The sequence below is a fragment of the Aotus nancymaae genome, unplaced genomic scaffold (assembly GCF_030222135.1).
Source record: "Aotus nancymaae isolate 86718 unplaced genomic scaffold, 86718_ANA_hifiasm-v0.15.2.pri h1tg000022l_1, whole genome shotgun sequence".
Lineage (NCBI taxonomy): Eukaryota > Metazoa > Chordata > Mammalia > Primates > Aotidae > Aotus > Aotus nancymaae.
Window position 1 is genome coordinate 23,954,850 of NW_026988435.1, and position 72,089 is coordinate 24,026,938.

Genomic DNA, 72,089 nt, shown 5'->3' on the forward strand with positions numbered 1-72,089 from the left:
CTAATAGTGTATAAATGTTTCATTTTCTCTTCAGCCTTGTCACTATCTGTTTTTGTTGTTGTTGTTTGTTTGTTTTTTAAGTTATTTTTTACTTTATAACAAGAACCCTTCTGACTGGTGCGAGATGGTATCCCATTGTGGTTTTGATTAGTATGTTTCTGATGATTAGTGATAATCAGCACCTTTTTCTGTTTGTTGACCACTTGTGTGCCTTCTTTTGGGAACTGTCTTTTCATGTCCTTTACCCACTTTTTAATAAGACTATTTGGTTTTTATTTATTAATTTGTTTACATTCTCTATAGATTCTGAATTTCAGACCTTTGTTGGATGCATAGTTGGTGAATATTTTCTCCAATTTGGAAGGTTGTCTGCATACTTCCTTGATAGTTTTTCTTGAAGTGAAAAAGCTCTTTAGTTTAATTAGGTCCCATTCATAAATTTTTATTTTTTTGGAATTGTTTTTGAGGACTTAGCCATAAATTCTTTGCCAAGGTCAATACAGAGAAGAGTTTTTCCTTGGTTTTCTTCTTTGATAGTTTGAAGTTTTAAGTTTCTAATCCATCTTGAGTTAATTTTTGTACATGGTGATAGGTAGAAGTCCTGTTCCTTCTTCTTCATATGGCTTGCAAGTTATCCTAGTATCATTTATTTAGTAGTCAGTCTTTTCCCTTTGGTTATTTTTGTCAAGATTTTCAAAGATCAGTTCATTGTAAGTGTATTGCTTTATTTCTTGGTTCTCTATTCTGTTCCATTGGTCTATGTGTCAATTTTTATATTAGTACCATGCTGTTTTTGTTGCTGTAGCCTTGTAGAATAGTTTGAAGTCAGGTATTGTGATGCCTCCAAAACATTGATATTAATACTCAAGTAATGTTGTCAGACAAGCCACTATTCTTTAAGCAAGAGAAAAAGGAAATTATTCTACAAAACATAACATAAAATATGAAAATTTGTGTTTTAGCCACTAACTAGGAGTAGAATTCTGTTACACTCTGCAAATTTAAATTTTTCTTGATCTTACTTTTCTCAAGAGGTTGTTTACAGCCTGCAAATTTTAAAATGACACCTACCATGTATCAGGTGCTGTGTTTATACATTGCACTGTGAACATCAGAATGAGTAGGGCTTGGTGCAAAACTCAATATTTTCAGAATCTATAGAATCTCTAAGAAATGTCAATTTAATAATTTTAAACTTTATAAGTAACCTTTGCTTTATAATCTGTTGTGCAGTATTATTTCTCCTACTGATATTAATTAAATGTTGATCATGTGCTGGGCAGTGTGCAAGGTGCTTTGGATCCAATTGTCACTGATATCACCATGGTGCTTCATCTCATGGAGCTTCCTGTTTAATAGAAAGGGACATTTGTAAGACAAACACACAGCAGAGTACTTCATGAAACTGAAGAACAGAGAGATTTAGAAACATAATGGGGATAGCCAAATATTTGTATTTTTAATATACTGAATGTGTTTATTATGTACCCATGAAATGCGTTCCTTTCAGGTTCACCTTCTGTCAAGAACAGATGTTTTTACTATAATTTCACAAAATAATGATTCGCTACAATTAGTTGATATGCAGTTATTATTCTTTTTTAATGATTACTATTTTGATTTTACTTTTTATTTACTTTTCCCCAATAGTATCTTCAAAGAAGTTAAAAATATGGAATCATAAAGAGACAATTCTCCATGTGTTTTTACACTTTTATATGTCTTGAAAGCAAAATAACTAACTGCTTTGTTCTGATCTATCTTTTCAACGGTGTCTGTGTAGCAAACAGTCTTGGATGATCTAATGTTTACCTAGACCCCACCCCATCTCACATCAGAGCAAAGGCTGGTTTGTCTACAATGTTAAAGGACAAAGTGCCTCTCTCTGGAGCAAGTGACATGCATGCATTGCTCTCTCTGGAGCAAGTGTGGGAGGATATGCATCCCAAAATACACCATTTTTGTATAGAGATTATTTCGAGTTTTAGCACTTGAAAAACAGCAGATACAAGAAAGACACTGTAATCTCCTTCATCACAAAAACCTGAGATAAAAACTCCTTATGTAAATAATGTCCTCCCTATGCCAGCAAAAAAGCAATATTCTTCAATTAGAAATCAGAGCTAAGAAAATTCTGCATAAACAAACTGTTAAAATAATTATTATATCCCTTTAGACTGTTGTGGAAAAGTAGCATAGTTACTTTTTCACGATTCTCCCTTTCGTTCAACCTTATATAAAAGCATTTAGGTTTTGCTACTTTTTTGAGTCTTTATTTCATTTTGATGGCTCCCATGTCGTATAAACTTATATTCAATTTGTGTGCTTTTCTTCTGTTAATCTATTTTATGTTAATTTAATTTTTAGGCTCAGTTAGGATTCCAAGAAGTTAAAAGTAAAATTTGCCTCCCCTGCCCATGCATATTACCAGTATTAAAAATGTGTATTCTGTAAAATTAGTGTTTCTCTTCTATAATCCACTCTGTGGGCATGTGTCACTTTTTCTTTTTGCCTCAGCTGGTGAAAACTGAAATTTGAGGAAGGAATCAATGCAAATACTAATATTCTGGCTATTGATATTTCAGGGAGTAATAAACTATTCTTTGTTTCCAACAGAGATTGTAAGCCCTCTGTTGACATATCTGAAACTATGGCAAGCTAACTTATTAATTTGCATAGGGTAAAAAATTTAGACACTTTACAGTTTTTAATAGTCATATCAGAACCATTGGGCATTGCAAACACATTTGGGAAGTTTTTACAAGTGACATTATCAATTATATTGTTCAAAGAAATAGGAATAATCAGGTTAAGCAATGCTGGTCTAGAAGTTTTAAATATAAATCACAATTACACTTCTATGTTTCCCCAGATGCTAAGAAGAGATTACAATGCATTAGAATTCAATATTCTAAAATATTTTTTCCAATTTTGTTTGTTCTTAATGTCAGCCTTCATCATTGTGCTTTTTTTTTTTTTTTTTTTTTTTGAGATGGAATCTCACTTTGTCACCCATTGACCAGGATAGAGAGCAATGGCATGATCATAACTCACTGCAGCCTTGAACTCCTGAGCTCAAGGGAGCTTCCTGACACATACTCCTGAGCAGCTGGTGGTACAGGACAGAAATATGCCACCATGCAGAGCACCCTCATGCTTCCTTTTCCTTCACAGAGATAAGGACACTCACTGGAGAAGTGTATGTGTGTCTGACCATGAGAGAAAATCCATATCCTTATGCATTTTTAACTAACTATTTTTGTTACAAATAGAAATAGTTAAAAATACTTGGAGCTTTCATATTTCTCTGCCAAACCATTGGGTCTCTGGTATCCACATAAAGGCTCATTGAGGACGGAGCCCAGTGCAATAGATTACACAACTCTCATACAAACTTTAACCAGAGAATTTTGCAGTTCTTTGCATCACATGTTGTATTTCTAAAAACACAAGAAAAGAGCTCTTCAGATAATAGAGATTTACGAACTACTGTTTCTTCACAATCCAAAAGCTCACGTTACTGAGTGAAGCCAACATATTTATAAGACTACTATTAATCTGATGACGCTAGTAATCATATGTATAGGTATTCATTTCTTAAATTTAGTGATTACTCCAATAAAATTTTCACCAAGTAGATAACAGGGTTACTTCTGTTTAAAAGTTTGTCCTTCTAAATTACAGCAGTCTCCTTTGGAGGCAAATAAACTATAGAAAGGATAAAACAATATCTCATGTCTTATTTTTATACTTTTAAATATTAGTATTTTAGATTGAACAGTGAAATTCTATTGAATTTCCATTTTAGTGGAGACAAATGATAAAAAAAAATCTCAATGGGGTTAATCTTTAAAGCAGAGAAAAAATGAACTGCATGACTGTCTCGAATAGTGATAAGGTTGATCTACTTTGAGAGCTTATCAGTACTTACTAGTATTGTCAAAGACATTCATAATTAAAGTCCAAAAATGTATGATTTATAATGTACACAGCAGTTGCTTTGGATTGTCTTATTGCTATCTTTATTCCAGCTTCATTATGAATGCATCTGTCTAATATATTTTAATTTTGTTTAGTAGTTTTTTTCCCTAAGAATGTAAAAGTCCCATACTAACACTGACTTTTTTAAAAAAACTTTTAAGTTCAAGGATACATGTGCAGGTTTGTTACATAAATAAATACTGACTTTTAAAGCTTCACATTTTTATTAGTTTTATGCTCACACTGGAATGTTTACCAGCTGTTTCTTTTGCCATCATAATTATTCAAACCTGATTTTCACCTGCATGGCAAAAATAGATCATTTCTATAATATTTTAATCAATTATAAATGAAAGAATAATTTCTTATTATTCACTAGAACCATGGATTTTACTGTATACTCATTATTTTTTCAATCATCAAGCTTTTGAAAAGTACAGTAAATACAAAGTATTCAAGACTTTCCTAAAGCATGAAATTTGACCAAAACCATTAAGGTTTCTTACTAACTTTGACTATTATAAATACAAATTAAATATATAGATGTGAAAACAAAAATACATTAAAATGACAATGGTCAAAAGTTCAATATATGAAAAACTGTTCACATAAGAGACAAGTGAAATGGTAGATGAAATTGGCTGTGGTTATCTGGTACCTAATAATAAACACACATGACACTGACATCCACAGAAGGCTCTTGAATGTTGAGGTAGGGGCACTACATTTAAAAACTGCATTGATTTTTTTTAATGTTGTTGCCTTTTAGCCTAAGTGGTTCTGGAACACCTTGGCTTTTTTGATGTTTCTAGGTACACATACACACATATTCCAATTTCCTTTTTTAAAAAATATAGAAATTTATACTGATTTATTTAGTACCATCCAACTAATCAAAAGCAGGGCCAAGACCAGAATCCAAGACTTTTACATTTATTTCAGTATTTTTGGATACTTTTCCAGCTATATAGTAGTAATTTTTGCATTACAAGTTATTGTCATCAAACCAGCATTGGTTATAAACAAGCCCCTAAGAGTTTATGTCGACATTTCATCAGTGTTGTACAATCGCTTCTAGCGAGGGTGCACAGAGCAAGGCCAATGAATTTCATGATACGAAGTCTATTCCCTTGCTGCTTTGCTTGTAAAGCGGTTCAGTGTTAAGCAGCAGTGATGTGTGGATACCATAATGTTGAATAAGTATGAAATAAAACCAATTAAAGTCATGCTAAAAAATAATTCTCGGCAACTTAAAAGCATCTATAATATAATATTTTATAGATTTTTTTCGTGATTCACTGAATCAATATTTCAGTGAATGTGGATTATTGTCTGTAACCTTCTCCACAAGGTGATGAGAGGAATTCAATATAATTTAACTGCCATTGGGTGTCAGGCTGGTCCTCTTGGGAAATGGGAGTTTTGAATATGAGTCACTCAGCTAGATATGCCTTACTTAAGGGAAAATCTTATTGACCTCAATATGTAACATTCATCCCTTCTGAATTTTCACAGGTTTTATCTCCCACTATTTGGCATATATATCTTACAAATACATCTATAGGTTATTTGCTGTATCTTGCTCACCAGATCCAGTTTTTTTTAATATTATCAGCGTAATAGGTAATATGTTCTGAGGAACGGTGACACAGCTGAGGTGAGCAAGCGTACTATGTAATGACATGACAAGTGAACCTGTACACTATTTTATGACACAGAACAGAGATGACATATTCTTGAGGTAATACAGAGAAGATGTGCTACATTCCAGACAGCATGAAAGCAAACCTTGTGGTGGTCCTTTCTAATTAATACATGTATGCAAGCAATTGCCAGATCAATAGCTTTATACCAGCTACTGAGCTTCATGCTGTCTGCTCCAATATGTGTACGACATTTGAAACAACAGCTGCAATTGGAGGCAATTTCTAATTAGATTTATAATAGTTTCTTTTATTCTATTGCATCAATATTTCTTCACAAGCCCAAGTGGCATGTCAAGTGAAGATAAAGTAGAGCTCACTTTTACTGTATCTTTCAAGTCTTTGATGGTGGCATAATTCCTTGGGATTTTACTACAGATGACATATGACTTTTTTTTTCTGGTTTTCATATAAAATGAGATCGAAGACCTCTACTTTTCCATTGTACCATAAAAGCCTTTTCACCATGGGCCAAGGAACCAGTGTAGGGATTCTGCTAGCTATGGAGTATGAATAGTTCAACTATGCATTCAGAACTTGGGAAGGTAACTACAGAATGGTTTTGGAGATTTACTATGCCCGCTTACAGATGGATTCAGGCCAACATTCCATTTCTCAATGACCTCCATAAGCCCCCACTCTGAGTCATGGATAGCAGCAGCCTGTTGAAGTATGAAAAATTTATATCAGCTCAGAGCCAATGTATTGAGTAATACTTAAAAGGTCTGGATATTTTTCTTTTCAAAGCAATTTACTTTGGAAAATGATCACAGGTTTTTTTTGAGGAAAGTTGGAAAGACTCTTTTCATTCTATATTTGTAGTTTTGTTCGTAGGGTCTACCTTCAAGGGGAACCCAGTTTCCACTTCATTCCACGAACTCTAGAATCTGTGTTTTGATTCACATCTGGAAAGTAGGTTAGAGTCCCTTGATTCTTTAACCTGGTAATTCCCTCAGGTATCTTCATCCCACTTACATTTTGTCTTAGTCTGCTTGTGGATCTATAGCGAAAAACCAGAGATAGGGTAATTTATAATGGATAGAAATTTATTTCTCATTGTTCTGTATGTAAGAGATTTATTTCTCATTGTTCGAAGTGCCAGCAGGATTGATGTTGGGGGAGGGCTGCTCCCTGCTTCCAAGATGGACCTTACTGGTGCATCCTCCATCTGGGAGAAAATGTAAGATGGATGGAAAGGCAACTTTTAACCCTTTTATAAGGATGCTAATCCCATTCAAGAGACTGGAGCCATTATGATTTAATCACACCCTCATGGTACACCTCTAAATACCGTTATATTGAGGATTAATTTTTAACATGAATTTTGAAGGAGATATTATTATTCAAACTATAGAAAATTTGTTTCTAATCAATGTTTTCCCTGTTGTACTTATTAAGAAATAATTTACTTGATTTATTTCTGTTTCAGTCAGTATTCACTCAGGAGCAGAACCAGTGGGACGTTTATTATGGGAAATAATTTATGCAATTGTGAAAATTGACTAAGTAGTCTTTGCAAGGATATTCCTGTATCAAATGCTGGAGACTGAAGTCCAGAGACAGACAGGCAGGGAGAAAAGATAGCAAGAAATCTGGAACCACAGGAGGACAGACAGAAAGCCATGTTTCTGCTTGTTATCACTGACATTAATGTTGAGGACATTCTCGAAAACAGAGTCCTTTGTCATAGAGGTGGCCTAACATGACAAAGAGTCCTTTGTCATAGAGGTGGCATGTACTACATGTGGCCTAAGATTCAGAGAAAATAAATGAAGGTATAGTGAGAAGAGAATTGAATTCCTAGCTACTGCCTTATGTCAGTGAGGTGAGTTAACAGACTCTCCATGCATGTACTGCAAAACGACTGTTTCCTGCCTTTCTGCCTTATTAGAAGCACATAAAAAGGGAATTCTGGGAAGTACTCTTCAGCTTAGCCAAGTGAGTACAAAACAAAGCGATCACATCTATTGTTCTCATTTCCAGGAACACCTTGAATAATTGCCCCATCAAGTCTCCGCAGACTAAAACATTGTGATTACTGCTAACCATACCCACCTTAAAGATACAGGTAAGAGCTATCAGTTGTTGGCTTATGCCACTCCACAATCCCATTGCCACAACTTAAATTAAGAGGTAATGCCTGTAATCGTGGACCTGACAAAGACAGCCATTATAGGGCTATCCTTTCCAAGCATGTTAGTACTCTTCTCATTATTGTAACTTCTCAAGTCACTTATAAGTGGATTATCTTTTGGATTTGTCTCAATTCACTGGTGAAGGACATATTCTCTGAGCTTTTCTTGGAAACATCATTAGCTTGGATAAGTAATAATCCATGCTGAATCTCTTGTAGTTAGCTTCTCTTAAGCACTTTCATTTTTCCCCCTGCATTACATGCCAATTAAGTTCTAGTATCTCAGTTCTATTTAATGTAGGCCAATGTAGAACCCAAATTTTAATTATTCACTTAGTAAACTATTAGAGATACTCAATGTTTCTCCAGCTATAACCATATTAATAATTAAATCTCATCTAATGTTATGATTATTTTTCCTCATAAAATAACACAATTACATTCCTCCCCCACATACATTTCCAGGTTTCAATTGATATAAATTGACACAAATCTGGCAGATCTTTTGGTTTTTATTCTATCTCCTTTCAAGTCGTGATTTATCCTTATTCTTTTGAGAATATGCTGGTTATTTAACTCTGGATCAGGAAGACATAAGGGATGGTACTTGTGAGTCTTAAAAACAATCAGCATCCCTTTGAAAGCCATCTGCCTCAAACAAAGTTATTAGAATCTTAAAGCAAAAGAATGTTAATATTCTTAGTCAGGGAAAGGTTTTTTTCTTCTTAAAAGCAAAGTAAAAGAAGATGGGGGGTGGAGAGCATAAGCAATCATCTCTATAGGAATCCATAAAAATTCTCCCACCCTATATTCAGGGTTTTTCACATTTTTCTAATAAACATTCTCACATTCACACAGAACCCCAGAGAGGTTCCTTGTTTCATTCGCATGATACATCTTTTACTTGCAGAGTAAAAATTTCGTATTTTTATATCAATCCCATGGCTACAGCTGATAAAATATTCTTTTAAGTCATCATGGGAGTTCACAGAATCATATGTTTTCCTTATATAAAAAATATTTCCTTCTATCTTTCTCTCCCATGCATGCTTTTGTTCTCTCATGCTCTTTCCATATCAATATTCAAAGTGGTTTTCATGGATTTTAAAGTGGGATACACATTTAATACAATGTAAGAGAAAATCGGGAAGAAAAGTAATCAGACAAATGAAAATATCAGAAAATATAATGAAACGGGAATGGAGGACACCATATTTTATTTTTTTCACATATGTTCATATATGTGTATATATATAGATATAGATACATATATTTACATATATATTTAAAGTGTATTAACCATCATTGTGACATAATAATAATTGTAAAATGACCCCAATATTTCCAACCTTTGTTCCACATACTTTATATAATTTCCTCATCTTGAATGTATTCAGAACCTCGGAGTTTGATGTAATAGTACTCTCAAGGTTATGTCATATTACATGATAAAGGAGATTTTGCAGATGTACTAAGGTTACCAATTAGTTAACCTTGAATGAATAAAATAAGAGATTATATGTGTTGGCCTGACCTACATGAGTCCTTTGTGTATAGGTCTGGAAGTCAGAATGAGGAAATCCAGATTGAAAGCAACAAAGATATTATCTTGCTAACCTTGAAGGAACAACTGCCGTGTTGTGAAGAGGGCAGAAAATAGCAGACAGTCTCCCAGTGCTGAGGATGGCCTCCTCTTCCCCGCAGCCGCAGGAAGGCTGGAATCTCAGTCATACAATCGAAAGAAACTGTATTCTAACAAGCCGAATCAGTCTAGAAGAAGACCTTAAGCTTCAGGTGGGGCACCTTTCTTTCAGACCATTAGCAAAAACTGTAATCACACTGTGCAGCCTTCTGACCAAGGAAAACTGGGAGAAAATAATTTTGCGTCGTTTATAAGCCATGTAGTTTGGGATAATTTGGTACATAACAAAAGATAACTCATATAATTAAAGTATAAGCCATAATAATAGCAAATAAAATATAATACTGCTCATGAACAAGTCTAATGGAGTTATTCCTTTAGTTCATGCTACATTTGACTATTACAGTATTAAAAGATTACAGAGGATACACACTGGTCAACACCATTATTCAAAATATATGGCAGAGCCACTAACACCAGGGCAGGTATTACGTTAAATACTAAGTAGTTTTATTAGTCAAAAGGATTTTACGCCCATTTAAAATATATGGAATTTCTCTTTTATCTATCCTCCATGTGAGATGGAAGATACTGTCTCCTAGTTTTCTTCTAATTATTCCCTCACAAATTTAAACCTCTGTACCAATCCTTTTTTCCTATTGCTCCAACATGTATACTGTAACTTCTGAAAACATAATTATATTACTAACAAAATACCTTATATCTTATTTAGCATAGAGGGCTTTTCTTGCCTTAACTAAATCCTGGTTCTTTCCTTAATTCCTTTCTCTCTCTCCCTGAGGCTCTTTGTCAAGGGTATTTGAGATATTAAGGATTTCCTCTTCCTGTTTAAAGCCTTTGTGTGTCTTTTAACTCATCCTCTTCTACTTCTTGTGGAAAATAGCTTCACTGATCACTCCACCTGGCTTTTTTTCACATTCTTTCCTATTTCACCTGTTCCCCCCACCACCACCACTGCTCAGTGAATACATTCCTAAGGTCTCTTTCATTCATTCACCTCCACCAAGTATATCTAGTCTTGATGGTATAGTTCCCTAGATATACTTTCTAGTTGTTCTCCGGCTCTTCCAGAGTTGATAAGACTGCAAATTAAATACTTCACATTCACTATATCATGCCTTAATCTCCTAAAAGCACTGCAATTTGATTGAATAAATTCTATTAGTTTACTTATACTCTCCTGATAAGATCACCATTGATTCCCTAATGAATATAAACAGTTATTTTGATGGCAAAGATTTGCTGTAGTGTTAACAATAATGTTCATTCAGCTATACATGTTAGATGATATATTGTTTGGGTAAAATAGTAGACTCAGGCTTTTTGAGACTTCATCTCAACAAGTGCTCTGTAATCACCACACTGAAGTTGGGGTAGAGGGGTAGGAGAGGGCTAGGCAGTTACTGGTTTTCACTTGGAAGTAATGTGTGTCTTTATTATGTACATTTCCCTGACCAAAGCAAATACATTGACCAAACCTAACCCCAAGAAAACAGGGAAAATAAACCTTTTGTGTGTCCAGGGTTAAGAGGGAAATAAATATTAGTAGAGAGTAATAATGTATCTGACTAATTATTAGATACCTCTGTATCTTTTACAAAAACTGGTTTCTCCATGCTAATTATTTCAGATAATGTATTTTCATTCCATTCTTTAGTTACTTTTCTTCTTCCCATCTTTAAGCTTGCTTATCACCAATAATCTCAGCTCAAACTAATACCACTTCACTCTGTATGCACTCCATGAGAAGTTTTCTTTATTCTCATGGTTTCACCTAAAACCTGATGACACATACTCTGGATTTTCAATGGAAGTATCCTTTCCATTCTTACACATGCATATTCACCTGTCCAGTGGGAGCCATTACTTTCATAACCAGCCTGACCAGTATATAATATAAAGTTATATGAAAGTTAACTTAGACTTGATTTTATTCCTATGCTAACGATGTCATTTCAACATTATGATCTCTTTTTTCTTTATTTATTCTTAATTTTATGGGTACATAGTAGGTGTTTATATTTGTGTGGTACACGAGATATTTTGATAGAGGGATACAATACAAAATAATGACATCAGAGTAAATGGGGTATCCATCACCTCAAGTATTTATCATTTTTTTTATGTGTTACAAACATCCCAATTATACTCTTTTAAATATTTTTAAATATATAATAAATTATTGTTGACTATAGTCACCCTGTTGTGCTATCAAATACTAGATCTTATTCAGTCTTTCAAATTACATTTTATACTCCTAAAACATCCCTACTTCTGCCCCATCCTCACTACCTTTACCAGACTCTTGTAACCATTATTCTACCTCTCTATCTCTATGACTTCAATTGTTTTGATTTTTAGCTCCCATAAAAGAGTCAGAACAAGTAAAGTTAGTCTTTCTGTGTCTGGCTTATTTCACTTAACATAATGTCCTCCAGTTCCATCCATATATTTGCAAATAACAGGAACTCATTCTTTTTTTTTCAAAATAGAGTTAAATTACTTGAGAAACAAAGTTGTTGATAATCTTTATGATCCTTATCAAGGATCATATTAATTATTTTATCAAGTTTTGTCTCAATACAGAGCTAATGAATACATGGCTAGGAGACTTGAGAGAATCAACAGTATGTTCTATTGCCAATTTTGCTCATATAGTGTATTATCCTGTTTCTCATAAATTGGCACCAAACTTACTTGTTACTCCACTTCCAAAAAAGAATCTTAAACATATCAGGTGACTGTGGTTTGCTTATCCCTCATATTCAATAATTGACCATGATTTCTTTATGCTTCCTAAGAAATCAAACATCTAAATCTTCTCTACGATATTGTAAATTTCTTAGTTCATTTCCAAATTATCATATATCATCTTATTTCTTCAGTATCTATCAAAATATCATCTCTGCTTTTAGATTTACTAACTCAAATTCACCATCCACATGATTTTTATTCTTATCTATTTAAATGAAATTATAATGCTGTATGATTTTTCTTTTCTTGAGCTTGATGTTCAGAGATCTATAGGACTCCAGTGAGAGTGTATTGGAAGTGAAGTTCAAAGGTTGACTTTTCCCAAAGAGTATCAGCTGAGTCTCTTTGGCCTCAGTGAGTCTGGATTCAACACAAGAAGTGAGCTACTTCTTCATTGCGAGGATGGTTGGAAGTAAAACAATATCTGAGAGCAGAAAGCCCTCTTCTATTTATCTAGCTCAGTAGCAGTGAGAGTCTATCCTTCATCTGTTGCCTCCCAGGGAAGGAGTTCCATGTACCTCTAGGATTCTGAGGATTCTGGCTATAAAACATATGTAAACATTAAAATCTAAGTCTAGATTCATCAGCATAATGAAATTGCAGCTTTTCTGATAGGCCTCAGAGAGAGAAAAATAAGATGGAAAGTTTGAAACACATGGCAAGGGAGAAAACCTATGGAAAGAGACAGATGGACTCCTGATTTGTTTTAAGCATTTAGGAAGATGCATTCAGAAATTAGATTAAATGAGAGATAATTAAGACCAATGTTAGTGATTTAACAGGTTTAGGAAAATTGGGAGGAAAAGAATAGGAGCTTCAAAGTGAGCAAAGGGGACAGATGGAGGATTAGAAATAACAAAACAATTGATGGAAGAAAATTTATTTGAGCTAAATGAAGAACAGTGTTTTCATATTGAGAATACTCATTGGGTCAGTCCTAGGCTGCGCTAATGAAAAAGAATTTCTAACCTGGCAAAGCTTGATAAAATTAATGATCTACAATGATAAAGAAAAAATTTGTAATTGTATATATAAGGATAAGTCATCAGTAAATAAATACATTTGCATTACCAGTGGTTACAAAATATCACTTATTTACTTAAGACATTATTTGTACCTCAGATGCAGAAAGGTGTTTGAAGATATGTAATAAGTTACAAGTATATTACCTAAGTATATCATCTATGTAATAATATCCATCTATCTATCTCTGCCCCTAGTTCCTGGCACAGAACTTCAAAACTCTTATAATTTCCTGAGTGTTAGGAGTTTTAATCTTTGGTTTTAAAATTTGTTCTCTTGTACCAGTTCCTGACACAGAGCTCCTAAATCCCTTGGAATTTCCTGGGTGATAAGGATATCTTTTGCTCAAATGAGATGACCTTTGGTGGGCCCCTGAATGGAGACTGGTCACCAAAAGATCAACCCATGATTAGAAGCTCAGAGCTCTCAGCCACACTTTCCATTGTTTAGAGAGGGGAGAGGAACCAGAAATAGATTTAACAGTCAATCATGTCTTCATGACAGAGCCTCTACAGAAATCCCTGAACTATGGAGATTTGGAGAGCTTCAAGGTGAACGACCACATTCATGTGCCAGAAAAGTGGCATGCTCCAACTCCATAGAAACAGAAGCTCCTGCACTTGAAACCCTTTCAGACTTCACTATATGTATTTCTTCATCAGGATGTTCATCCATATATTTTACTATCTCCTTTATTAATAAACGAGTAAACATAAAAAAGTGTTTTCCTGAGTTCTGGGAGATGCTCTAGCAAATTATCCCCAAAGGGGATTATGGCAACCCTGATTTATAGCCAATTAGTTAGAAGCACAGGTCACAACATATGACTTGTGATTAACATCTGTAGTGGGGGCACTCTTGTGGGACTGAGTCCTTAGCCTATGATATATGTCTCTATCTCTGGATCCAGAATGTCAGAATGGAATTGAATTAAAGGACAGCCAGCTGGTGTCTGCTGGAGAATTACTAGGCCAGTGTTGAGAGACAACCACCACATCTTGGTGACTAGAGGTGAATGAAATACTCTGTATTGAATGTGTAAGAGTAAACACTTTGGTTTTTCTTGTCTCTATTATTACCTAAGGAAATAAAAAGAAATAGCACTAAACCAAAACTGAGACCTCAAAATGTGCCAATTAAGAGAAGACAAAATAATAGTATGAATACTGATATAAATAAATTGATAGACATATGTAGCTATAGATGTAGACCAATGTATTATGTGCCTGTATTATATACATACTGTAGAATAAATTATTAATGGTCAAGGGGATACTTTCTGGTCTTGTTTGAGTATTACATAAGATTCACAGAAAACACATGTTGTCAGGATAATTCTAATAAAAACTACATATATTATGTCAGCCAAGATTGAAGGTAGGGAAACTTCAAGAAAACGATGTATATTAATACCTGAATAACTTAAAGAAGGTAATTAGATTGTTTGTAACTCAAAGGAAACAATACTCAGTTCTCCATGATGTGCTTATTTCACTTTGCATGCCCATATCAAAACATCTCATCTACTCCATAAATATCTATACCTACTATGTACCCACAACATTTTAAAAAATATATTTAAAAATTTTAAAATGAGAGAGCTGAATTTATAGTTTGATAAGTTCCATTTATGACAATTTTAGCATCATCTTCAATAAATGAATGTATTTCAATTAAAGAAAACATTTATTCTACATTAAAGCAGATAGGAAGTAGAGATTCAAGTAAGATATTATATGTGTTGAGTCAATAAAAAACAGATATATACTATAAAATATGTGAACCTAGGAAAATCAGATGAGCGAAAAATAACCAACCAGATACAACAAATATTTTTAAAGATTCTTAGGTTGTCACAGTCTAAGTATAGATCACCAGAAGTAATAGAAACCCTATCTTCCTCAAGAGGAAATATAGATCAAACTCAAGGCCCAAAACTGATGTTTCGTCCTTAGGATGCATTCTGCATTAATGACTTATGGGAAAATGCCATTTCAGCTACAAAAGCATAATCAGATTTGTAAAGCACATAATTTTCACTAATAATAACATTTAATTTCCTGGTATGCTTGATAAATTTAAGATGTGTTGAAGTATGGTTTAATAAGGGAGTCTACATGTGATCTATCAATTTCTATGTTCCTGGTGCATCCTCTGTTCAATGTCAAACCCATGAAGGTAATTAGATGGATAAGGGAACAACTCAAGAAATAAAATATCCTGGATCAACTTGTTAGTCTGAATTCTCTCAACAATAATTTGAAAAGCTGTTAGAACTTTATATAAATGTGGTAGTAGTGAAAGTCATGATTTTTCTTTATCATCCAAACCTTTTAAAAATACATGTTAGTAATGATTGGAGGCTACCCACAACCTGTTAAATAACACCCCTACAAAATACTGGATTCTTGCACCCTTGATTCTGTTTGAAAATCTACTCTTGAAGACTACTTTACCATGAAACGTTGTTTTCACACATAATTGTCAATAAAAAACTTCAGAAATACCAATCACTAATAGCACCATATGTATCACATTGTAGACTGTTTTTTTTCTTTTCTGTTTTATACTTTACAGTAAATCCAATGTTTCCAATATAATTCTGCACTGGAATACTGGGTCAAAATTCTTACATTTTTGAAAAAAGATATGTAATTAAAGATTTGTAGCATAAGATGGCATTAAAATTTTTAAGCTAAAAAATACAGGAAGAAAAAAATGAGGAAGGTTAAAAAAGAAGGAAGGAAAGAAAAATAATAAGAAAGCAAGGACTAAATTGACCCATCAACAGACAAAGACTCTCTTGTTGGATTAAAGTCTAACACCCTATAATGCAATATTCAAATAACACTTTCAAAGCAAAGTTTTTTTTTTCAATTAAAAAGAAAAACCCAATAAACAACAAGCACCTTCAAAACAATGATATAAGCAGTAGGAAAAAATTATATGACAACATTGAAGATTATAAATCAACAAAACGAGTAAAGAGAGGCATCATATATTAATAAAATGTAACAGGCATGAAGATTTTGTGATCATATTTATATGAAACATGATAGCAGATAAATACGTCGAAAAAAGTAGAAATAGAGAACAAGTTCAATATGACTTGTTTACATTTAGATCTTACAAGAAAAAGTAGTGACAAATATTTATTAAGTAATATAATCAATATGCATGATTTAATAAATAATAGTTTCATAGAACAATAAATCTATATGCACCAATTGTAAGCATATGCATGTTTTCATATGTCCATATAACATTTGTATTGTTCAACTATCATTACCCCACTCAAAGCAACAGTTTTAAAACTGATTGAAGATGGATTATTAGTTTATAAGATTATGTTAGACAAAAAGTGTTTTATGTTTAAATTAGTGTCAAGAGTCTTTGTACACATTTTATATCATCTCTTGGAATTGTTCTATGTGTGTTTGTGTAAATATATAAATTATGATGTTAAACATTCAAGATATATATAGAGAGAATGTATATTTTGGGTGTATATATTGAATGTGTATATATATTGTGTGTGTGTGTATATATATATATTTATTACATTGTTTGCTATTTTCGTAATGGTTAAGACATCTAATTTCTTATCTCAGGCTACGTAGTCTCTCTCATTATACTCAACACCTTTCCAGACAGAATCTTTTATTCTTCTATTACTCATAAGTTTTGAGATCTAAAAGCTAGTGAGTGTGGATCAATGAAAATCTATCATCTATTCCAGAAAATCAATTATAAATCATGCCAATGAAAACAGTTTAACAATGCAAATTTTCTCTACTGTACAGAAAATATTCCTATAACTTTATATTTAAATGCATACATCGTAAATTTTAGCATATTTCTAAGAAAATACATCATTACAAACAACTGAGGTATCTAGAACCATATTATTTAACAGATATTTTTCTTTTCTTTATTTATTTATTTATTTTTTTTTTGAAGCAGAGCCTCCCTGTGTTGCCCAGTCTGGAACTGCAATGGCGTGATCTCAGCTCACCACAACATCCATCTCCCAGGTTCAAGCAATTTCTCATCATGTCTCAGCCTCCTAGTAGCCTGGACTACAGACACCTGCCACAATGCCCAGCTAATTTTGTGTATTTTTAGTAGAGACAGCGTTTCACCATGTTGGCCAGGCTGGTCTTGAACTTCTGACCACAAATGATCCACCCACCTTGCCTCAGACTCCCAAAGTGCTGGGATTACAGGCGTGAGCCACCGTACCTAGCCCTAGCTTCTTCAATGTCAGGGCTGTAGAGAATGAAAATATCTGGCCATAGGTTGGAGGTTGCATTTAGTTAGCTATACCTCTCAGGGTATCCATAGAATCACCACTTGCTTTGGTGAATACTTGATATTTACCCCCTACAATTACCATCATGACCTTTAGAGTATGATAGTGACCATCTCAATGATCCATGCCTTGCCCCCAAAATGCAAAGATCTACAATTTAAATAGTTATCTCTAGATTTTCTACTCGGGGCTTATACCCACAATATTCTGCCTCTAACAGGAAAATATTCACATCTTGAACATTGCCATTTGGTGACACAAGAAATGGCTTGATAAAAAAATCACAGAGATGCAGAGACTTTTGAAAGGAAATCTTAGAATTCCTCCAAAATTTCAAAGTTATAAAACAACAAATTGTTATTTTTACCATTGCTTCTACCATAAAACAAACTTCACTGGGTACAAAGAACCAGTCAAAAATGCAGTATTTTGAAATATGTTCAATTTCCCAATCAACCAGATTTTAGAATACTGAATACTGCTATATTTTCAGTGTTTACTGAAACCTTCAATTTGCATAAAATATATCTGAATCAAACATTCACTCAGATTATTTTTTATTCATTGCCTGTATATGAATTCCAACATCACTAGTATCACCATCTCCAAAAAGATAGGTGTAACACCTACGTTAGCAAATATGAGAGAATTTATTTGGTCTCTTTTCTTTCTGGATGGAAAAAAAATTCATCTTATCATTTACCAGACTCTGTTTCTGAAGCATTCATATATAAGTTCCCATTTTCTATAATTTCTTGATTTTCCTAAATAACACAAATTTCTATATAACTGTTATGGCCAATAGGCTGTTTCTGAAAATGTTATTGTTCTACAGATTTGGGGGAAATGTGAAATATTAATAACAATATGTAACTATATTTATAAAGCAATAACCTTCTTTTGATGTTGCAATTCTTTACAAATTTAGCTTTCAAATCTTTCATCCTGACCCTAAGACAATCATTAGGTAACTAAAGTCAAGCTGAATTTCATTCGAGTCTGTTTTCCATATGCAATGAAAAAGCAACAGTGGCACGATAAGCTCAAATTCACTTACTCTTTCAATAATAATAGCCTAGTGTATATTCTATGCTTTGTAAAACAAAATTATATACAAATAAATGAATAGATAAATAGGTGAATACTATGAGCCCTGCCAGTGACAATGTCAAGCAAGTTTAGAATTAGTACATTTACATCACTAAAATACTTAAGAACTTATCAAATATCTATTTAGACATCCGGGGTCAACATTTCATTAGGACATTTTTTTCTCATAAAAACAATAGGGAGATTTCTTAGGACAGCTATCACAGGTCATACTTCTTAATTAGAAGTCCTTGGATGTGCTGTGCATGTGTGCAGATGTTGGTGCACTAAGATAGGTCATGAAGCCATGTGTCTCATCCATGTGTGCATGCCAGTATCCCCTTCTCTGGGGAGAGAGTTCCAGTTTAATTGGTCACGGCCTTTTTATCACCTAACAGGTTAGCACAACTATTCTCAGCACCGTCGTCACTTTCCAGTTGTGAGTTGGGAGATAAATTATAGAATCATCTTACAAAGAGGTAACAAAATAAAAGTTAAGGCCATTGATGAAGTTAGGAGGGTGGAATTTCTAGAGATATCAGTGGTGCAACAACTGTCGTATATTAAAGCCAAAAAGCCATCAGATGAAATACTGTTATATTCCACAATATTAAGAATGACAGAATGCTGTCAATTAATTTCTGATACATTATCCATTTTTATAAAGCAACCCAGTTTCAGAGACTTTCAGTAGTGAAAAGAATGTGTGTCTTAGACTCAAATATAATGTATAAATTTAGCTTAGAATGAATTGCAATTTAAGTAATTAGAGTGAATATATTTTTGAAATGATTGAAAACGTATACCTTAAGAGAAGTATACATCAAAGAAACACATCAATAAGTATTAGCATCTTCTCTTCACAGCTGAGATAGGAGATTACATATAAAAATAACAGCAAATGTACAATTTATAAATTTATAAATAAACCCTATTTTTTATTTTTAACTAAATCTCAATGCATTGAGACATTCTACAACTGTTTGTGTTTTATGTTTTCTTTTTTTCTGTCTCTGAATCACTGTGTGTTTACTGGATTCTACCAATTTAAAGTTAACCGTGGGATTTCTTTGAATAATTAAAGAGAAATAGCTCTGTCACACTGGCCCATACATCTCACAGAGTGGTGCCCTCTGCATGCAACATTTCATTCTGTCCCTCCTTTACTCATCATGAGGTCAAAGGATTGTTCTTCAGTGCACTAAGTGCAGTCAAATAGCCTTACAAGTAAACATCCTTTACAAGTCGAACCTCTAGACAGACCATAACTTTTCTACTTTGTTGAACTCACCTGACAGGGCAAGAAATATTGCTCTGAAGCGCTGTAGCCAGCAGCACTTTACATTCATGGCCAGACTTCCACTTCACTTCCCAGAAGCAATCAGATTTCTTCAATCAGATACCTGCTCCTTCTAGGGTCTTTTTTATTCTGATCTGTAAAAACAGAGTGAAATAGATATTTTGTAAACAGACACACGTTGATAAGAAATAGATTACGAATGACATTAAGAATTATTGCAAAGTAAATAAGAGTAGCCAAAATGATACTTTAACAGATCTGAAAGGTAATATAGGCTTAAATAAAATCAACTAAAATGAGACTGCCTTTTTGTTTACCTCAGTTTTTATATCCTAAAAGTATACGATAATTTTTATTTTTAATGTGGGAAGTCACTCTTAAACTTTATTCTGTCAAATTATAATTTTCCAATTATAAAAACATGATCCTCATACAATGTAGAATAAATACATCTCAAAGATTTATTCAACTCACTAATTAATGAGAGGACCAATTAGATGGGAAGGCTGATTACAAGAACATTTGAGGAACAAGTGTTTTGATAGTCTATGAGGAAAAGCATTTAAGTGGAATATTAGACTAAGATCACTAGATTAAATATAACAGAGTTTCATATTCCAAGCACTAATAAAACCATAATCTTTGGGGATATCTTTTCTACTAGGCAAATACCTACAAGTGGACGTGTAACGTCCCAGTGAGCAGGCACCAATCAATTGGTACACAAAATTTTTAAAAAAAAATTCGATCTTCTAGCAAATTAAATAATCCTTGGGTTATTACAATAACAGGGCCTGTTGATAGTGCAGTGGCACGGAAACGACTTACATATATCTTCTTAGTTATTTCCTAGATTTTGATAGTATTTTTTCTTACAGGTTCTACTATTTGTAGGTTATAACCTGAATGCCATTCAAAAATTATACTTTGCATTAATGGTAGAGGTGTTAAGATATTCGAAGATGTACTGTAAAGGAAAAGAATTGACAATAAAAAGTTAGTATGTTGGCTAAAATCTTTAAAAAGTTATAGGCTGCATCTGTCAATTATTTTGAAATTTCTAGAACACTGAGTTTTGTTTATTTCAGATGATACAATTTGTATCTCAAAAGGAACGAAATGCTCTCAAGTAATTATAAGATTATCTTGTCCAATCTTGAAAATGTCTTAATATACTGAAAAAGGGGACTGAATACTTCACTAAGACTGAGGCTGATTGGCCAGGTTAGTGAAATATGAAGCACATGAGAATCTACAATTTGAACTTCATGTTTTAAACTTCAATAGTGTACTAATCAATAAAACACACTCTAATGAGAAGAAAAGTATTTTTATATATCATATTTCTCTTGCAGTAGTTATGTTTTCATAAAATTTACTTTTTCATAAAATATTATAAAGTTCATGAAAATATATACAGGCAATAATATCCTAGTAATTGCTTTCTTTCTATAGCTACAAAAATTGTATTCTAATTAATGAATGCTTTTCTGGTAAAGTGTTATGACAACAACTTTGTATTAAATAATAATGCTGCCATGCTTATTTACAAAGTAGAGAGGTACTGTCTAAGTTGACCAAAGTATGTAAGCATATTATTAACTTATTAAAATCATATCCCCACATGAAAATATTTCCATGATATAGTATGTTTTCCAGTATCATTTTTAAACATTATTACTAGCCATGATTACTTCCATGGAAGTTATTTTGTTTTACAAATCCAATGATAGTGCATTAATTTATGTGTGTGCATTTAGGATCTGATAATTCTAGAAGAAACACCTGAAAATAAGATTGAAAAATGTTATACTAATGAATAGAGTGATTCTATATGATTTCTTAATCTCTTTTTCACTTTTTATGTATTTATTTTTTTGAGACAGAGTCTCGCTCTATTGCCCTGGCTGGACTGCAGTGGTGTGATCTCCGCTCGCTGCAACCTCTGCCTCCTGAATTTAAGCGATTTTCCTGTCTCAGCCTCCCAATTAGCTCAGACTACAAGCACGAGCCGCCACTCCCTGCTAACTTTTATAATTTTGGTAGAGACAGGGTTTTACCATGTTGGCCAGGCTGGTCTCAAACTCCTGACCTCAACTGATCTGCTTGCTTTGGCCTCCTGAAGAGCTGGGATTACAGGTGTGAGCCACCATGACCGGTCATTTTTTCTTTCTTTTACCTTTACAAATGTTTGCTTCCATATACGTTCACATAGAGAATAAAGGAAATAAGTAATTGACTTAAAGCATCTCACAAAAAGGGAAAGGTTAAGCTGAACATCTGATTTTGTTTTACTCAAGATGGCTAGAAGGATCAAACAAACGCCACATTTAAGTATTTAATATACAGTGAGCTGTATTTTCTATTTTCACTGCTTTTGAGAATTAGTGATTTGCATTAACTAAAGTTGCTAGGATACAGTTTAATAAACAATAGTAACAATTTACTTAATTGGGTGAAAGTCATTTCAGATTAGAATATCAAAACAATATCATTTCGGTTTTACTTGATTGTTGTTGCTTTTTAAAGGTCAACACAATTTACATACTTTTTGGAGTATGTAACAAGTTGCTAGCAAAAAATCATCTTTTCTTCCAAAGATTTTCTTTAAATCAAGTGAGATTATAAACTGTTTCTCTATAACTTTATTTTTTTATGTAAGAACTACACATTAAAATATTATTTCTGTAAAATATCTGTATTTTTGCAGTTATGTTAAAATATTTAATATAATTTACATATCTGTAAAATATGTTACAGATATCCCTTTGGGATGTTTTTTCAATAATAACATCAATAAGTTAATAACCATAATAATAATATCAACAAGAGTACATATTCTATGACAGTGATTGAGCTACATGTGTTTTATAGATTGTTCCTTGGCTCACAACAATTTCTTAAAAGGCAGGTACCAGTGGCCACATTTTCAGAGAACAGGATGGAATATTGAGGGAGTTATATAATGTGCCAAAATACCCAGCTATTTATCCAAAAACAAAATCCATGTTTGTCTAACTCTAAAACCTATGTTCCATTTACTTAATCATAAATACAGTTTATAATTATCAGTCTAGACTCCTAATGTACTTTTTTTTATCACACTAGTATATGCTTTATCTGGGTAACCTGACCTCTTTAATGGACAAGTCATTATCCTATAAGTGATATTTCCATTTATAGTTGGACTAAAGGTGAACTGACTATCTTCTAATTTGCCATGGGTAGGAACTTTCAAATATATTGTTTAATCAGGTTTATATCACTCTCTGGGATACTCTTTAACTCATTCATGAAAAGCATAAGAATTTGGGATTTGAAGCACAGGTTATCAAGGTTCGTCATTTACATCAGTTTTGAGTGCACTCTCATTGGTTCCTCTAAAAGTGGCCTCAGATTGACATTTCCTTATTTAATAAGAAGAATGATAGAAATTAATAACAACTAACTTGACTTGTCTTATTTAGCATCAGATCTTTCCAAATTATATATTATGTATGCAAAGTAAGAGAGTATGATCCTTTCTTCTTTTTGTTCTCTGGAAAACAGAACATAAACAGAAGTAATTTTTAAATAAAATATTATGCAGAGCAGAGAGAGATTTTTCCACATTAAAAAAAAAAAACCTCACATGTAGGCCAAAACGCACTTGGAAGTTTACACGTTTCCAATATGCACAGCTTCTTACAAGCCAAATGATAAATTGCCCCAAAGAAAAGGGAATAATTTGAAGCCTCCTTGTCAAAATATAGCTGAGTTAGTGTTTTCAATTGTGATTTACACTGAAGATGTGAGGTGACCCTGCAGTATATATTTCATGCTCTAATTACTCCTGCCTCTGCTTTGTCAGTTAATATGATTGTTGAACTTAAAAGGGCCTCTTCAAAATACACCTATAATGAAGCCTGGACTGATGGAAGTGAGATTTGTAATATAACTTTGAAAAGTGTGACAGTAAAATGAATGTGATGTTCTATATAAAAAAGAAAAGTCAACTAGAAGTGAATTTAAAAAAAATGGAGAAGAAAAATATGAAAAAGAAAATGGATTTAAATTTAAGTCTATACTAACTTGTAGAATAACTGGTACATATCAGATTGTAATAAATGTTTGAATATTGGACAAATAAAGTCAACACAATAATTAATAGGACTGAATTAATAGGACTGATCCTTTATCTGAGGGAAAATTATACAACTTAGTAACTGAGGATGAGCATGTAAACTCACAATTGCCAAGCTCTGGGTTTCTTCTTCAATAAGATTCCCACTCCACCTATCATTTTTTTAAATACTTTTGAAGACATTCTTGACAAAAGGTACAGGATAAGCTGAGGGAGTTTATATAAGTTTCATACGCCAAAGCACATCTGCTTTATGATTATCCATAAAATATTGCCTGGTTTGTGACCTGTTACTTGTGATTTGCATTCTCCAGTTGAGTGTGTGTTAGTAGTGACAGAGTCACTTCTAAGTCTTCTGGAGGACTTTTGCACTTCTGTCCCTTGCTTCTCTGTGAGCTGCTGAAACCAGGTCTAGGTTAGCCTGTTGGAGAGAAGTGAGAGACAAACTGTAGAAAAGCTGAGCCATCCAAAGCAGCTGATAGCCAGTATATCCACATCACGCGACAGAGCAGGGCCACTTCCTTAACCCAGAAATTACCTCAAATATAATACTGTCAGCCAGCACACAAAGAACCATCCAACTGAAGTGCAGACTTGTGAATAGTAATCAATAGTATTGCTTCTCTTAATTTGGGCTTCCAAGAAGCAAAACCTAAGACTTGTTTTTCTGATCAAGTAAGTATTGAGGGAATTCTTTCACATGAATAGTAGTAAAGGAAGTTGAATAAGTTTAGAGAATAAGGCTAAGCAAAGATCTCTATCAGCTGGGGACTACATGCATTCTGATCCAAAGGGGAAGCTGAAACCCAATAGCACCAAAAAGTTAATCCTGTGGTGAGGAAAGGGAGTGGTTATTTCCTGCCCTAGTGTAAGTCAGTTATTGGCAGAGAGCCTTCCTCCAAGGGAAATGAGATTGAGAAAAGGGTATGGGGAGTAGCAGCCTTTAGGGCTATTACAGAAGGTCCGCTGCCTTTTGACTGGGGGGTACGCACCATGGAAAAAGCAGCTATGAATGATCAGCTAAAATGCACAGCAGCTGGAGATTGGGCACACCTGCCACAGAAGAAAATGATGTTGGGGCACCAGCAGCATCCACTACACTCAAGCAACTAAGTTAAGCAGAGATAACTAACTCTAACTATTACAATAACCATAACAGTTTCATCATTTTCTAGTCAATGCTGAAGCTAAAAATTTACATGTTTAACCATTTTATGCTCACTTAATATTAGAGTGAGTTTAGATCATTTTTACTACAGATAACAGGAAGCTAACAGAAACCTGTTTTGCAGGGGAGTATGATATGACCAATTTAGTTTCTAGAAGAACCCCTTTAGGGACATTTTGATAGATGAACTGGACTAGAAAGATTTAGATAACAGAGATATCAATGAGAAGGATATAGTGATAGTTGAATTAGTGATTCAGAGACCTTGAGTTAATCTGCATTAAGTAGATCTCTAAGAAAAAAATAATAAAGACATAGTGTCTTATTCTCAGAATGCCATAACAAAAAATCATGGCTGGTTGCTTAAACAAACACTTAACTTCTCATAGTTCTGGGAGCTGGGAAATCCGATATCAGGGTGCTGGCCGATTTGGCTCCTGGTGAGGGCTCTCTTCCTGGCTAGCAGATGGCCTCCTTCTCACTGTGCTTTCACATGGTGGAGAGAGAGCAATCTTTTGCTTTTCCTGTTCTTATAAGGACCCTAATCCCGTCATGGAAGTCTTACACTCATTATCTCCATATGCTTAATTACCTTCTAAAATTATCTCTAGATATAGTCACATGGGGGGTTACAGCTTCAACACATGATTTTTATTTTGTTAAGGAAAGCACAATTCAGTCCATAGAACATGATAACCAATTTGATACAAAATGCTTAAATTTTCTGATTCCTTCTAGATATCAGTATATTAATAATTAGGACTACAGAAGAGAGAGTTGATTTGAGGGAGAAAATTATGAGGACACATTTGGAATTGCTCAATTTGGGCACTTTGCAATATTCAGGCAGCATTAAATTACAGGCATTTGAAACGCGATTGTTAAGCTTGGATGATTTAGAAATAATTAATATATTATGGCTTTAAAAAGGAATATTTTCACTTTAGGGTGATCATTTTGAAGTGGCAGGGACCAAGGATAGAGTTCTGAAATATTAGGATCATGTAGAACAGGAAAGGGCAATAAATAATACTTTTCATTAATGAAAAGTATTTTATAAGTGCTAAATTCTATGTAAATATTTCAAGTTGACTTTTAAAAATCTTCCCAAAAGCTTATCAGGTAAGGTGTAATATTTCTGCATTATATGTGAAAAAAATGATTGCAATAGTTAATAATTAGTCCAAATTTTCAGAGTTATTAATTGAATAAGCCATGATTTGAACACAAGCCATTTGACCCCAAACCCTACCTTATTAATCTAGAAGAAAATCCTGAAAGTATTTTTATTTTGTTAACAGATGTGTTATTCTTTATGTCTGCTCACGCTCTCACCAAATACACGAATTCATAAATGCTAACAACGATGTTTGATCTTTTTACAATCTGACAAATAGGCAATTGAGTGTTTTCTTTGTAAACTATCTTTGCAATAAATAATTTCTTAGGATGTTTTACTTATTGTACTTGTAAGAATAAGCAAATTGAAAGTTAATAAAATATGTATAATTTAAGCAGTGCATTAGATAGATATTGATTTTAAGGCATTAATTTATGGGCTTACATTAAATAGCTTATAGACCAATGCAACCTCTTTAAATACTCAAACATTTAGCCTTAAGACTAACGAAATAAATTAGAATTTATCAAGTTAACAAATTTTTATTTCTTTCAGAGTAAATGGACTAACAAAAAATTCTATGAGGATCTTTTTTGAATTATCAAAAGAGAAAAAGACTCACTGGTAGAAGAAATATAAAAGTGTATATTTAATATTTTAAACCAAAACATAAAAGTCTAATCTTCTACTGTAAACTTATTTCTAAATATAAACTATCACATTTCAAACTATTATCTTCATTTCAAACGATTATCTTTATTACATAGAATTTAATATGTTAGAATCACACAAATTTCTCCTACTAATATGATTATTATGCTTTTTTCATTCTATTTTGTTTATGTATATTTTATTTCACTAATTTTTTTATTTTTTTGTTGTAATCTACAGAGGACAGTATATATATTTGCTATTCAAAAATTACATTAAACCTAAATGTAAGCTTCCATGCTTCCTATAAGCATGGCTTAACATGTATCTCATTAACTGTGCAATATCGAAAGATGTCAAAAGACAAGAACTTTTTGTAGGACTTTTGCTTATTTTTTTAGTTACAAATATTTCTGAATATGCCTTGTCTCATCCTCATGTATTTAAGACAACTTAAATTGCTTTAGCTACGCCATGTGTAAACATTTTTTAAGAAAAATATAGATATTTCATAAAAGAATAATAATGAATTATAAGCTATAAAAATAATGTGAATGATATGTGTGAATAGTTTTTAAAGTAGTAATTTTGACTATGGAAGTTACTTTACTTGTGCCAGAGAAGAAATAGTCAAGTTCTGCATTTTAATTGATTGTTGCTTATATGAGTTAAAAAACAAAACAAGACAAACAAAAGTTTGCAACAGCCTTAACAGAGACAACAATTTCCTACTTGAGGTAAGATATCAGGGAACTTCTTGACATGAAAGAATAATACCTGAGTGAGTCTCAAGTTAAAAAGAAGCAGACAGGGATAATGTGATATTGACTTCTGCTTATCTAAATTGATTCCCACATTCATCTTAAATGAAATGAAGGATAAATCTACATTTGGAAGTAATGACGTACTTGAAGAAAAGTAAATGCTTCAATTCAATATCTCCAAATATATATTTTACTTTCATTTCTGTAATACTTCACTCCATGAACTTCTGCAGTGTTCTTCACTGGACACACTTTTTATCTCCATAACTTCATACCCAATAAGATTCATTTTCCTGCTTCCTGTTGCCTTTAAATTCATGGATGGATATCCTTGAGTAAAAAATTCTGTTATTTAAGCTAATGTCATAGGTCTATACCACCTTCCATTTAAAAAAATTGTTTAGGCCAGGCGCAGTGGCTCACACCTGTAAGCCTAGCAATTTGGAGGCCGAGGCGGGCACATCACCTGAGGTCGGGAGAGCGAGACCAGCCGGACCAACATGGAGAAACCCCGTCTCTACTAAAAATACAAAATTAGCTGGACTTGGTGGCGCATGCCTGTAATCCCAGCTACTCTGGAGGCTGAGACAGGAGAATCTCTTGAACCCGGGAGGTGGAGTTTACGGTGAGCCCAGATCTCACCACTGCACTCTTGTTGAAGTTTCCAACAAGAGCGAAACTTCCTCTCGAACACGAACAAACAAACATACTTTCAAGTCATTTTTTTTTATCTTATCAAGAACTTTAGAACCTTGTCCATCCTAGCACCAACTATAACAATCAAAGATTTAAATGGCTGTTTTATCTTTTCTTAATATCCCATGACACTTCAACTATTTTATGTAACAAATGTTTACTTTAAGTCTGTTTATGTGTGAAATATGAAAGGAGTTAAATAGTATTTTGAACCTCTGTTTTGGGAAAATATGTGAAATGAATAAAACATTCACATTATTAAGTAGTTATAAGTACAAATTACGGGGTGTGAATGAAGGCATGACTAAGTTTAAGATCTCTTGGAAGAGACCTAGAGATAAGATAGTTTGCATTATTTACTTTTAATGTGATTATTCATATGATTACACTTAAGTGTATCATCTTAATATTTATATTTGTCCCATCTGGTATTGTTTGTTTTCTTTGCCATTTTTCTGCCTTCTCTTATATTGATTGAACATATTATATTTTATCTCTTTTGTTGACTTCTTAGCTGTTATGCTTATTTTGATGATTGCTTTAATATTTATAGCAAACATCTGTAATGTTTAATTATGAATGTCAACTTGATTTGATTAAGAGATATGTATATAACGGTAATGCATTCTTACTGTGTGTATCTGTGAATTGGTGGACTGAGAGGGGAATATCTGCCCTCAATGTGGGCAGGTGTCATACTGTTGACTGGGGCCCAGATAGAACACAAAGGCAGAGGAAAAACAAATTTCCCCTCTCACTTCTGGAGGTAGGACACTTTTTTTCTACTTTTGGAGATCAGAAATCCAGGTTCTCGGGCCTTTGGACTTTGAGACTTGTACCAGCAGCCTCCTGGGTTCCCTGGCCTTTGACCTCAAACTGAAGGTTACACCATCAGCTTCCATTGTTCTAAGGGCTTACAGACTTGGACAGCCACACTGCCAGCTTCCCTGATCCTTCAGCGTGTAGATGGTCTGTCATGGAACTTTTCTCAGTCCCCATAAATATGTGAGCCAATTCCATCTATCTATCTATCTATCTATCTATCTATCTATCTATCTATCTATCTATCTATCTGTCTATCTATCCATCTATCGTCTATCTCATATTAGTCTGTTTCTCTGGAAAACATTGTCTAATACATCTTTAATATATCAAAGTTTAATTTTAAGTGATATCATACCACTTCACATATTATATAAAACCCTTACAGAAATACACTTCTATTTCTCCCTTCTCAGTGTTTATGCCTAGTAATTTTTTCCTGGATGCCAGACACTAATTTCTATTTTGCTGAGCAGTGAATTTTTTTTGTATTCTTAAAAATATTTTTGAGCTTTGATTTGGGTAAAGTTAGGTTCAATATCAGAAAAATATTGATTCTTTTGAGGATATTTATCTTCTAATTAGTCTACCGTTTGCCCATAAGTTGCGTGATTTTCCACACTGTGTGAGTTCTTGAGACTGCTTTCTAGTTCTTTCTGATAGTCACTTCTCTGGACTTAGGTAGATAACTCAGAAATACTCTCTAATCACCACTCATGAAAACCTGTGAGGCTTCTCTGCATATCTGTACAGCTGTCCTTTGAGTTAGCTGTCTCCTCTCCAGAACTCTGCTTTGTAAATTATAGCTTTTTCGCCCTCTCAGATTCCCAGCTCCACTTTTTCAATTCAGGGAATCCACCAGGTTCCACATAAATTACCCTACACGGTGCTGCATGTAGGGTAATTTATGTGGTACCTGGTGCCTTAGAATAGAAATTCTCCCAGACATGAAGTTGGGCAAATTGCAAGTTTCACATCATTTGCTTCTTTTCTCTTAGACATCATTACTGTATTTCTTGATGTCCAACATCTTGAAAACAATTATTTTGGATATCTTGTCTGATTTTATATTTGTTTAGGTGGAAGGATAAATCTAATTCCTGTTATACCATTTTAGCCAGTAAAGAAAGTACATTTTTTTAGTACTTCTTTTGTAAGCACATGTTTTATGTAATTTATGCTATGCAGACATTAGTCAATGTTTTTTATCAACATCCAGAAAATACATGAGGAGAGTGTGCTCTTGAAGCTAAAATGCATGGCTTCAATTATGTTTTGAAACAAAAGACTTTTATTGTAAAATTGTTGAGTTCTCTATTAAATGACTCAGGTTTTAATACAGCTGTAATAATAACTAACATTGCTAATGTAATTATGATCTTCCTATGTATTACAAACTATATTTCATGCTGGGTGATGGAAGTTAGGGCTTACTGTGAGATGATTCTAGCTTAATATCCCAGATTGCTGGATATTAGCCTCCAACTCATACATAATCACTGTTTGTTATTCCTAGCAAGAACATGGACAAATTTTCATTTTCAGTATACCTTCCTCACCCTAGTGAGTGGTTGAGAGGTTGTATCTTAAGTCTGTTAAAATCAAAATTGCTTTCAGAAAATGTCAACATCGGGATTATATCTACATAAAAACATGTTACAGCAGGACATACCTCCTCCAAATGGAAGTATGTTGTGATATCTCTTGCTTTGTGTAGCCATGTCCATGCAGATATATTTCTGTATATTTTTATATTAAGAAAGTAATAGACCTTAAATATGTCTTCTTGTACTTTCTGTACATTACCATATTTTTATGACACTTATTCTTTTTTCACTTAAGAATAACACAGATATAAAATTTATAAATAAATTAAAATATATCACTTTTAGTATCAATTGTTCAAATGCCAAAGTTAAAATGAAAAATTATCTTCCATTATCTGCCTGAAGTGTGAAAGAGATTTTATAGAAAATAAATCTACTAGAGTGCTTGAAAAAAGCAAGTATGTAAACTGCATGACTCAAATTTGGAAAAATTTGATATTAAGTGAACAAAAATTAGCCTTGATGAACAGAAGCAATAAAATATTATCCCATATTGCTTTTCCCTTTAGAAAGCAGCTGTTGGCAAAAATATGGCAATACCCACTACATTGACAAGCTACAGCCCACAAATGACGTTACTCTTTGAACAGAGAAAAAGTTCATAGCTTAAAGCTTTTCAGCAATAATAATATTGTGCTCAATTTTAAAATAATATTTATATTTATAGATAGCAATTGAAAATTTTATGAATGAAATAATAATGAAATCTTCCACCAACACTAAGAAAGAAAACACAGATATGGCCTTGCTAAGAAATTCAATAATCTTAAAAACAGTTAACACTTAATCATATTTCAGGCCATGTTCAAATTTCTTTATGCATATAAACTTTATGCATCTGATGCATTTAAGATACAATCTGTCAACCATTCTCTAGGGTGAGGAAGGTTTGCTGAATATGAAAGCTTGTCCATGTGCTTGCTAGAAACAAAAAAACACAATGAAGCTACATGAGCTGGAGGTTAATATCCAGCAATTCAGAATATTAAGCTAGAGCCATCTCACAGTAAGCCCTAAGTTCCACCACCCATCATGAATATAGTTTGCAATACACAGGAGGAGTATAATCACATTAGTAATGTTAGTCATTATTTCAGCTGTATTAAAACCTGAGTCATTCAACAAAGAACTCAACAATTTTACAACAAAAGTTTTTTTGTTTCAAAACATAATTGAAGCCATTTATTTTAGTCAAAGCATAGTCTCCTCATGTATTTTCTGAAAGTTAAAAGAAACCATTGACTAGTGTCTGCATAGTCTAAGTTTATAAAACGCATGCTTACAAAAGAAGTATCTAAAAATATTATCAAATAACCCTATGAAACGTGCATCATTATTATTATTGTTATTAGAGTCAGACTCAATCAGAAATTTGATTTCCAAGCATCAAGTTAGATATTGGGCCTTCCTTTTTCATAGGAATCTGTGTGAATGACTCCAGTGGTTCAGTCAGAAACTATTTGCATAATTGAGGGCTTTTAAGAGGAGTGATTTTTAATTTAACAGTCTGTAGCTTTCCATGTGACAGATCAAGCACATAGATTACTTTAAAAAGGACAAGAGTCATAGTTCCACCTTCTGAACAGAGTGACCTCATCTACTTTTGGTTCTGCAGAGCTGGTGCCGAGGCTGAATGGTTGTACCATCCTAATAGACATCTGGTTGTAGCTTCATCTAACCATCAGTGATCCAGGCCCAGGTGTTTAGGAGAACCTCAGCTTCCTCATCATGTGCCCCTATGGGTGAGCAGCTTTGCTTTAATAGGTGGAGTGTGGCATAAAGTCCCCATACAACCCCAATGGCTAGCACCCAATTATTCATGTAAAGCCAAAATGCCACTGGGGCCAAGCAGGTGTGGTCTTCAATATACTAATTCCATTTTGTGAGCTTTCACATCTTGTTAACCATGGGATACTAGTAGACTTAGCACAAAATAGAATTTCAGGCTGGGAAGTCACATGGCCTCTGTAAGTCCGGCCTTCATTTTCAACAAGAGCTTAGTGGCAATCAAATAGCAACTTCTAAAAGTAGGGGTACTTGGTAGTGTGTTAGGGAAAACTCTATGTCCAAAACTCCAAGGATCATCTCTGGGTGGAGATGATTGCCTCCTTTTGCAAAGGTTCTAGTGAACAAAGTTACCAGTTACCAAGACTTGTTCTGTCTCCACGCACAAAATGATGAACAGAGTGCTAGCCTCCGTTTTGGTGGAAGGGATCTGAAAAGACAGCAGTTTTTCCTAAATTGCTGGAGGAATGACATGAATTTGTCCATGTAGTCCTCCAAAACTTTATTTGACCCATGAATTTTGTTGGGTGTTCTCAGTCGCCCCTGCCGATATAGGTATGTTAACATTACAGGCAGGACAGCTGATACTGCTGCTATTAACTTATCAAATCCCGAGGATGTCATCTATGTAATGAAAGCATTAGTTATGAGATGGTGGAGGTCCTTGTGCTAAATCCCGCCCCACAAACTGGTGGTAAATGACAAGGAAGTCTGTCCCACTAGTCTCTCTCTCTCTCTCTCTCTCTCTCTCTCTCTCTCTCTCTCTCTCACTCTCTCTCTCTCTCTCAGCTCTTCCTCAATCAGCTTGACTTTATGACATTTATGAGATGAAGAAGTTCAAACGTACAGCTCATCAATTCCTGTTATGCTTCAAGTGTAAAACCAACAAAAAAGAGTGCATTGAATTGGCCCAAAGAGCCTCACATACAAGGTCGTGCTTGCTTTTTTTCCCTTCCATTGTGAACCTTGCTTGAACCTATGAGTAGAATCCAAATGTCCTCTCATTTTTCTTTTTTTCTTTTTTTTTTTTTTTTTTGAGATGGAGTTTCACTCTTTGTTACCCAGGCTGGAGTGTCCTCTCATTTTTCAAGTCTTGGGCATCTGTATCCACAGAGCCATAAAAGGGCAATTACCTCTGTATTAGTCAGGGTTCTCTAGAGGGACAGAATTAAGAGGATAGATGTATATATAAAAGGGAGTTTATTAAGGAGTATTAATTCACATGATCATGAAGTGAGGTCTCACAATAAGCCGTCCGCAAGCTGAAAAACAAAGAAGCCAGTCCGAGTCCTAAAGCTGAAGAACTTGGAGTCTGATGCTCAAGGGCAGGAAGCATCCAGCATGGGAGAAAGATGTAGATGTAGGCTGGAAGGCTAAGCTGGTCTAATCTTTCCATGTTGTTCTGCCTGTTTTTCCTGGACATGCTGGCAGCTGGTTAGATTGTGCCCGCCCAGATTGAGAGTGGGTCTGCCTCGCCCAGTCCACTGACTCAAATGTTAGTCTTCTTTGGCAGCACCCTCACAGACACACCCATGAACAATACTTTGCATCTTTCAAGCCAATCAAGTTGACACTCAATATTAAGCATCACACCCTCCATTCCCCAAAGTCCTCATTTTTTCTTATTTTTCTTTTTTGTGTATCCATAGTTGGAATTTTATTCACCTGGAAAAGGTAATGAAGTACTAATACATGCTACAATTTAGAGACAAAAAGTATGAAACTAGGTGAAGGAAACCAGACACAAAGGTCACATATTGTGTGATTACATTTATATGAAACATTCAGAAGCTGGAAATGCAGAGACAGAAAGAAGATTGATGGTTGTCAGGGGCTGGTGTGAGAAAGGAGTAGAGAATGATTGTTCCATGGAACCCGGTTTCTTGTTGACATGATGAAAATCCTTTGGACTAGATAGATGTGGTTGTTTCAACACTGAAAATGTACTGAATGCCACCAAATTATATACTTTAAAACAGAAATTCCCCTAGCCCCAAGTATCAGTCTGTGGCCTGTTAGGAACTGAGCTGCACAGCAGGAGGTGAGCAGGGAGCCAGCAAGCATTACCGCCCAAGCTCTGCCTGCTGTCATATCAGTGGTGGCATTAGATTCTCATAGGAGTGAAAACTCTATTGTAAACTGCACATCAGAGGGACCTAGGTTGTGCACTCCTTATGAGAATCTAATACCTGATGATCTGTCACTATCTTCCATCACCCATAGACGGGACTGTCTAGTTGCAGGAAAACAAGCTCAGGGCTCCCACTGATTCTACATTATGGTGAGTTATATAATCATTTTATTATTTATTACAATGTAACAATAATATAAATAAAGTGTACAATAAATGTAGTGTGCTTGAATCATCTATCAAATCACCCCCTGCTCTGTCCATGGAAAAACTATCTTCCACACAACCAGTCTCTGGTGCCAAAATGGTTGGGGTTTGCTGCTTTGAAATGCTCAACTTTATGTTATCAGGATTTTACTTTAATAAAAGAAATGCAGAGAACAGAGACATATTTCTATACAGATCTCTTTTACCTTGAGAAATTGCATCACAATCCAGTGCTTTGGATGTGAGGTAGAATTTCCAGTAGGTGAGAGATGTCCTAAGTCCCATAGTTTTCAGGCATTAAACCAGACTTCTTACTTTTATCTTTTAAAAAGACTTTCAACTTTTATTACAGATTACAGGTTACACATGCTTTTTTCTTAAAGCAGTTGAACTGGGAGCAAATGGGTAACAAGAGATCAGGGAGCACGGAGAGGGAGAGCACCCCCTCACCAAAACGTCTGCCACATTTGTTTTTCACTTGATGCAAAGAGATAACTGAAGCTTCTTTTATTTTCAGTTTAGCCCTCTACCAGCTTTAGACTCCTTTATCATCTATTATACCTTCTGCCTAGAAAAGTAAATGATAAGAAAAACACTCATTTATGTGACTTGTTTCAATCATCCTACTCCTCAGCATTACTGAAACTCAAGATAGTGGGGGCGGTCCTTACTTACAGCCCACTCCCTTTGCCCACAACTTGGGGCTCCAGGAGTATTATCATATCCTGTAACTCAGCCCACATATGGCTCTTGTTCTTGCCTCTTTCAGAAAGCTCTATCTTTATCATAACTCCATCCTCCAATCATCTCAAAAATTGTCAAGAATTGTCAAAGATCTAATATTTTACTGTACTGAAAAGATAACAGATTTGGCTGTCACAATTTCATGGACACTGGCAGAAGACGTGAGACTCCCGGGTCAAAAACAAAGAACTTTATTAATTATGGCACAGCAGCAGTATGAGCTCCAGATCTGCTTCAGTCCCTTTGCCCCACAAACCCCATGGAGAAGGTGCAGAGGTGGGCACAGGTGAATTCTGAACACTATGGGTTTGTGTCGTAGCTAAGGAACCCTGAGCTTAGAAAGCCCCCAATTTTATAAAGAAGACTGCAAGCAAACACACTGAAACTTTACCCAGTAGCAGACTTATTTTTGATGTTCTACTCAGGAAATAATTCTACCTTTTTTCTATCTTCTAAAGGATTTTTTTCCTTAGAAACAAAGTTTTATCTTCCAAGTCTTTTGTTATAAAAACATCCTTGAAAAGATAGTCTTGAAGAAAATCAGTCATAAGATGTAGAGAAACACCATGACGAATTGTCCTCCTGAAAAATATTTTTCATTCCCTTTTCCTAATAAACGCCTTCAAGAATGAGAAGGCAATATAGTAAAAATAACACTATACAAACAGATTGCAGGAAAAAAGAAAATAATTTTTGTTAAGTCCATAAAAGATGGTCTTTGCTAAAATCTATATTTGATGTTATGCATTCATTTATACTTTAGGCATTTGTGTTCCCTATAGTTCTGACGTCATCTGTATCTTACTCTGTACTGATAAAAATAATAAAAAGGAAATTGAAAGGCACAAGAAAATTTATCACATATCTGATAATGATAGTATTGTAGGTAAATATAAAAATACTGGTGTGAAAATGAAATACAAACCTCTGATTATGAACATTATAATATTACGGGATGTTTTGTGAATAAAAGAAAGACAGCATGAAAAAGAAAGAAAAAAATCTGATATTTTCTACATCTATGAATCTCCAGAAGTTGGATGATTAGCAGAGATGAGAAAGTTGATAAGTATATATGGAGAAAATATTTTCTTCTTTTTTTGTGTGTGTCTTTTTAGGCTTTTTTTTGAGATGGAGTCTTGCTCTGTCACCCAGGCTGGAGTGCAGTGCTGCGATCTCAGCTCACTGCAATCACTGCCTCCTGGGTTCAAGTGATTCTCGTGCCACAGCCTTCCAAGGAGCAGGGATTACAGGCATGTAATATGTAATGCTAATTAGGGAAATTATAGTAAAAATGTGAACAGAATGCAACAAGACCAAAAACAAAGAGAAAAGAAAATACTGAAGAATCACATGGGGCACTGAAAAATTAAATAAAACATTTAAAATGTTAACTGACCTCTTTCTCCTCATTGTAAGAACCTTTGGCATTCTCCGATGTTTTTGCATTCAAAGCCACAAGAGACTCAAGCACCAAGGAAAACTCAATCATTTTTGATGCTCAAGTTGTGAATATTAGAGGTCTATTAACTTTTGGCTACTTTGGTGCCTGCTTTATAATAAAATCTCAAAGGCTGATAAAGGAAATGGCAGTATATTTGGACTTTGTAGTTGACAAATGCCTGACTGAAAAAATACATTTTTGTACTCTCCCTAAGGTGGCTTGATATGCTTACATGCTGACGTCAACCCCTTCCCTAGTTCATCCCCAGAATCAAAAAATACTGTCAGCAGATTTTACCTCAGTGCCAAAAAGATATTATGAAATGGAGGATTTATCATTTCTTGTTTTTTCCATCAAACAATTAGCTTGAATTTCTTTTCTACCTTTTTCTCTTTCTATATTCTAACAGAATGTGAAAGATAAAAGTGCCAGAAACAAAGATACTAGGAATTTTTCTTTTCCTGGAGGGAAGAGTGGGGATTAGTATGCTCGTGGGTGTTACTCATCTCATGTACTTTTGAATATAAATGTTAATCCTTGCAACTGATCTTTCTAAAACAGTGTAAAGCATTTCAAACATTAATTACAATGAGAATTCTATGTCTCAGCAATAGATCTTGAAGATAATTAAGCTAATTCAAAATGTAACTTAAAATAAACTTTAAATATGTTGGAAATATTAAAGAAAATATAATCATTCCTCCGGTTGCTCTAGGAAGGTAAAACAGTCAGTAGACAGTTAATATATATTTAGAGCTTATTTTGTAACAGATACTATTCTAATAGATACTGTTTGGCAATGTAACAATGGGTTCTGCCTTAAGGAGTTAATTTTTCGATAAATTAAGATAATATTTATAATAATATGTGACACTAAGTAGGTGTTGAACACATGCTTTATAATTTTCCTGATATGTGGCAAATAATGAAAATTTAGTAACTAAATGTAACATTGTAAAATTAAAGTCTTATTATTGTTACAGACAATCAATCTCAATTTTAAATAATTCAAATGAATTTCAGGACACTGGTTTACTTATGTACCAAGAATAATTGGAAGTTAAGAAAAAGCAATTACATGTTTGACAGTATTATACACTGTAAAATTCATTTTAACTAACAGTAGCATCAAATCAATGTATAAAAGAACAATAAACCACACAATAGCAATTATTTTCCACATTAATGGAAACAAAAATGTGTGCTAATTATAATCAGAAATTTCAGCCATGAGTCATTCTCCTTAAAGATATATCTATTGAGATATAATTTACATACTATAAATTTACTTATTTATAGCATATAGTTCAATAATTTTTAGCCTATTTATAGAATTGCACAACTATCACCACAATCTAATTTTAGAATATTTTTGTCACCCAAAGAAAAACCCATACTCATTAGCAGTGATAAAAGAAAAACTTCAGCCACACTGAATTTAAATGAGGTTAATTGTGCAATGAACAACTGGTGAATCGGGCAGCCTTCTGAGCCAGGGTAGGCTCAGAGACTCCAGCTCAGCCACGTGGTGGAAGATCTATAGACAGAAAAAGGAAAGTAACCTATGGAAAACAGAAACAGCTGGATTGGTTACAACATGGTGTTTGCCCTTTTGAACAAGGTTTGAACAGTTGGGTACATTTGACTGGCCAAAACTTGGTGATTGGCACAAGTGTAGGCTACAGTATGTTTCTATGTCCACTTGTTATAGTTCACAATGTAGAGAAAACTCTTCGGGCTGAACTTAAAATATGTAAGCAAGAAGCTTTAAGTTAAACTTGATTTAACAGCAGTCACTCCCCATACCCTCCATTTCCCCTACTGTCTGGGCAACCTCTATTCTCAATGGATTAACCTAATCAATATTTCACATAAATGGAGTAAATATTATATATGGTCTTTTGTCACTGGTTTCATTCACTTATAAGTAATTCTTAAAACATCTAGGAGGTGCCAAGCTAACTAAAAGTGGTAACATGATTTAAATTTGAAAAAAAAAAAGCCAATGAGTATTCAAAGCTCATTATGTAGTTAAGAGTAAAGATGTAAGAATACGTCTTTAGTAATCCCAGCTACTTGGGAGGCTGAGGCAGGAAAACTGCTTGAACCCAGTAGGTACGGGTTGCAGTGAGCTGAGATGGCACCATTGCACTCCAGTTGGGGGGACAGAGTGAGACTCTGTCTCAAAAAATTCAATTATTGTGGAAGACAGTGTGAAGATTCCTTAAGGATCTAAAAATAGACATACCATTTGACCCAGCAATTCCAACTGGGGTATATACCCAAAGGATTATAAATGGTTCTATTATAAAGACACAAGCACACATATGTTCATTGCAGCACTGTTTACGATAGCCAAGACTTGGAACCAACCCAAAATGATAGACTGGATAAAGAAAATGTGGCACATATATACCATGGAATACTATGCAGCCATAAAAAAGAATGAGTTCATGTCCTTTGCAGGGACATGGATGAAGCTGGAAACCATCATTGTCAGCAAACTGACACAAGAACAGAAAACCAAACACAGCATGTTCTCACTCATAAGTGGGTGTTGAACAATGAGAACACAGGGACACAGGGAGGGGAGCATCACACAGTGGGATCTGTTGGGAGGTTGGGGGGTGGGTGGGGGAGGGATAGGAGGGGGTGGGGGAATTGGGGAGAGATAACATTAGGAGAAATGCCTAATGTAGATGACAGGGGGATGGATGCAGCAAACCACCATGGCATGTGTATACCTATGTAATAATCCTGCACAATCGGCACATGTACCCCAGAACTTAAAGTATAATAAATAAATAAATAAATAAAATAAAATAAAGAATATGTCTTCAAGGTGCTGAAAATCAGAAATTGTCTAAATTTCTATAGAAACCAGGAATGTGATTTGCATATCACGTCAAAAACACTCCCAAGATGAATTTTAGATTGCTGCAATTCATATGCATGCACGCAAAGTTCCTATGTAAGCAGAGTTGCTTGAGTTTCTCATTCCTGCCCCCGCCCCCCTCTCCTTTTTCTTGAGGCAGAGTCTTGTTCTGTTGCCCAGGCTGGAGTACAGTAGCATGATTTCAGCTCACTACAACTTTTGCCTCCCAGGTCTAAGTGATTCTCATATCTCAGCCACAGGAGTAGTTAGAATTACAGGTATGCACAACCACGCCCAGCTAATTTTTGTATTTTTCGTAAAGATGGGCTTTCTACCCATTGGCCAGTCTGTCCTCCTGGCCTTATGTGATCCGCTGGCTTCAGCCTACCAAAGTCCTGGGATTAGAGGGTTGAGCAACTGTGCCCAGCCCTTGGTTCTCTAATTACAGCTTCTTCTGAGCTCACACTTACGATAAAAAACAGTTGAGCATAGCCTCTATTACATTGCAGAAAACAAAATATAAATACCATACAAATATCCTAATTTTTTCTAAAGTTCCTGTAGATTAACTTATTTAATTCCTCTTTACCATAAAAACTCAGCAAATCTCAGTGAAAGTAGTGTAACATTATTAACTAATTTAATATTTTAGTTAAAATTGAGCATAGACTTAACTCTTCCAATCATACCTTTAATTCAGATGAAATTTAAAAATATTAAAATTAAAAAAAAGATTCAATAAACTAAATTAATCACTAAATGAATGGAAGAGACAGGCTATTTTCAAAAGAAAATCAAATTATATACTATGTGCCAGGTATTTGCTTGAAACTGAGATTATATTGGTGTACAAGATAAGAGTATTATTATTTTAGAAATTTATGTTCGAGAGGAACATAAGACTGAACAAGGGCAGGCAGTAATTTCAGTTGTTTACCACAATAAGATAAGTAAGGAGTCCTATGTGAGTAGATAAGTTAGTTTTGTAGGAATGCTGAAAAGTTTCCAAAATCTACGTGCAGAACTATGCAGAGTTGACCCTTGAACAACATAGATTTGAACTGCAAGAGTCCACTTTTACACAGATTTTCTTTAGCTCTGCCACTTCTGAAACAGAAAATCCCACCCCTCTTTTTCCTCCTCCTCAGCATACTCAACATAAAGACAATAAGAATATCTTTATGATGATTCACTCCCACTGAATGAATAGAAAATAAATTTTATCCTCCTTATGATTGTCTTGATAACATTTTCTTTTCTCTAGCTTAATTTATTGTAAGAAGAAAGTATAGGGAAGTCTGTAAGAAGTTTGTGGAAAATCCATCTTATGACAAAATGATGCATGGATTTTAAAAAAAGTTTTGCATCAAAATAGACTCATACTAACTTGTTATAATATGTCTGAACAGGATCTAGTTTGAGACTACTAAGGATAAAACATCAACTTGAAAAAAGCCCCTATCAGAGCAATATGTTTTCTGCTAAATTAAAGCAAGAACAGATATCCAATTTATGGAGAAATTGGGGTGGAAAATTGGAGAAATCATTGATGTTGTTTGAAAAGTTTATAGGGATAATGTGTCAAGAAATCAGCAATTTACAAATGGGTAACTCATTTTAAGAAGGAATGAGATGATGTCGAAAATGAAGCTTATAGCAGCAGATCATCTACATCAATTTACAAGAAAAAAAAAATCCTGTTCATGCCCTCATTGAAGAGGACCAATAATTAACAGTACAAACAATAGCCAACACCATAGACTTCTCAACTGGCTCAGCTGACACAATTCTGATGGAAAAATTAAAGGTGAGCATACTTTCTACTTGACTAGTGCCAAAACAGTTTGCACCGAGACCAGCTGCAGGTAAGAATAGAGCTTTCAATGAAAATTTTAAATAATTGGAATCAAGATCTTGAAGGCTTTCTTCAAAGAATTGTAACACAAGATGAAATGAGGCTTTTCCAGTCTGATCCTGAAGACAAACCACGATCAAAGTAATGGTGGAAGTGGTCTAATTAAAGCCAAAACGGGCTTATCAAGAGCAAGGGTCAAGAAAAGAGTTTTTTGGGATGGTCAAGGTATTTCGCTTGTTGATTTTCTGGAGGGGCAAAGAACAACAGTGTCTGATTATTATGAGAGTATATAGAGAAAGTTAACCAAAGCTAGAGTAGAAAATGCCCTGAAAAACTTTACTGATGAGTTCTTCTCCACTATGACAATCTCCTGCTCCTTCATTTGATTAAAAAAGGACAATTTCATGAGAGTTTCTATGGGAAAGCATTAGGCGTTCACCTTTCTATCTTCTTTTAGTGACATAATTTTAAAAGTTATTTAAAGGGGACCCATTTTTCATTAGTTAATAATGTATAAAAGAATGTATTGACATGGTTATATTCCCAATTCCCTCAGTTTTTTTATGGATGGACTAAATGGCTGGTATAATCAGTTACAAAAGTGTCTCAAAATTGATATGGCTTATGTTGAGAAACAAAGTTTATACTTTTTATTTTTATCTTTTAACCTCATTTCTCATAATCTTTTTGAAATCTCTTTAAAGACATATATCATATTAAATCTGTGTTAATTGTTCATGTTGTCAGTAAGGCTTCTGCTGTTAGTAATTACGTTTTGGGGGAGTCAAAGTTGTATTCAGATTTTTGACTGTGGGGGAGACGGTTTGGTGGTTTGGTGCCGCAACCCCTGCATTGTTCAAGGGTTATCTATATTGTAAAGAAGTTTCCCCTTTTTGTTCTGAAAAAACATATAAGAAAACAATGGTAGAACATTTATTACCTTTCTACTGCCTAGAGTGTCTCTAAAATATGGGTAAATGGCTATAAGAAAGCCATACATTTCTTACCCCATTTGGTAGTCACCAAAATTGATTTTAGATGTATTTGTTAATAAATAAAAGGAATGTGAGTCCTTTTATTATCCTAAAGTTAGGACTGAACAAATGTGTTCTCCATTCTCTCTTAAAATACACATTTTAATGTTTTTATGTGATATGAAGACAGAGAATGGGAAAGAAGACCACAACAGAAAGAACAAAACGGACTCATAGGTGTCTATTTAGAAAATAGGAAGAGGTCTGTAAGCTGCTAACTCACATGGCAGAGCAGAGAAAAGCAAAACTTAATTTCTTGAGTGAGAGAAGTCAACAAGAAGCAGGTAGGTTGTTACTCCGGAACTCAAAGACTCAAAGATTGGAGGCAGAATTCACAGGGGAATGCTGAAGACAAACAGAGCAGGATAGCACCAAAAGCATTTAAGCAGAAGTGATTGGACATATATGTAAAGAAGAGTTAGGTTCTTCCCCCCACACATTTAGCCTTGGTATTATACATTTCCTACACTGGAAGGGGGTTGCCTAAAGGCTCACTTCTGAAAGAATAGATCACAGAAGCTCTGTAACTGGGGACACTTAGCCAACCAAGGGCAGAGTTTAGGCACTATTTTTGCTTATGAATGAAAGTCTATGGATTGTGTAGTGAAATATATTCCATCCAACTTAGGTTCCTAAAAGCTAGCATCCAAGTTCCTAAACCCAAGGGAAAAGTTTAGAGTACTGTTATTGTAGAAAATGATTGGTTCAAGAGAAAAGATCTACAAGCACAAGCATCTGCGGCTCTCCATCAAAAGACCTGATTTCCTACCCAATCACCACATAGTGAGGCACGTAAGTATTTAAAATACCTATCTTTCTGATTTTCAGTGCTTTGTTTTTAAATACAAATAGAGAACTAAGAACCATCATACACATCAGGAAACCTCAATCATAAAATTCAGTTGCTAAAACAAATAAATCAAAAATCAAGAGAAACGGAAAATGCTCGGAGTTCAAAATGGTTTAAAAAATTTCACTCGTTTTATATAAAAGAATGCACTAGAATGCATTACATCAATAAAGCAAAAATGGAAGACTGTACATAAAAATAATCCCCAGAAATCATAGAATACTAGGAAAATTTTTGAAATGATACATTTTATTAATGATTTAAAGGCTTTAGGGATTTGAGCAGGCCCCATAAGCACTCTGAACCAATTGAGCAATTGATACGAAAGAGTACTTCAGCTATGAAAAACAAATTTACCTTTATTACTGACAAATGCTTACACTGAAGAATGTGACATATACTGACGGGCAAGTTGCCTTTGTAATCCAAATGTAAACTGACACAGAATTACACTACTCATCACTGTAGCACTTAAAAACTTAGGTTTCTCTGCCCAATGAAGGCTGAGTCTTTTCAAAAAAACATTTCTGGAATGAAGGGAAAAAGCATAGTAAAATCCATGCTCTCTTAAAGAAACTCACTGAGAAGAGCAAAGTAAGGGAAAGAGACTGATGAACTGGCCCAGTATATTCTTCCAAATTACATAAAATGACACCTGCTTTCCTGGACACGGGGACACAGAGGAGCAAAGAGTGCTCAAGAATAAGATGCTAGTATGTAGAAGAACATCACCAAGTGTTCCTTTATGTATCCACCTGGGACCACAGGTGGACAGTATTTATCATTTGATAAAAGACATTTAACATTTGGCAGGGAAGTACACTCACTGCATAACTATTATGCCAGAAGTTTACTCCATGTTGCATTTCTCACTGCAGATTTTGTCCAGATACATTGACCAACATGTCCTTTAGGTAGTTCTGCAAAAGAGCAAATGACATCATAAAGACACTGCAATAATATACTGCTATCGACATAGAAATTCCACAGATTTGAATATAAACCTTCTCTCATTGTACATTTTTATGGAAACATGAAGTTTGAAGATTAAATTCCCCAGCAACTTAATGTCCAAAGTTAGACACAACCCAAGGTATCAAAGATCTACATCTAACTTTTGTCTTGATTTTTAAGACCCTGATAAAACTGATGGCCTAGATTAATCTTCCCCTTCTCTTCTTCTGTAGTCTCAGCTAGAATGGGATTTTTGGGTGCTGGTTCCTTCAGCAACTGTGTCCTCCAAGGTGTGACAGTGATTCTTCCAAGGTCTCAGGATTTCAATGATCTCATCTTGCATATTGTTTAGACTCCAAACAGCAAATTAGATTTTAAAAAAGTTAGCAAAGAATTAGCCCTACACACACCACACTTAGAAAACAAGCCAATATCAATGATTTAAGGTGATCATTTCTGGAAAAAGTAATTGCCCCCAAAGTTAATACTTCCTCTTGTAAAAGACCAATGAAGAAACTTGATTTTATCTGAACAAAGGCAGTTTATGAAGAAAGTACTATTTTTTAGCTTGCCAAGAGGACACGCTATGCCAGATGATAAAAGTCCACTTAAAATAAAACTCAATTTCCCATCAAGAAGTCAAATTTTTCACTAATATAATTACTATTGGCGGTGTGTGTGGGAGTATCTTTCCACATTATCTCTTCTCTCAAAGTGACATTTGTGATATTGCTGCTTTCTGCAAAATTTCAAAATTCATAGTGTAGACAGCTCCAATAGGAGGTTTTATTGCAGGAACTTTTGATTTCCTTCCAGCACCTCAGAATCTTTTAATCCCCTTCCTATTTGAGCCCATATTTATGGCTACCTCATTACTGTATTGATGGTGGGCTATGTATAGTGACATAACTTCCCTTATCTATTTTGATCTAGTTCTGGGACACAGTGGCTGCTTTTTTCTATAGAGTTGTTTAGGGTCTGTAAAAACTGCTTCTAAGGAAAGGTTTTTCTCTTCTCCTAACATTTGTTTCAGCTGCAGAGTCAGCCCCAGAAAATTCTTGAAGTGGTCATTGATTCAAAGCCTAACAGCCTAACAAGAACCAATTACCTTGCTGTGTATCCCTCAAGATAGCATCTTTATTCAGCTTCTGGATAAAATAAATATACTGAGTAAAACATCTTGCTGCCTTTTTTTCTCTCCAGTAGTTATACTATTCTTCTAATAGTTTATTTTTCTCTTTTAGGAAAGTTTGTCTACATATTTATAAAGTTAAGCTGTTTCATCATTTCATCAATTTTCTCTAATTTCTAAATGTTTAAGCATTCTTATTTAAATTCTGTAAAATTGTTATTAAATCTGAATTTCTTTTTGAATTTTCTCATTTCCATTATGATTTCTTCTAACACTTTTCAACATTGATCTTTGAGGCTGCCATAGAATTTACCAGGCAAGCATATCCTCTCCACTATCACTTTACTGAGTTGGATAATTTCATTTAAGAATATGCTCCAATCAATATCCAATATAGGACTGCCATTGCTATATTTCTCCTTTTTTGATTCACCATTACCATCCCTCCTATTTGCTTTAGAATGAACATTTTTTGGTTTAGAAACTTCAATAAATTCTCAAACTGACTCTAAATTCCAAACATTTCTCAAGCACACATCCTGAATGTACAGATTTGTACTGTGCGTACCTTTCACAATATTTGCACTATTTTAAGACTTGCCACTGGCGATTTCCCAATTCTTGCACATGTAAATGAGTTCAAAAATTTTCAATAATTTTTTTGTTGCAAGAGAAAATTAACTTGAGACTTAGCCTGATGTAGTTGAAAATATTAAGGAGCTTAAAATTCTTTGTAGAAAACTTCTGTGTTCAATTAAGAGAAAAAGACTGAAAATAAAGAAAATGAAAAATATAGCAATTGTTATCTTTAGTGAATTCCAGATTTATTCAAGAAAATATATGTAGTCATATATTGCTCAGCTATGCAAAATTACGAATAAAAATTCAGTTTTAGGTTTTTTTTCCTACTTCACTTCAGCCTGATTTGCACTGATCAAACATTACAGGTCTACCTTGCCTCTAAAGTTTTGAACCCAAATGTTACACTTCTGATTCATAAGTTTGTTCATGGCTTCTCACTTCCTTTCTCCCACTTTACCTAATTTCTGAATTCATTAAGACTCAATTTCATTGACTTCTCCGTTTTCCTTCAATTAATTATTCATTCATATCTTTTCATTATTTACCTCTTCATACTTGATATAGTATGCGTAAGTTCAACAATCATCTTTACTTTTTCATGAATATCAACTTTTATCTGTTTTCTTTCTTTCACACTATGTCAAAACAACTTCAACCCACAAGATTCTAAGTGCTCAGAATTTCTGCTTTCACCCTGAGCTCCAAGAAACTGCTGGAAAATGAGACAAAATAAAAACACACAAAACTGTGCAGAAATATATTAATAAAAATTGAGGCAGGGTGTGGTGGCTCATGCCTATAATCCCAGCACCTTGGGAGGTGGAAGTGGGTGGATTGCCTGAGGTCAGGAGTTCCCGATTAGCCTTGCTAACATGGAGAAACCCAGTCTCTACTGAAAATATTTTAAAAATTATCCAGATGTGGTGATGCATGCCTGTAGTTCCAGCTACTCAGGAGGCTGAGGCAGGAGAATCACTTGAACCCGGGAGGAGGAGGTTGCAGTGAGCCAAGATCCAACCACTGCACTCCAGCCTGGGCGACAGAGGGAGAGTTCATCAAAAAATAAAATTAAATTAAAAAAAAAATTTTTTTTGTACAAAAGTTAGCTCCAGATGGATTAAAGATTTAAACATAAGGCCTAACACCATAAAAACCCTAGAAGAAAACCTAGGCAACCCCATTCAGGACATAGGTGTAGGCAAGGACTTCATGACTAAAACACCAAAAGCAATGGCAACAAAAGCCAAAATAGACAAATGGGATCCAATTAAACTTAAGAGCTTCTGCACAGCAAAAGAAAAAATCATTAGAGTGAACCAGAAACCAACAGCATGGGAAAATTTTTTGCAAGCTACCCATCTAACCAAACGCTGCTATCCAGAATCTACAAAGAACTAAATCAAATTTACAAGAAAGAAACAAACAACCCCATCAAAAAGTGGGCAAAGGATATGAACAGACACTTTCCAAAAGACGACTTTTATGCGGCCAACAAACATGTAAAAAATGATCATCATTATTGGTCATTAGAGAAGTGCAAATCAAAACCATATTGAAATACCACCTCACGCCAGTTAGAATGGTGATCATCAAAAACTCTGGAGACGACAGATGCTGGAAACGATGTGGAGAAATAGGAATGCTTTTCCACTGTTGATGGGAGTGTAAATTAGTTCAACCATTGTGGAGGACAGTGTGGAGATTCCTCAAGGATCTAGAAATAGAAATAGCATTCAACCCAGCAATCCCATTACTGGGTATATACCCAAAGGATTATAAATTGTTCTATTATAAAGACACATGCACACCTATCTTCATTGCAGCACTGTTTACAATAACAAGGACTTGGAACCAACCCAAATACCCATCATTGATAGATGGGATAAAGAAAATGTGGCATAAATATACCATGGAATACTATGCAGCCATAAAAAAAGGATGAGTTCACATCTTTTGCAGGGACATGGATGAATCTGGAAACTGTCATTCTTAGCAAACTGACACAAGAACAGCAAACCAAACACTGCATGTTCTCACTCATAAGTGGGTGTTGAACAATGAGAACACATGGACACAGGCAGAAGAATATCACACACTGGGGTCTGTTGCAGGGTGGGGGTCTAGGGGAGAGATAGCAGGGGGTGGGTGCATTGGGGAGGGATAACATTAGGAGAAATACCTAATGTCAGTGTCGGGGAATGGAGGCAGCAAACCACCATGGCATGTGTATACCTATGTAACAATCCTGCAAGATCTTCATGTGTACCCCAGAACTTAAAGTATAATAATAATAAATATATATATATATATATAATATATATTTGACATGCCTGATTATAGGGCCTATAATATATATAATATCAAAATAAAATATGTAATATAGTAAATATATATCTGAATATATAATACATAATATAAAATATGTATATAGACCTACCTGATTATAGGACATATGTGTGTGTGTGTGTGTGTGTGTGTGTGTGTGTGTATAATTTTTTTTTGGATGAAGTCTCTGTCGCCCAGGTTGGAGTGCAGAACAAGATGGCCAAATAGAAGACTCCAGTGAACATCCCCCTTGTAGAAACAACAAATTCAACAACTATCCACACAAAAAAGCACTTTCATAGGGGCCAAAAATTAGGTGAATGACTACAGTATATGGTTTTAACATTATATTAAAGAAAGGAAGAGACGAGAAGTTAGGAAAAGTAGTCTTGAATTGCCTACACCACACCTCCCTTATCCCCCAGCAATGGATAGAGGATTTTAGAACTGCTGGAATGTGAAGCTTCTCCTCTGTCTCACAGCTGATTCTGCAATCTGGTCCTAAGTGATGCCCCGGCAGCCCCAGCCCTCTGGGTGCCTCGCCTGCCTGGAGGCATGTGCTTGCATACTACATCTCCCGGGAAACTGCTCTGTACTCACCTTGCCCACTGGCCTGCCAGCCTGAGCAGCTGTGTGCATACGCTGTGTATTAAGATATCTCATCTGCTCACACAGTTCTCCAATTTTCCATCATACTTCATGTTATGAGCTGAATTGTATTTGCTCCAAATTCATATGTTTAAGTTCTAACCTTTAGTACCTCAGAATGTGACTGTCTTTGGAAACTGGAACCTTTGAAAGGGGCATTAAATTAAAATGAGGTCATTTGGGTGATTTCTCTTCCAATCTGACAGGTTTTCTTAAAAAAGAGGGAATTAGGACAGAGAAAGATGCATAAATAAGGAAAATGTGGTGTCTATACACAATAAAATACTATTTAGCCATAAGAAAGAATAAAGTTATGCTATTCATGGCAACATGGATGATCTTGGAGGGCATTAAGTCAGGTGAAATAAGCCAGGTAAAGAAAAATAAATACTGCAAATTCTCACTCATATATAGAAGCTAAAAAAGTTGCCTATAGAAATAGAGAATGCAATAATGCTCACTAGAGGTTGGAAAGAGTAGACGGGACAGACAGATAACCAAAGGTTAATGGATTCAAAAGTACAACTACAAAGGAGGAATAACTTTTAATGTTCTGTAGCAAGGCAGAGTGACTATAGTTAACAATTTTTTTCTATATTTTCAAATAGCTGGAAGAACAAAATCAATATTTTCAACACAAAGAAATGGTAAATGTTTGTGGTGATGGATATGCTAATTACTCTGATTTAATACAATCCATCAGAATATCACTCTGTACCCCATAAATATATACAATGATTAAGAGGTTTTTTTTTTTAACCACCTCTTAAATCTGCATTGACTTTGTCATTTGCTTTGACCAATAGAATTTGACAGTAGTGGTGGTGTGTCCATCTCACACATAGGTGTCAGGAGGCCTTGAACGCTTCTGTTCAATCTCTTGAAAAACTACCCAGTTTCCAGGAGAACAAGCCAGGCTTGTTTCCTGGAAGGAATTAAAGGCCAGTTGGGTAGTGACAAACTGTCCCAGCTGAGGACCAATAAGTTATCTTTTATAAGCCATCTTTTTACAACACTAAATGTTGGGGCCAATTTTTAAAATTATTTTTGTGGTAATAGATAGCTGATATCATTTCCTTGAATAGATACAAAGAAGATTATAAAAAGATTGGTTGATTAATCTTATATGTAAACTTGACTGGGCTAAGCTTATTATTTATGTACCGCTTGGAACATGGACCTTACAAAAAGCCTACAAGTCTGACTACATCGTAGTGCTATGAAGGGGTTTCACGTCCTTGAGCGCAATGTTTATGTAACACAGCTGAGGTCACATGAGGCGTGGAGAGGCCTTCCTCCTCAGAGACTTCCTGCGGACTTCCACAGTTTGTTGTTCCTTGTTCATGTGTTACTCATAACCAGTTTATGTAGGCACTCTGTAAGTCCTTTCTCCTTTGCTATTTTTCCCAACACTTGACAAACACATATAAAGAAGAATGTTAAAAAGAATGGTGTTATATCCTCTCTGAGATTTTCTTTTTACACACCTGCTCCCCCGATAGAAACTGTTCTCTTTGTAAGAAAAAACTTTTGATGTACTCATCTCGTATCACCCATTAGTCGTATGTTCCTGTCCTTAATTGTTCACAAGTCTGTCTTTAATTTTTTGATCATAGTTCCTGAGGATAGGGATCTTTTTGATTTCTAAAGTATCTACAACACTGCTGAGTATGGAGTAGATGATTAATAAAACTGTATGGATAAGAGATTGAGATGCCTAAATTGCTGTTGCCTGAGCCTTTATTTTTTAATACACTCAAACCTAAAATAAATCACTGATTTTAAAATTCTTTGGTCCCTGGTGTTTGAATTAGTAGGTCCTAAAAGTCTTATTTTATAATCTTCTTGAGCTATTTTGGCAAAAAAAAAAAAAAAAAAAACATATGTATATATGTATATATATGTACATATATATATTTTTAAAACAACTAAATTATTGTAAAATATATATATTTAAAAAACCTCTTAATTACTGTACATATATAAATATATATGTACAAATATATATATACATATATAAATATGTATATAAGATATGTGACACACATACTATATATATATATGTATATATACCATATATATGTATGGTATGTGTGTCATATATCTTAAGCCAATCATCAGTGACATAGAGGTCTGATCACCAAACCAAGACATAGACAAACTCATTTGATTACTTTTCTTCTCATTGTCTTTAGAAATGAGCAGAGGATATATATCTAATGTGTATGGATCTTATGTATCCTTGAATCTGCAAAGTTTTATAACTCCAGTGGCCACCCTGAATGCAAAAGCATTTTAGAAACTTAGCACCATAAAACATTCATCTGCCAGGTTAGGATGATATTTTGCCAGGTCATTAAAAATCACTTTCTATTTGACACTTTTCAACTTAAATTCCTCATTTTGAGGGCCATCATCTTCTTTCCTTTTAGACAAAAGTGTGCACATTTTCAATGCTTGCCCAATCTTTTTTCTTTCTCTAACTTGAACTTTAGTCTTCTAGGTTAACAGTCCAAGTATGTGATGTTTATAAGTGTCTGTCTTCATTTCTTGAGGGTACAATTCCCAATAGACTGCACTGTACTTTGTAGCAAGAGGGGTTTGATGTTTGCTGAGTGAAGAAGAGGTTGAAATATACCATGACTCATAGATCTTCATTCCAAGTACCCAATTCTATTTCAAATAAAATGTAAGCCTGCTCTGGAGATGCTGAGATTAGACACTAACAGATCCACACTGGGACTTCTGCATATTAGGTCAGTTGTTATTCTTCTTTGTAGATTATTTCTATCATTTAGATTGTTTGGATAAGAATTATTTTGTGTCAATCACCTTTATATGAATATATTTTGAGATAATTAATTCATAGGGAAGAATTAAAGTAATGGTAAATGAAATAAAATACTCATTGCAGTGCTCACATTTTCAGGAAGAGATGCTAAGAATTGAGTTAGGTCTTAATAAATACATAAAGGAAGAACGAATACAACAAAGATGTACATGCACACAAATAAGTATAAACACTTCCTAATAAAAGAGGCAAACGACTTAATGTTAGAAGTAAAAATATTCAAAGATATATTGTGCACATGGAAAAAAATACAGTTTACCTTGTATTATAGAACATTTTTCTATTGAACTTATAAAACTTTCCTCCTGGCTACTGTTAATACTAAATTTGATAAAATCTTGAAGAGTTCTTTGGAGACTCATTTGATAGAAAGGAGAAAATGCATGGTTTCCAAATGTTCATACTACGTTGCTCTGTGAATGATGAAATATAATTTCAAGTTTCTTTCATAAGAACAGTGTTTTCAGCAAATGTATTATTTGAAGCACAAAGAATCAGTGTGAAGCTGCTTGAAAGGTAGTTGTTAACCTAATAACCTCCTGTCAAAAACTCAGATTGAAATTTGATTGTAGAGAAATAAAAAATATGGCAATTTTGATTATCTATTTATTAACCTTAGAAGTTACTTTCTGTCTAACTAATAAAACATTCTGCAAATATGAGTGTTTGGTATCAGAGAATTAATTACTTTAAGAGCACATACAAATTGAAGAAAAGAAAAAAACATTTTGGTGTCATTTAATTCTAATTATTAAAGAAGGTTCTAATGAAGACATTAAAACTCAGGAGCATACAAATCTACTTTTTAAGAAACCAAGGGCCAGGGACATTGAATCATGCTTGCAATCACAGCAGTGTGTGGGACTGAGGCAGGAGGATCACTTGAGGCAGAAAGATTACTTGAGGCCAGGAGTTCAAGACCAGCTGGGACAACCTAGTGAAACTCCAACTCTACTAAAAAAAAAAAAAAAAAAAAAGTTACCAGCCTGGTTGACATGGTGAAACCCCATCTCTACTAAAATTACCAAAAATTAGCTGGGCATAGTGATGGGTGCCTGTAATCCCAGCTACTCAGGAGAATTGCTTGAACTTGAGAGGAGGAGACTGCAGTGAGCCAAGAGCAGGCCATTGCACTCTAGCCTGGCAACAAGAAGGAAACTCCCACTCAAAAAAAAAAAAATACAAAAATTAGACTGGCATGGTGGTGCACACCTATAGTCCCAGCTACATGGCACAAGAATTGCTTGAATCTGGGAGGTGAAGCCTGCAGTGAGTCAAGTTCGCACCACTTCATTCCAGTATGAGTGACAGAGCAAGACTCTCTCAAAAAAAGAAAAAGAAACACATTTTTTTTCACAAGTGCCATTAAAAATAGTGATCCAGAAGGACTAATTATTTTAATAAAAATTGTTGAAGGTGAACGGTTCAGAAGATTTTTGAGATTCATAGAAACAAAATAAGGAGTTAGTGAAACTGAAAGCATGAATACATAAATATAAGGAAGGCCTGAGCCAGAGAAAAACCTGAGCTTTCTAAGATTTTAAATTTTAATGCCTTCACTTATACATTTAAAATCTAAAATAATATTTTTTTCACATGAGAATATATTACTTTGATAGTGTCTTATTTTCAAATATAATTTCATAATCAGAATAATAGCCACAAAAATTACATTGAGCACTTATTGTCACTTTATAATGATGTCAAGATTGACTAGATCCCCCTTAATCCCATTTCTTTTAGTTGGTCTAGCAGGAGAGTTCACTGGGAATGTAGGAAGACTACATATCCCAGTCTCCTTTGCAATGTAGTTGGAAACTGATTAGTTTCAGCGCTTTGGATAAAAGTTTCCTACGCTAATTCCAGTTAAATCTATCTCTGACCTGTAAAGCGTCCTAAAAATCATGGACTCTCCCCTTTCTCCAGTCCTCTTGGGAATTACAGAGGGCCAGATTATTGCACAGGCACACAACTGAAGTTATCACTTTGAGGGAGCTACTACTTTGAGGGAGCTACTACTTTGAGGGAAACTCTTCAGGAGAGACTTCTAATGTAACTTGTTGACTGAGAAACAAATAGGTGAGGTGTTTATGTCTCTATTTAAGGTGATTTGTTTCAGCAGCAGACAAGTGTTACCCTAATAGACAAGTGTTATCCTCACTATTCAGCAATCATGTTTAAGTGACATGTCTCCTGGCGTAAAATGAAACTACAAAAATCCTAGTATCGCCTCTAGATATTTTCTGCCTGACAGTAACCATGGGGCTATTTTCATATTCCTCCTTTTCAATATTCTAAATTTCTCCTGAGAGCATGTATTAAAAATGATTTATTCTGCAGTCATAGATAATCAGTTTTTAATCATAATTTTACTGTCAAGATGAAAAGAGGGGAATTTTCTTCTCTTCTTGCCCCTTTTAACTAAGTGATTAAAAACCATCAGTGTCATAATCTACTGGAAGTAACGGAGTCATCATAATAATACTCTCAGTACATTCATTTCAGTGTCATATTTCTATCTCTTTAAATTATAACTGAAACGTCATCAGAAAATTTATTTTGTGCCTCCAACTAACAGTTATATGACTTCATAAAGACTTCATTAGTCAACATCATTGCAAGCAGTATTGTAGATATTAAGATACATATTCCTCAGTGGCCCTGTTATAAGTAGATGTTAAAATAAGAAGTTAAGTCCAATCCATTTGCACCATATCACACAGCAATAATTTATTGCATGTATAATGATTAGTCATGGGAGGTATTATCCATATAAATAACTCAGTTCTTTTTAATTTTTGTAAATAATGAGATATTATTTGAAATGACAAGAGAATTGTGCTTATAAAATAATCAGAATAAACTTGTATTGTTAATTATTCATGCTTCAAAAATAGTTTGTTATATTCTTAACTTTTTTGTCCTAGCATAAAGTGATTTATCTCTGCTAATATCTACTTACACACACCCACACAGACACATACACACACTCAGTCTTTCAAATCATCTCATTTAATCCTAATAAGGATTCAAGCTGGTATCGTTATATCTGTTACAAACAAGAAAAATAAGACACAGATAATTAAAGGTCTTATACAACTGAGTATTAGAACAAGATTTTAACTGAAGATGTCTGAGCCCTGAGCACTTCATCACTAAGCTAATGTTTTATCTTAAGATTATATAGTGTTTCCATTTTAGTAGGTGTTTCTCTAACTGTATGACATCAGATAACATATTTAATTTTTCATGATCCAATTTCCTCAAAGAAAGTATTTAGATAGTTGTCCAAGGGAGATCTGATTAATAAATGAATTGATTAATAAATTTTAATGTATAACTAACTATCAATGTATGCCTCTTTGACTAACAATCTCTTTATTTTTGAGATAAAATACATATGACTCCTCTACAGAGAAAGTAGAGAAGATCAGATTATACACATGTGTATGTATATATAATCTATGTAAGTCTATAAGCAAAATTAATTATTACTGAATTTTGCAGGTAAAAAAAATCAAGGTTAAATCAAGGGTCACATATTCAATAGGAAACACAAATTTAGAAGTCCGAAGTATACTTAGAAGCTGGGAAATGTATTTCTAGAGTTCATCTTCTTAACTATTATGCTAAACTGGATCTTAGATAAGACCATTTCTTAAATTTATTTTTTTAGCTTGAATTTGCGGTTACTTAAGAGAGTTAAAGGAACAGCAATAGAGATAAAATGACCACTTTCATTACTGAAAATGTTGTAAGTGGAGGCCGTCATTATGATGATGGTTTGAATCCCAAAATAGATATTTATATTCACTTTGTCACACGTAGCACTAGAGCACCTCAGACCTCTCCATATGGAAGCATCCCAGGTAAATCCTACAGTATCAAGAAGCAATGTACAGTGTAATGTGCATACTTGCAAATGACAACTGGTACCTAAATGTAAAAAGAGAAAAGAAGAGCTGAGCTATTCATGCTGAATTTCTACCCTCAAATATGTCACGTGGAGTGGTAAAGGCCCTGATTGCAGCTCCAATAGCGATCATATCACATTGAAAGTAAAGGTAATAGAAAAGACTGGTCTTCCCTCTATTCCTTTATGGCATGCATACAAGAAATTAGAGGAAATATTCAGTTTGAAAATAACTGAAAAAAGGGCAATAAAATTCATGCTGATATTTTAATAATACATTTGTTTAATTTTTGACATCATTATAGACTTACAGAACATTGTAAAAGTAGTATTAGAAATTTCAGTTTTGTCATCACTTTCAATGACCGAAACTGCAATTAACTTTTGCACAAAAATCATACAAACAATTCTGAATATTTTACACTCAGCTTCCCTAATATTGTACTCATTGGATAAAACATAACTAACCATGTGGATTTTTCTGTGTGTCCCTCATGTCTTATGTTGTTAATGCAGGAATTGGCCATAAATAAATGTGTCATGGTGGTTGAAATAAAACATCAGTAGATTGTAGCTTTCTATAACTTTGTGCATTAAACTAATTTCCACAACCTCTAGATTTAACTAGTTATTTTATCTGGACAGAAAATCAAAATGAATTTGGCACAACATTTGGAAGTAAATAAGGTAAGAAGCATTTCTTAATTTTTGCATTTTTAGACATTAAAGGTAGAAAAAACAATGATTACTCCTTTTACTCAAAGTGGAGACATCCTATAGTCCTATGAAATTTTTCACATCTCTATCATTGTTAATATTAGCTGACTGACTTTAGACATAATCAACTCTCCTTTGTTCAGGTGAAAATTCTCAGTAGAAATATTTATTTCCGTTAGCACTTTTTTTCCCCAAAATTTTATCAGAGGGAATTTAGAAGGATAATATCTGAAAAAATAAAATAAAATAAAACGATACCTGTCTTGGCACGGTTGTGTCCATTACAGTGTGAGCCATGAAATAATATTTTGACCTATTTACTACTATAATTCCCTTGAGAATCCACCAGTAAAAAAGAATCGAGTGCCCTGTTTTCTCAGGAATTTGAGTTTGGTGGAACTTATGCGTCTGTACTCATCCTCTCATGCTAAAGAAGTAATTACAAGTGTTCAAGCAAAATCCATAAATCATGATGTGGTGAGAACTCTGGTTTCCTTTGATGTCCTCCTTAAGTGAATGCAATCTATATGGCAGTTGATATCCCCCAAACTGTTCTTGCAAATGGTTATTACATTTGAACTTTGAAGCAATTTGTATTCTCTGATGGGCTTTTGTCTTTGAAATGTCCTTACCCTTATATTCCAAATGGAATGTCAATGTTGAACCTTTTGTTCAGTTACATTCAGGAAAAGAAAGAAAAATGATTATATATTTTATAGTGCTAAGGCACTGCATTTCAAGAACAGTTGCACACACAGAAACACACACTGCATATGTCTGAGCAGGTAGATTGTACATAAATCAGTTTTAGACCTTTTAGTCTTGCATTTTGCTTAGTTTGCTGTCCAATATTAACTTTTTCTGCTTCTGGCCTTTTTTTATATCTACTTATTTCTCATATTTCTTTTTCATGTCTCTAAGCTTATAGTTCTGAACAAAAACTAAAAATAAGTCAGAGAAAATGAATTTATGAGAGATAATACAGTTTAGTTAGAGGCGCCATAGCTTATGTGAACTATAAAGTAAAGCACACTTGTGCTCAAAACCCAGCTCTACGACTCAGTAGATGCGTGAGTCTGCCATTCAAAATCACAATACATGTAAATTATTATTATTTGTGTATTAAATGAACAACTGAACATCTATTTAAAGATTTTCTGGGTGGAACAATGTACGGTCTGGTTAATTAGAAGGGATAGAAAAACTGCATGTTGGAGATTGTTTGCATGTATCATTTACCATTCCTGACAAACAAATCATCTGGCATAAATATTTTCATAACAAAATCCTTTCTTCCTTTTGATGAAGTATTAAATACGTATTTTTAATGTATTTCACTTAACTGATGTAAGCTTTTTGCTAAAATAAGCTTATAAAGTATATCAGTAATCTCCTGCTCTTTTTAAGCTCAAATATTCATGCTGAGGTAAAAATAAATATACAATATTAAACAGTTTGCTTCAATATTTTTCGTAGTTAGATCACATAAAAATGCACCATGACCCTCATTTCTCAACCATAAGTCACACCTTCCGTGTGCTGTGCTTTTTCCTTAAACTCTCCCTTCGAATTTATGCTTCATCACTAAGGCTAAAGAAAAAAGGTTCAACTTGATAACTTCTCTCAGATATTTGTACCTTAACTACAGAAACACAAGAGTTAAAATCATTGTTAAAAGGAATGACACAATAATGGAAATCATAATTATAGGAACATATTACAGATATTTTCTAGGCATCATATTATAATGCTTTTTGTACATTGTCTTTTTTAACCAATAGCCAATAAATTGTCTAATGATCACCATATTACAGATCAGAAAAAGAAAAGGCAGATTATGTTAAATGATTTGCTGGCAGTCATATAGGAAATTACAGCAAAGCCGGGACATAAATTCATGCTTTCTTTATTATATGTGTGTGAACTGATACTTGATATAGTTCCTGACACTTAAAATCTATTACTTTCTGGTCCAACTACAGTAATACATAATAGGAGACCCAAATACAGATGTTTAATCAGTTACTGGTATTATTAGGAGGTAGCTACATAAGTAAATATTCAGGACAGAGCAACCTAGGTATTTAGGAGGAAGAATGAATATGGAAAAAAAAATAGAAGAATAAGCAAGCAGTTAAGATGTAGAGGTGGTAGTAATGTAGAAAGAAGAAAACAGATTTCAAGTACAATATATATATAAATTTTTAAACATGTACAATTTATACAACTTACCATTGTGTCCTATTTTATCCACAATAACAAATTGCAAAGTCATCAAAGATTTATTGACCCTACCAGTGGATTATATATTAAAATCTCTCTTATTTGAGCCTTGAGTAATCAAGAAGTAAGACCCACTCTCCAAAATTTAGACAAAATTTTATAGAATTGCTTTAACATTATTCTTGTTTGCTGAAAAGGTAATAATGCTAAAAAAATATATAAAATCATGGAACCATGATAAAAATTCAAATAATAACTTTGAAATCTTCATCCATTGGTTGTAACTTACTATAGGCAAAACATCTATTATGCTGTGAAAAGTGCTAATGAAGTTTATTAAATTAGGAAGGAAATAAAATAATTATTTAAAAATATAATTACATAAAACATTCAAAATTATTTTGCTTGTATAAAAACAACTGGTAATTAACTACACATCAGCAACTATTTGCTAAGCAACGATTGCCTCCATCTCTATAAAAATTAATTCTTCTTCAAAATGCTTAAAATATTCCTACAGAGAAATTATCATCAGCATATTCTAGATATTTCCTAAATTGAAAATTGCCTAGAAAATTGTCAAGTCTTTTTTATACTTTCCATTACTGGTAAGTTTTTAATACATCAAGATGAAAAAGAGGACCAGCAAGTCAACCACACCAGGGTGTTATTACCTTTGACTCCTCTGGCCACATTCATCTCACTCATGTTTTATACAAGAATGATTAATTCCGTGAAACACATTTAGGAAAACCATAACCATACTTAAACTATAATGCCCTACAACACTTGATTTGTTTGACTTCTTGATTTGCTCTACAGGTAAAATTGTTAAACACCGACATGGTATTTGGTAAGATATTGTAATTATATGTGTTTTAGAAATAAGTATTTTTAGATTGGGATTCATTCATTCCCAAGTGGATGTTGATTAAGCATCTTCCATACTTTGGAAGAATTTTGAAGTCTGTATATCCTTAGTGCAGCTTACTCTAGACACATTAGAAAAGACAACTCATTTACAATGTTATATATACCTTGTAGTGTTTGTATTAATAATAAACTAAAGAGCCTAATGAAACAATACTCTAGTAAGAATCCTACATACTTAAGAGAAGTGTTGAAAATTAAATCCTCAGTAGTATAATTAAGAAACACTTATAGCCAAGAAAAAAAAATAAAAGTAAAAAGATAATTACTACCCTCAACTTCTTACTATGTCACAGTGAGTAAATAATGTAAATATTCAGGACTTACTTTATGTTTCAAAATATATGGATTATAATACATATTTACCTTAATTTATGGCTGATTTTTCTTAACCCACAGAATTTCTACTTAGGCAATTTATGTGAAAGGATGAATTTATTTATTAAATAAATATTGTACAATGTGCTGGAGAGATAAAGATGAATAAGACCCAATCCTGCCCTCAAAGAATTTCTTCAAGGTACCCTTAAGATAAATTTAATGAAAAAATAAGGAGAGTAAATTACTATATCACGTGCTTAAAGGAGCAATGGAGAAGACCGTGGAAAGATTTGAGAGAACATAAGAGAAGTACCTAAACATTGGCTTCAACTATATACCTAGGGAATGAAGACTCTGCAATATACAACTTAAGCCTAGATCTTGTTTGCTTGTTTGTTTCCTCAGCTGAAAACCTGAATATCCAACTTCTTCCTATATCTGTTTTTTACGTTTCTCACAGGCATCTCAAATGAACGGGTCTATAATTGACCTAACCTTTCCTCCCAACAACTACACTTAGTGGCTCCTCTCGTTTTTCTTGTCACTGTAAGTAGCATTCACATTCAGACAGGTATTCAATTTCTTGTCTAGTTATCCAACTGCTTTCAGAGCCAGTCTTTATTTGACCTTCTTAATTTTAGCCACATTGGTTTTCCTTTACCCTCTAATGTGTTCTTCCTCACCACACTTCTCACTCTCATTCCATGCCCTCCTAGGGTAAAGGTTTCATTTACTATAATGAGGCATACTGGAGTGGTGTCAGAGTTTGGAAGGGTTTAATAAAGACAAAGTAGAAACTGCCAATGAAGAAGGAGAGGTTAAAAGTACTACTTACAGAAAAAAGGTCTGTGTTGAGAAAAATGAAACGGAACTTGTAATACTAAGAGGCTGTAACATGCTTTTTAGGATGACGTCAGGGAAGTTTGAGATGGAGAATGGCACTTTTAGGGCACTTGTCTTCCTCCTAGTCTTCACATTTAAGTAAGTCAAAAACTGATAGTATTTCTCTGCAATGTTTCTGTATCAGCTTCTTTGGTTTCACTCTCAAATTAGCTATCATGGTTCCAACCCTTTACCATTTCTTTCTGTAAAAAAAAGTGTCTATATTTCCCTGTCTCCCTTTTTTCTCTCTGTCTCTCTCTCTCTGTCTGTGTGTGTGTGTGTGTGTGTGTGTGTGTGTGTGTGTTTGAGAAAATACTTCTTTACTTTTGCTTTCTACAAGATGCTCGGGGTTACTTTGCGTCTTTCTTGTCCCTGAAACTACTATCTCTTCATGAACCTGGTTTTCTTGTTAGAGGGTGGTATTGGATATCAAGATCTGTGGTACTAGGTATGCTCATTGCTGTTGTAGTGCCATTGCTTACAGTCCTACTGAGCAGGCAAGAGATAAATATACATGTGTATATACCCATGTATATACACATATCTACAAATGTGTCTGTGTGTAATCATCTGTATCTCTGTTAAGGTAAGCATGAATTAATAGTGATGCATCCAATTCTGATTCATTACTACAAAGATCTTTCTAGCCCTGCTCCCTTGTTTATTTGTAGCTTTCTTTCCAACTGTGAGAAATATGACTCTCACTATCCAGCATTCATTTAATTGATGTCTGGTGGTATAAGAATCGTTAAACAGTATGCCCATAGGAAACAACATTATCAATGAGCATACAGTGCTTATAGAAATTTTTTGAACTTTTAATCTTCAAAATTTCACTCATTTTCAGAGAGCAGTAAAATATTTTCATAGATTTGTAATATAGTTTTTAAACGTATTTTTCATTCTTTCCTCCCATTTTCTGAACTCTTGATAGAATTTAAAAATTTTTTGAATCTTAGGTTTATTATTTTCCCTGTAAAGGTCTATGAATTTTGACAAATGAATAGCATCATATTTCCGCTATTATAGTATTTACAAAATAGTTTCGCCGTTCTGAAAATTCCTCTGCGCTTCACCTATTCAACCCTTCTTTTCTCACTCCCAAAACCTTGGAAACCACTGATTTCTTTACTGCCTATAATGTTCCCCTTTTCAGAATATCATATCATTGGAATCATAAAGTATATAGCTTCTTCAGATTGTCTTTTTCCACTTAGCAATATGCATTTAAGAGTCAATCTGTTTTTATAGTTTGATATTTTATTTTTATCACTGAATAATATTCTATGTATACATATATCAAGTGTGTTTAGTCATTCACGTCTTGAAGGATATCTTTCCTTTTTCCAGTTTTTGGTGAGAATAAACTGCTAGAAACATTCATGCATAGGTGTTTTGTGATGTTTTCAATTCAGTTGGGTGAACACCTAGACACACAATTGCTGGGTCATATTAAGAGCCCATGTTTCAAAGCTGTATAAAACACAACAAAATTGTCTTCTAATAATGGCTGTAACATATTTTATTCCTAAATTCGATGAGTATTGTTTTTGCTCTGTATCCTTTCCAGTGTTTGCTATGGTCAATTTTTTATTTTTGTTGTTGTTGTTATTATTTTCACCATTCTAGATTTTTAGTGATATCTCATTTCTTTTTTAATTTGCAATTTTGTGATGCCAAATGAGAATGAGCCTCTTTTCATATGCTGATTTTCCATCTGGGTGTCTTGTTTGGTGAGGTGTCATTTCAGAACTTTTGCCCATTTTTTAATTGTTGTTTGCTTTCTTAACGATTGTTGAGTTTTACGTTCTTTGTGTATTTTTGGATACAAAACCTTTATCAGATATATGCCCTTCAAATATTCCTCCCAGTTTGTGGCTTGTCCTTATGTTATGTTTATGGTACCACCTCAAGACTGTGAGGTCCCAGGAGTTTCTTGCTTTCATGACAATCCACACTGAGCCTCCAGCAATTCATCAAAATTACCATTAAGGGGTAGTTCATAGCACCAATAACCTCTGCTCTAGGTAAGTTGGCTTCTCTAAAATAAAGTTGTCTGAGATCAGATTGATGTTACCTTTTTTTGTCATTAATCCCTATAGCATGTGAACTTTAATGTTTATAAGTATATTCCTTGGTTAACTAAACATTGACTGTTTCCTAATAGACCTCACTCAAGAGATTCCCATCCTTGCACTTATAGTAGTGTCTCATAATGTATTTACACTTCCAAAAAAATACAAGTATTAGAATGTAGACCAAAATATGAAATAAATATTCACAAGTCTATACTGATATAACAAAATACCATTATAAATGGATAATTCACTAAATAAAGATAGAAAACTACAAATCTCCCATAAAAAATAATTCCAAACAAATTAATAGATATCGCCCCATCAAGGATGTAGCCTATAACTCCCCATTCCTTAAGATTGGATGATACATAAGAATTCCTTCCAAAGAGTATAGTATGCAATGGGGCTGGGGGCCAGAATAACTTAACAGTAGAGGAACTTGGTAAACTCTACTTCAGCCAGTTGTCCAAGACTAATACCATGCTGGTAGTATGATAGCATGTGTCCTAATACGATGTGATTCAAGTGGTACTTCTTTGTTTCTGTGGTTTTCCTCTGGAGAACACACAATCTCATTCTAATGATGAGAAAATAATCAGACAAATTCTAACTGGGAGGCTTTCTATAAAATATCTGACCAATACTCTCAAACTGTCAATATCCTGATAAACAAGAAAACTCTGATAAACAGTCATAGTCAAGAGAAGCCTAATATCATATGATAACTAAATATAATGTAATACACCGTATGTAACCCTGCAAGAGAAAGAGAGACCTTAGATAAAAACTAAAGAAATCTGAAAAAAAACCCTATAGACTACATAATAATGTACCAATTTGGGCTCAATTATCTTGACACCTGTGCCATACTATTTGTAAGACATTAACAATAGGAGAAAATGGGTGTGGGGTATATGGAAATTTTCTATACACAATCTTGCTGTACTTCTATAAATCTAAAACTGTTTTAAAAGTTTTTTTAAGTTTATTTACAGAAATTAGTGACACATAAACTAGAGATGAGGCTAAGGTGAAAAAAAACAAAAGGAATTAAGGTGGAGACAAGCTTGTCTGGTAAACATAATTTAAGCCATAAATTGGAAGATACCTGCATAAGTTGGGAAACAATATTTCCTTGATTAAGTCTAGCAATGAGAAATATGCAATTAGTTCTAAAAGGAAAACTAAACAGAAGAAAAAAACTAAACAGAACAGAAGAAAATTCTTCAGAAAAACAAAAATACATTCTATTAACAACTGAGTGAAAGCATTCAACTATTTTCTTACAGAAAAAATATATTAAGCATCCTAATAATATCTATATGCTAAACAAATACACATTTTTGTATTATCCTTTGGTTGTTTATATAAACACAAGCACATACATGTTAGCAATCACAATTAAGAATTTTTATTTCACTATTAAAGTGGAAAATCTTGATTTTATTTTCCCGTTGTGTGAGGGTTAATATTAAGACACAATCAGAAACAATACTTTGCATCCTTCAATACAATCTAATTAACTTGATTGGATTGAAGGATGCAAAGTATTGTTTCCAGTTGTGTCTGTGTGGGTGCTGAGAGAGGAGATTAACATTTGAGTCAGTGGACTGGGAGAGGAAGAACCATCCACAGTGATGGTGGGCACCATCCAATCCATTGCCACAGCAGTTAGAAAAAGCAAAGGGAAGAATTTGGAAGGAGCTATCTTGCTGAGTCTTCCAGCTTTCATCTTTCTCCTGTGCTGGATGCTTCCTGCCCTTGAACATCAGACTTCAGTTTCTTCAGCCTTTGGACCCTTGGACTTACACCAATGGTTTGCCAGAGGCTCTTAGGCCTGCAGCCACAGACGGAAGACTGCACTGTTGGCTTCTCCAATTTTAAGGCTTTGGGACTTGGTCTGGGTCCCTACTGGCTTCCTACCTCCTCAACTTGTAGATGGCCTATCCTGGGACTTGTGATCATGTGAGCTAATTCTCCCAAATAAACTCCCTTTTATACATACATAGAGACTATTGGTTCTGTCCCTTTGGAGAACCTGACTAACACACATTGTAGATACAAAATATCAGATGACATAAGACATTGTAAAAGAGAAAGTAAATGTTCAGTTGCACACCTCACCTAGACCACCACCCAATCCGGTCCTTAAGAAATAGCAAATTTCAAAAATAGCACCACCAATCTGATCCTTAAGAAATAGCAAATTCCATCAGAATTAATTTATGTGCTTATTTTAAGGTAACAAGCAAAAAGGAATAATTTTATACATTCTTTTGCCTGCTAATATTTTGCCTATCTCTAAAGGATTCTGTGTGGTCCGTACATAGACATCACCTTCATTTAGCATTTTAATATTTTGTCTTAATCATTTAATCTTTTAATTACAGAGGTATACTATAATTTATGTAAGTTATCTCCTTAAAAGGGATATTTAATTTTCAATATCTCATTCGTTGTACACTACTAGTATTTATATTCATTAACATACATTTTGTACTTTATCAATGTTTCCCTGGAAGAAAAAAAGATCTAAGACCATATTTTATTTGAAGAGAAAGCAAATTTCTGTCTAAAAAGTCCCTTTTCTCAATCTTGTTAAAACCACATTTCACTGTTTATTCAATCGTCAATCTTTTTCAACAAAAATTTGAAAAATTGTATATCAGTGTTGCATGCATTTTCTTTTTTTGCAGGTAAACTTAAGAATAACCATGTTCCTTTAGATTCTTTACTAATAATGTACATTTCATACATACATCTTTTCTTTGGCTAGAGGTTAGAAATGATTAGAAGATATCAATTCTGTGAATAGGCAAATATTAAGATATTTATATTTTTTTCATTATTACTTAAAATGAATTAAAATACCCAGAGAAATAGGGTGCGATGTTAATGGCAGAGGTATAGCCTTAAAAGTGTTGCTTTGCTATCAGTGTTTTTTAGGTACAGGCAGATCTGAAGGACCTGAAAACTCTTATGGATTATAAACACAAATCACAGACTCTGGCCAAGGGTACAAGCAGTAAAATCTGTAACAGTTGATCCATTGATTCTGCCCACTCAGCTGGAAATCAATTCTTTGTAAGTGAACATGGCTCTGGATTTATGTAGGAGCCTGAAGCCCTCAAGGAGCAGAAGTCACTCTGCTGCTAAGGCCTATTTGAGGTGACAGTATCTGGCAAGCAAGTTTATTAGTATGTTTTTTAAAAAATGATAGTTAATTCACTTGACCTTCACTCCCTTTGACTCAAAATTGCAAGTTTTAAAATTATCTGTACAACAGAAAATGATTCTCAGCCAAGAAAAACATACATTGATCTATAGATTAACTATATACCAAATATGTGGAATATATCATGTGGAAAGTATTTTCAGAAATTAGAAAGTGGCATAAGAAATGAACTCGAAATGGAAAAGCTCACCAAAAATGCCAGCTAGAACTCACATGTTTTCTAATGTCCAAGTATCAAAACCAAAACAAACAAAAAAACGAAGTTTCTAATTTAGGGAAACAAAACAGCAGCAAAATTATTAATATTTTCATCTTATTTTTAAAAATATCCAGTTTGTATTTCTCTTTTTTTTTTTTTGAGACGGAGTTTTGCTCTTCTTACCCAGGCTGGAGTGCAATGGCGCGATCTCGGCTCACTGCAACCTCCACCTCCTGGGTTCAAGCAATTCTCCTGCCTCAGTCTCCTGAATAGCTGGGATTACAGGCATGCGCCACCATGCCCAGCTAATCCATTTTGTATTTCTCAAAAATAAAAACCATATTATGATGCATATATATTATACAATAATATAGTTTACCTTGAGTTTATAAATTCAAAATAGAAAATTGTTCTTCAAAATTCCATTAACTCAGTTCTTATTTGATTGGTTTTAACAAAGCCATATTTTATAATAAATCCAACAATTCACCTTTATTTTATATGGACTAAAATATGGTGATTATATATGACTTTATTCTTTAATTTAAGCTATTCATTCCACCTGTAACAATCATAATGCTTCCTTACATCATTCATATTAATAGCCATATCTTTCTCTTTGATTAACCATATCTCAATATAGGAAGCAGCCTGCAATTTGCTTCTATCGATGTCTCATTCACACCAAATTAACATTGTGTGTACCTGTCTCCCAAGAGGAAAAACATTCTCATCGGATTTGAAAGTTAGCTATTTTGCACTTTGTTCTAAAAGCTTTGCTGACTTTTTGATATATACCAGCTCATGTGTAGCTAATCCAGAGTTCTCTTAAACACTGCTACCTCCATCTTTCTTTCACTTAAAAACAAGTGGCCACGAAAACATTTCATTAGTGGAGTATTGCACATCAAGGATTGAGCTCCTTCCTTCTCAATAATGTATTTTTAAAAATGTAAAACACAGAGGGATTGAACCTAAGGTATATTTTTAAATATGTCATAAAAACAAGTAAGTTTGCTATGTAATATTTCTATAGAACAATAGACAAAATCCCACCCAAAATGAAAAGAAAAAGGTGTATTTAAATATCATCAATGTGATTCATTTCAAAACTTAAAGAAGGTCACGGTACTAAGGGAGAAAAGCAATGTCCAGTCTTGCCTAAAGAATATGATTATGAAAAGGCCATTTCATTTTCCTCTCACATAAAATGTGATATGTAGGGAGTAGGTCTTCATTTGTTTGATGATGAAATTATTTTAAAAAGGTGCCAACTACAAAGCATTGGTGTTCAACAATACTACTATTTGGTTATCCCTTCAATTATCTTTTAAAATGTGTAAGAATATGTTATATTCCATTTTATATTATTTCTTACATATACTATTAGTTGAAATTTATTTTTATTTTTAAATAATTTTTTGGTACGTAGCAGGTGTATATATTTATGTGGTACATGAGATATTTGGATACAGCCATACTATGTGTAATAATCACATCAGGGACAATGTGGTATCCCCAATCTTTAGCATTTATCCTTTGTGTTACAAATAATTCAATAATATACTTCTGGTTATTTTTAAGATGTACAATTACACTGTTATTGACTATGGTCACTCTGTTTTGCTATCAAATACAAGATCTTATTCATTATTTCTATTTTTTGTAGCCATTGACGATCCCCAATTCCCCCCATCCCCACACCAACTACACTTCCAAGCCTGGGGCAACCATCATTCTTCTCTCTATCACCATGAATTTAATTGTTTTAATGTTAAGCTCTCACAAATAAGTGAGAACATGTAAAGTTTATTTTTCTGTGCTTTGCTTATTATGTTAGGAATATGTTTTAATTATAAAGCTTTTACATGATACAATTTAAAAATAATCTGGTAATTAAATTGTTTTTAAGAAGATGGAAGATTCTTTCTAAAAAATATCATAAATAAAAATGCCTGAACATTGATAAAATAAAGTATCCTTCTATCACAACACAAAGTAGAATTATTGTATTTTTATCTTTAAAATACACATTTTATAGGTTAAAAATTTTATTTCCTTTACAAATCATTCCTTGCTTCTTATCAGTCCCATCTTTCTCTTTGTTCATTGTATTTTAATCTTTACTATTGCTTTTAATTAGGAAACTAAGAGATCTAATTTTGAAAGAATTTAGATTTAAAAGATACTTCAGCTCCAAAATATGAAAGCATTTTGTTTAAATCTTAATTGCATCTTTTAATTTAATATTCAATTATATTACTATTGTAAGGTCAAATTGAGTGGAGATTATCTAACTTTATTAACATTGGCATAATTAATAAAAGGATAAAATTTTCAGAGGTCATCTGACTCTTGTTCAGGATCATTTCTTATTGATTGACCACTAAATGGAACAGTTTGAGGTTTTCCTCTAATTATTTAAAGCCATCCTCACTTATCTCATTACATATTTATAATGTTTCAAATTAATGATGATGATTATATCTTTATAAAGGTTACTGTACAGGATTAAGCCTTTGCTCTCAAAAAAACTGCTGCAGTTTTTCAAAATATTAAATAATAGAAAGTATAGCCACTGATTTGGAAAACCTGCATGTAAGTAAGGGATCGTCAGTTAATAATTTTAGTAATAATTTAGAGCGACTTGTATACTTAAGCTCAGAGTTCCATAAGCCACATGTAGTGGTTTGAGGGGATGTAATATGGCACTATATAATATGAAAATAGTGTTACTCTTAAGCAATATTAAAGCTTCCAATCAAGGAGTTTACACTTTCCATTGGAAATTACAAAGTTCATTTTACAGAAGTAATGTTGGATGAATTTTTATGAAGTTGTACTTTTTGCAAATAAAATTTTATTAATAATAAAAAATGGTGCTTTTTTGTTTGTTTTTAAGTGGCAAAATCTCCAACCAACCTGCTCTGGTGGCTCCTAATTTCAGGTGGATCCACAGGGCTTTTTGGAATACAGGGCTAGAGGTCATTTAAATGAAATTTCATATAGAGACATATGTAAAAGCATTTCACTTAATTAGAAAGCATTATAAAATAAATGTTCAAGCATTATTAAAGAAAATCCATTTCTAGATAAATAAGAACTTTAGTGAAATTGAATAATATTCATATATACAGTCTGCTTATTTATGCTTTATTTTCTATATGCTTTATTATTTTCTAACATTCAGAGATTACATTTTAAATAGAATTGAGATAAAAATGTTGCATCTTAGTTAAATTTTTGAAGGTCAATGTTAAATCTATTTTTATTTTTACCAAATGGTACATTTTCCATATGAATATGTAATTATTTTTCTGAAATTGTCAGAAAGGGTAATACTGTGAGCGAAAATGTAACTTCTGTGACCACGAAACTATTTTTGTTTTATGATAGTTTTTATTGAATATGACTACAGCTAATGAAGTATTCATAAAATTATAGGTTTGCGAAAGACCTTGATAATGCAATTAGTCTATCTCCTTTCCTGATCACTTTAAGACACTTTATTATTCCATTTCATTCTGAGAACTACAGGAAAGACAATTTTATGAAGTCTTTCAGTTATAATACATTTCAAGTCTTTTTAAGCAATGTGACAATTCTCTTTTTGCAGAGGTCTTCTGCTTTGAGTTATGTTTTATCTTTCAAAAGTGACTGAAGATAATAATTTGTACCGGCTAAAGTAAGATTTTCTTTTTGCCCCACATTTACTTTTTCATTTATGATGAAAATACACATCCAAAAGGTAATCCTTATCTTGACTATTTTTCCTCCTTGCATGTTAGTACCAGTTATGTTATCTCTTAAATGATTCTTCTACTACTAAATAGATAATTTTATTATTTTTTAATGTTAGACTCTTTTTGCAAGACTCTATGATGACTTTTAGCTCAAATAGAAGTTGATTCAAATTATTACTATAAGTTTCAAGGCCTTTTCACAAAATCATGTGTTAAAGGCAAGATCATAAAAAAAAATTTAGAGGATCCAAGAGTTGATGCATAAGAACAAGCAATTATATAAGCCATCACGTTCATAGAAACCAGAGTGCCTTTAATGATCTGGAAAATTCCATAATTGTTAATACTAGTATCTCATATTTCAAGGCAGAATCTGACACAGAAGGGACTCATAGATTTGTTTCCTTTTAGAGACAGAGTCTTGCTCCAATACCCAGGCTGGAGTGTAGCAGCACGATCATAGTTCACTGCAACCCTGAACTCCTGGGCTCAAGCAATCCTCCTACTTCAGCCTCCTGAGTAGCTGGGACTACAGGTGTGTGCCACCATGCCCAGATAACATTTTTCTGTAGATAAGGCTTCTCACTTGTGCTGCCGAGGCTGGTCTTGAACTCCTGGTCTCCAGTTATCTCCTGGGCTTGGCCTCCAAAAGTTCTGAAATTGCAGACATGAGCCACCATGCTCCGCCGGGAACTCAGAATTGATTGATGTTCATGTCTATAATTTTTGGCAAAACTGAAATCCAGACATGAAGTACATCTATTCAAAAAAGGGTACAAAACAAAAACACATAATATTTTCCCTATATGTAAAAAAATAAAACTTTGTTATGACTTTCTTATCACTCTTGAAACTGAAGTTTCTAACATATACTTTACTTGGAACTCTATCTAGATTTCTATTTGTTCCCAGGTCTTTGCTACTCTATGCCCATATTTCATCAATCATTATGTGCTGGCATAATTTTCATTTCATCACTTTGAGGACATGTACTTAGGTTTATCTTTTAATTTTAATTTTAATTTATAAACCTTGAAAAAAGTATTTCTAGTTATTGTTATGAATAAAAATGAGAAAAGTAGGTATCGTGGATTTTTGCACAAGCATTTTTTTTTAAACTTTTTAAAATAATTACCAGGCCCAAAGTAAACTTGGTAAATTTTTGGGGTATCAATCTCAGGAAACAGAATTCATAGTAGTTGGATCACAAAGACTCTGTATCTAATTTTACTCTCTTGATTGAACCAAAGAACAAGTGAAAAAATTATTCAGAACATGACATTTTTATGTTATTAATTCAACAATAGAGTTTTATAAACTGCTGAAAGACAAAAACAGTTGTGTTTCCTGACCAGAGAGTAAAGATAAATTTAGAAATTATGTAGCCTTCTGTAAAGGTTGCTTGGTTCATAAAGGCTGAAAAGACAGGGTGCTCTTAGGAGTAGTCGGAACTCTTCAAGGGAAGCCCAGCTGTCTGTAAAGCAAGCAAAGGACAAATCTCTACGGAATCATTGTGTAAGA